Source organism: Centrocercus urophasianus, unplaced genomic scaffold, assembly GCF_019232065.1.
Source record: "Centrocercus urophasianus isolate 14NV4802_14NV808 unplaced genomic scaffold, USGS_Curo_1.0 seq_23, whole genome shotgun sequence".
In the NCBI taxonomy this organism is placed as follows: domain Eukaryota; kingdom Metazoa; phylum Chordata; class Aves; order Galliformes; family Phasianidae; genus Centrocercus; species Centrocercus urophasianus.
Window position 1 is genome coordinate 6,842,499 of NW_024884789.1, and position 53,880 is coordinate 6,896,378.

Below are 53,880 nucleotides of genomic sequence, written 5' to 3' on the forward strand. Positions count from 1 at the left end.
TTGCACTACTGGTGTTGTGTCAGCAGGTTGTTGTCTTTACTTATACTGATCCAGAACCGCCCCTTGAAGCAGCACTTTGCTCATTATCGTGCACTTGGCCATCCCACTGGAGACATGCAAACGTTACAGCATGGAATCTCTGCCATACAAATGGAACAAGAATCAGAGGCACTCCCAGTGCTGCAAATCCCAACCAGTGCTGTGTGCAGGCTCAGGGCCAGATCTCTTTGGCATGCTTACAGGGAGTGTGAAATGGAGATCAGCATTGGAAACAGCACCCTGATGAGTAGGCTGGGTTTCTTACTGGCAGTGAGTCAATGTATTGGAAGAATACACTCAAAATATTATTACTGTGATTTGTTTAACCGCTGCTCGCAGGGAAAAGCATTGCTTCTGGGCTTCTATTGGATAAAGGGAGGTTGGATTTTTTTCCCTGCAGCTAAGCAAGCTGTGAAGATACTGTTTGTCTCAGCTGTTAACTTACGAGGCTATTTTTCCATGTGAAAGATCAGCATAGAGTTTGAGAGAGTCCAGGAGTGCATGGGCTTGTCCCATAAGTTTAAAGGTATGCAAAAATGCTGAGGCTGTTCAAGCTCTTTGCAATGCCTCATGTGTTAGCAGTGACTCATCTGTAACCTGGAGATGTTCTCTAAAATACAGATTGAGCCGTTATCCATCTCCTCCGCTGGCAGCTTACCCCTAAATCTCTTTCTCTGTCCTGATGCCTCTCCTGGGCAGACCTGAGGGATGGCTGGCTTAGGTTGAACAGGAAAAGCAGTTAACTTTACACTATGAGTTTGCCTTCAATTCTATAAGCCTGTTAAAAAGTTTGCATGATATTCATGGTTCTTTGTACTGCCTAGAGCCAGGCAAGATGAATAATACAAGAGCAGAGATTGGAACACTGATATATTTGTATTCATGAATTTTTATGTCAGAAGGAATCATTCTGGGCTGATCTCCTGGGCATCTAGACCCTTCAAACTTCACCCAGCTATCTCTGTATCAAACCCAGTAACTTACTTTGCCTAAGCCATATCTTGCAAAAAGGTCTCCAAGTATGGATTTGAAACTACCGAGGGATAGAAACTCCTTTGCTTCCCTTGGCACCAGTTCCAGTGATCCATCAGCCCATGTTTAAAATGTGGGCTTTGTTTCCCATTTGAATTTGATTGGCATATGGTTCCCAGCTGTTAGTTCTTGTTATGCCTTTCTGTTAGATCAAAGAGCCTTTGCTGAGGTTGATGCTTGGACTAGTTGATCTTTTCCAACTTCGTGTTTCTATGATTATCAATATTATGCATCCTCATAGCACAGAACCCCATGAAAGACAAACCTTATCAAAATCTAATTACATTATGTTACAACCATGAAGGCAGATTTATCAGACAGACTTAGAATTATACCAACCAACAACATTAAGCATGGAATCTTGATCTGTTTTCTCTGCAAGTTCCTCAGCTAAAATAGATATGGTACGTATTCTTCAGTGCTTAGTGAATTGAAGGCAGTATCAGATTTTCCATTATTTTGCCTGCAGCTGATGCCAGTCAAACAGGAGGTTCTTCTTTGCGTGTCACTGCTGACTGTTGGCACGGTGCTCTAGTGTTTAGGACCTGCCCAAGTGCTCCAGCACACATTAAAAACGAACATCAGCAGGCCAGCAGTTTATGCAGCCAGCTCTTTAAGGACTCCTGAGTGTGGCTGATTTCATTCTGTTTGTCCATAGCAGATGGTGTTTCCAATTCTTGCTTCTGAGGAGCAGAAGGCACTTCTCTGCCCCCAGACCCTCCTGTGCTCTGTCTCTGCTATTGTCCAGCTTCTGGGTGCCAAATCCCTTGGCCTCTTCTGCGTCACTACAGCATGACAACTGTCTTTGTTTCCCCCTACTGATGGCCAGCACCATGGCTGTGGTTTGTTTTGTTGCTAGTAAATTGATTATACACGTATAAGTCATTCCTAGCTAAAAGGACACACAAACACACACACACAACTCCTCAGTTTGTCCTTGAGGTTGGCACTTACTGGCATTTTTGTTCCCAGGCCCAACAGAAATTGAGATATGTCTGGTCACATAGCCCTACAAGAGCTTCTCTGCCAATGTGGTCCAGAGCCCCGTTCTGTCCTGTTTTTCTCCAGTACAGCTGTCTCTATTAACTAGAGACTTCACAGAGATGCCATTCTGTGATGTGTCATGTTGAAATGAATGTGTGCATGGAGGTCAGTTTTTCAGCATCAAAAGGCTAATGCTGGACTGTTCAGGAAGAGGGGGTTTTTTGGCCACACATTATGCCAGCGATGCTATTTGGAGGCCCTTTCTTCTAGACTGATAGGTTCTATACTCAGGACGTTCCCTGCCAGCTGGGATCTTTCTAGATCACGGAAGAGAAGTGGCCAATATTTGGACAGGTGACCTCAAAGGAAACTCCAGTGATTCAGAAGGTGTTGTCCATCCTGAGTCACAGGGGAAATGTGGTGCCAAACAGCGTCGTGTTGCTGGAGGACACAGTTTTTACTGGAAATATTAAAACCAACTTCAGCACTTGCAGCTGTTTTATATCTAATGATATGGTACAGAAAAACTATTATGAATGATAATCCGTTTAGGATTAATTTAGTTGGTCTAGCCTATATTGCTTCTGTCATTCAGTGTCTGTAGGATGCTCTTTTCTTTTCATAAGCTTTCTGAAGTATCAGGTTGCTCTGACTAGCTGATGGATCCTGACAAGATATTTATTGTATGGGGCTGCAAGGCCTAGAATTACATCGTATGGATTCCCCATATCAATTCAGGATCCATTTGCATGTAAGTCTATGTATGCTGTCATTGCAGTGAGTGGAACTAAAGCATTGCAACCTTTGCTTTTTCCATTTTATGGGGACAGTTTTCCCTTTAAAGCGTACAAAATGCATCCAGACATCTGGTCCCAGAGCCATGTTGGCTTGGATGGAAGATGCTGGTCATGGGCAGCTCCTGCTGTGAGCTGGTGCTGAAAGCATTGCCCTGTCCCACTGCATCACCCACAGCTCCCCTCTACACAAACATACAGCTGTTACAAATCCTTTTTCCCTGTGTTGTTCCCAGCAGGTAAACTATGACCACTCTACTACTAGTGTTTGTGTGTTTGCAAGCCATCACCACAGCTGCCTCCGCAGAGCTCTCAGGTACGTGCTGCAGGGTGCTAGGAGCCAGCGCTGAGCAACGTGCTGCACACTGGTCCCACCACCAAACGGGGACATCTCTAGGTGTGCCCAAGACTTGCTGTGTGTATGCATGGGGCCCTTCTTTGGATGGGTGCGATGCCACAAACTGTCATTGTTATTGTGCTTGGGAGGATGGGGAGACAGTTCAGTCAAACATGGGTTTGTGGGGAAGTCAAGGGAATTTCAGCATTCTCCCTTTCTTCTGCCCTATCAGTTGTGATCTCATGTTGTGGACAGCAGCCACACTGCAGGAGGCCCCTTCACTCCATTCATCCCCACATTTGGCGCTGCTCCCAACTCCCAAGAGCAACCATGGAGACTAGACAAAAAGGGTACACTTGAATATGTGGGGGTAGGAGGCTCTCAAAGCAGATAGAGGCACTGCAGCATATGGAAGCACTGGATATTTAGGATATAGTGCATTACTGATGTAACCCTTGCTTTGTTTGGGAACTGGCAGACAGTAGCGATGGCCTGGAAGTGAAGATACCTGAGCAGTCTCCCCTGCGTGTTGTGCTGGGAAGCTCCCTGAACATCCCCTGCTATTTCAACATCCCAGAGGAAGAGGACACCAGTGCTCTGCTAACCCCGCGGATCAAATGGAGCAAGCTTTCCAACGAATCAGAGATCGTCTTACTAGTGGCCACCGGTGGGAAGATCCGGCTCAATGCAGAGTACAAAGAGGTGATCTCCTTGCCCAATTACCCCGCCATCCCTACTGACGCCACCTTGGAAATCAAGGCGCTGAGATCCAACCACACGGGGATTTATCGCTGTGAAGTGATGTACGGGATTGAGGACAGACAAGACACAATAGAAGTCCTGGTGAAAGGTGAGACCCTGCCTTTGCTGCTTCCTCCCACGATCTGGCCTGGGCAGAAAGGAGAGAAGGTGCTGCTCTCTTCATAAGCACCAGCCCTTCTGGTCAGGTCACACAAGGCCAAGTGCAGGTGAGCACAAGCCCTGGGCCAAGTATTTATTCCAGCAGAGCAAACAAAACAGTAGAATGACTCACGGCAGAATATGATGCCAATAAACTGACTCCTCTGACAAGGTGAGTTACAGAGACGGCAAGATGATGTCTTGGCAGGAGGTGGAGCTGGATATTCTGGGCCATTGCTCAGAGGAGTGAATCAGGAGCAGGGCTAGTGCAAAGCCTTTTAATTCTTCCAAATATTGCAGGAGAAGGGATGCCCTCAGCTGGACAATTAGTCTGTTCTGGATTTTTTTTCCCCAAAGCTCATTCTATTAACAAGTGAATAAAATAAGTAAAGTTAGGGTTCCTACAATCCTGACCTTTATCAAGGGTTTTGCTTTCAATGCAGGCCAGGAGGATAGCTTCCACCACAACAGGAAAAACCAGCAGGCTTCTGCTGGTTTCATGCACTCGAGTATCCACATCACAGTCCCCTCGTTGCCTCCTGGTGAATTTTCCACTGAACTGGTGCCAGACCAGAGCATACAGACAGCCATCCTTTGTATAGAGTCCTGTTTATTAAAACAACAACCACAAAAAAAACCCAAAACTTAGATACCTTCAGAAAATCTACAGACCTTAAGTGGTATGCCTTGGTATAAAATGTCATGTGCTCTGCAAGGTCCACCAAGTCACCCTTTATCTTAGGATGCTCAAACTTACACCACCAGTACAAATAATTCATTGTTTTTCTCCCCTTTCTTTCAATCCCTAACTCCTTTGGAGTTAAAGGGGCTGGTTGCCCTCCAGCAGACGTGTCCATGATGGCCATTATGTTTTCCAGGCGTCGTGTTCCACTACAGAGCAATATCCACAAGGTACACCTTGAACTTCGAGAAGGCAAAGCAGGCCTGTATCCAGAACAGTGCTGTCATTGCCACCCCTGAGCAGCTGCAGGCTGCCTATGAGGATGGGTACGAGCAGTGTGATGCCGGCTGGCTGGCTGACCAGACTGTCAGGTAAGGGGAGATAAAAGCCACTTTAGGGAAGGTATTTGTAACAAAGCCGCTGATGGAGTATGGTTGAGAAGCAGTTGGGAAATGCCAAGAAAATCCACAAGTGTGGCTCAACCATGCTGAGTCCTGTGTCCCCATTCATGGGCACCTTGGTCTCTGATGTGTTTGGCTTGTTCTCAAGACTGTCACAGGGAAAGCAGGATGCTAGTTCCTTCAGCCCTGTGCTGCTGCCCCATCCTGCTTCTATGCACCTTGTCCCCCAGGTACCCCATCCATCTGCCTCGGGAGCGCTGCTACGGTGACAAGGATGAGTTTCCAGGAGTGAGGACCTACGGTGTCCGTGAGACAGATGAAACCTATGATGTTTACTGCTATGCAGAGCAAATGCAAGGTGACTGGGGGGTTCTCACTAGATGCAGAAGCAGCCAATGCTCTGCTTGTGCCTAGTCTAGACAGCAGGGCACAAATGACCTAGAAGATGACAATTTACAGTTGGAAATCACATCCCCCAGCAAGGCCAAATGTTCTCTACATTCTATTTGGAAGACCTTGGATAATTTTACTGTTAAATGATTAATGCAGCATAGAGGGTGCAGTTGGTCTAGCCTCCCACAGAGCCATGCCATCCCACGTGTCTCTAACCATCCATTCCAGGATGTGATTTCCAGAAGTGCCCACCATGCACACAACAGGGATCCACTGAATTATTCGGCACATCAGAATTGAAATTGGCCCTTTGACTCCAGATAGTTAAGGAAGTCTTCCTCCAACTAATTTACTCCCTAAGACCCCCTTTATTCTGGTCTTTAGAGATAATCACCAACATGAGGCTGCAGTTAAGCTGTAGGACACAGGACTTTCATTTTATCCAGACTCAGGAGTGGGAAGAAGATGGGAATTGGGATTGGGAATTGGGGTTGGGAATTGGGATTAAACTCAACAGCTGACCCCTGTGCTAATGGATCTTGTGATTGCAGGCAAAGTCTTCTACGCCACCTCCCCCGAGAAGTTCACCTTCCAGGAAGCTTTTGACAAATGCCACAGCTTGGGAGCTCGCCTGGCCACCACGGGCGAGCTGTACTTGGCCTGGAAGGATGGCATGGACGTGTGCAGTGCAGGCTGGCTGGCTGACCGCAGCGTTCGCTACCCCATCTCCAGAGCACGGCCCAATTGCGGAGGGAACCTGGTGGGCGTGCGGACCGTTTACCTGAACCCTGCCAACCAGACGGGGTACCCTCACCCCAGCTCCCGCTACGATGCCATCTGCTACAGTGGTGAGTGCTCTGAGTGATGTCTCCTTGCCTACGTAATGAGAAGGAGCTCCTTGTCTGCAGCTCACTTAACCTGGACATATCCCTAGTGCGTTTCCATCACGGTCTTCACCGATGTTTGTCTGCTGCTTTGAATGGGGACGAGATGGGACTACTCCAATTTTTCTTTCAAAACCATTCACTGATGCAGTCTAGGAGCATGAATTAAAATAATAGTAATTCACACAGGCAGATGGGGGAGGAAAGTATTCCACTGCTGGTCATTTTTCATCTCAGGCACTCCCAGGTAGTGGTGTAGTGGTTCAGTGTTTCTGGTCACTGCAGAGCAGCACAGAAGGCACACCAATAAAAAAGACAGATTGCAGCTCACCGTTTCACCTGCCCTCGTTAGCCAGTGCCTCCAAACACTTGCATTCTAGTCTCTCTGTATGATACTTACCTTTATGATAGACCCTCTCTGAACTAAGGCAGAGAAGCTTCTTGCTTCTTTGATTTTTGTTTATTTCTTTATTTATTTTTGCAAAGGCACCTGATCTTAGGCTCTTCATGTATTCATGTTCAGGTAGGAAATAAAGAGTCCCAGAAGTGTATGGATGTCTGTCCGAGTAGCAGTTCAGGAGATGTGGAACAGACCTCAGGTGCTCCATGTAGAGGACTTTGAGTGCAGGAGATGGAAGCAAAGGAAAAAGAAAATAGACCTGACCCTGTGTAGGGCTGTGATGCAGTGCAGGCACACATCCCAGTGTCCATGCTGGGATAAATCAGAGTGCAGCAGCCTCTGGCAAAATCGTGCCTGGGAAGTGCAGAGCGTCCCCGCTACGCCCTCTTTCTCCTGCCTGCACTCTTCTCCTTGCAGCAAGGAGAGGACAAACGCAGCTGCGCACGATCAGCTTAGGCAGCCAGAGGGGACAGCATTCACGTAGAAGTCCTTCTTTACAAAAATAGTATGTTCTGAAAGCCCTTTCATTCAAACCAATTGTGGCCAGATATAAGTATGATCTGTGCATCAGGAGGCTCAAGTATCTGTCCCTGTAAAAGCTCTCAGGCTTCTTGGTATCTATCTATGTGACCTGTGTTCCCACAGCACAGCCTTCCAGTTATCTCAGGGCATTCATTCAAAATTGCTGAGTACAGCCAGTCCTTGCTTGAGCATCTCTGGCTAATTTATTGAATCCTTTAAGATCTGAGAGGTACTGGCTTAAATGAAATAGCAGGAAAATGGAATTGGAAATAAATAGAGTGGGGACAGCAGTATTACGGGCAAAGCCTTATGGTATCTTGTTAGTTCTCCTTCCCCAGCTGAGACCTGCCTCGCTGTATTGCCATCCTTCCCTGACCTGCTCGGTTCAGTGCTGCTCTTTCAGTCCCCATCTGCAGGCTGACCTGCTCAGTGGGATGTCAACAAGCATATTGTCCTAAAGGACGTGACTCATGCAGAAAAATGATTTGGGAGGAGGAAGGTGGGAGTAAAGCATTTGTTTAAGTTTGCTGCATTGAGTGACCTCAGCTGTCTCGGTGGTGGAGGTAGCATGCATTTATGTGATGAGTTCCTAGGTCCCCAGCTGAGCAGAGCAGAGCAGGAAGGTAGTGATCCAGGTGTGACTTCATGCAGTTAGTTTAAGGATCTCTGTGCCTTCCTCAGGCTCAAAGTTGCTGTAGAGGCTTTCCTTGCTCCCATGCCACCTTGAGTTCCTTGCGGCAGGCACTAGAGGTCAGTGCAGACTCGGATTTGTGCAGGGTGCTCCCGGGAACGGGAGCTGGGGGAACGGGGAAAGCCGTCTGCTTTTCCAGCTGGGGAGCCGGGGTGAGTCATTGCCTCCAACTCATGATTATCCAAGAGCAGGCTGCATGGGGCTTTGCACCTTCATCTAGTGGAAGATGCCCACGACAGAGGGTCAGAACTAAACGGTATTTTAAGGTTCCTTCCAACCCAAACCATGCTATGATTCTGTGATTCCGTGCCCTGCTGCCACTGGAGCCAGCAAACTCTCATCTCCCCCTCCACGACAGCACCAGCACTGTACACCTTGCTGGACTGACCATGTCCTGCAATCCTTGCTTTGTCTCTCAATGTAGGTGATGACTTCGAGGCTCTGATCCCAGGACAGTTCACCGATGAGGTTGGGACCGAGCTGGGCAGTGCTTTCACCATACAGACCGTCACACAGACTGAGGTGGAGCTGCCCCTGCCACGCAATGCCACGGAGGAGGAGGCCCGTGGCAGCATCGCTACCCTGGAGCCCATGGAGATCACAGCCACTGCCACTGAGCTGTATGAAGCCTTCACCGTTCTGCCCGACCTCTTCACCACCGGCGTCACAGTAGAGACAGCTTCCCCAGGGGAAGTGAACGTGACCACAGAGGAGGTCACAGGGGTATGGGCTGTGCCTGAAGAGGTCACGACATCAGTCTCAGACACTGCTTTCACCACTGGAATGGCAGAGGTGACCTCGGTGGAGGTGGCAATAGGAGTGACTGCCACGCCAGAATTGGAGTCTGCCTCACCATTCACTGTAGAAGATCATCTTGTGCAAGTGACAGCAGCCCCTGATGTTGCCCTCCTCCCCAGGCAGCCCATTTCCCCCACTGGTAAGTCACCAGCACTCCAAGAAGCCTAAAAATGGTCTGAAAATAGTCTGATCTTCTGCCAGTACAAAGGATGTCCAGTTCTCTAGAGGTTTGCAGGCCTGTTTGGGTGCTTGGAGTTTGCAGGCTGAATGCTTCCACCATGGGTGGGATGGAAGGGCCATGGAGGGGAGCTGTGGGTTCTTCATCATAAGCAGGATGGGGATCAGATGTCTGATGGCAGCAGTGGTGGTACTCTGCATTCCCTTATGCATCTGGGGAGGGGAAAGTCAAGGGAACTAGATCCCAGGAAGGCTATAGAGATGCCCAAAACATCACTCTATAATGCAGAGCTCAATGAACGAGGGATCTCCATCCAAGTGAGTTTGCAGGAGTGATCCTTTCATAGCTGTTGGGAAGATCCTATCTGGTGACACGTCTCAGTCTGGGGGCTCCTAGTGCCCTGTTTCACCATGGTTCCTCTTTCCTCAGGCGTGGTGTTTCACTACCGTGCTGCCACCAGCAGATACGCCCTCTCCTTCGTCCAAGCCCAACAGGCCTGCCTGGAGAACAACGCCGTTATTGCCACTCCTGAGCAGCTCCAGGCTGCCTACGAGGCTGGCTTTGATCAGTGTGATGCTGGCTGGCTGCGGGACCAGACGGTCAGGTAAAGCCGTATCGATCAAGGGAATACATCTCTGTGAAATGATCATTCAGCCATGAATGATGGATGCCCCGTCCTTGGAGACATCCCAGGTCAGGCTGGACGGTGCTCTGAGCACCTGATCAGCTGTAGGTGTTCCTGTTCAGTGCAGGGGAGTTGGACTAAACGACCTTTAAGGGTCCCTTCCAGCTCAAACCATTCTATGAACTTGAGGCTTCCCTCTGGTCTGTGCTGCTGCTTTATTTATCTGCAGTTAAAGCTGTCCTAGCCTAAAGTTGTCTCATCATATAGTGGCCAATAGACTCGTTCTTCTCAGTCTGTTCCTAATCTGTGTGATTAGTGATGAATTTCACAGTGAGCTGACATGTATGAAAAAATGGAGGAAAGTTTCACTGCCCCAAGCTGTAAGTGCAGGTTTCCAAGTCACGCTGGGGTTACCGAGCACCTCTAGATGTGAAGATATGATGTGCTGTTCCCAAGTATGCTGAGATCCTTCAGCCCAGAGTCCATAAAGCTGACTGTGGGTCACCTCCTCTCTTCTTTTGTCAGGTATCCCATTGTGAATCCCCGCAGCAACTGTGCAGGAGACAAAGAGAGCTCCCCGGGTGTGCGCTCATATGGCATGCGCCCGGCCTCAGAGACCTACGATGTGTACTGTTACATCGACAGGCTGAAGGGTATGCTGCCCCCATTCCTGCATGTGTGGGTAACAGCAGTGCTGGGCAGGCACACCGCGGGATGCCAGAGGTGGTGAGGTTCAGGCTTATGCTTGTCTTCTCTATCGGCCCACAGGTGAGGTGTTTTTTGCGACCCAGCCAGAGCAGTTCACCTTCCAAGAAGCCCAGCTGTACTGTGCAAGCCAAAATGCCACGCTGGCCTCTGCTGGGCAACTCCACGCTGCCTGGAAGCAGGGCCTGGATAGGTGCTACCCTGGGTGGCTGGCTGACGGCAGCCTGCGGTACCCCATCGTGAGCCCCCGTCCTGGCTGCGGGGGGGATGCACCTGGTGTGAGGACCATCTACCAGCATTACAACCAGACAGGCTTTCCTGACCCTCTGTCACGGCATCATGCTTTCTGCTTCAGAGGTACTGTCCCATCCCTACTAGGTCCTTCCTCCTTGGGGAATGGGGTTTTGCAATGGGAGCATGGGTGCATCAGGGTCATACTTAAGGCTAAGTGGGATTCACCAAAGCCTTGCTTCTTTTTGGACCTCAGAAGCACATCCTCATAACTGTGTATTTACTTTATTAACTTGGTCATAGTACGGCTTGGGTTGGAAGGGACCTCAGCAATCATCCACTTCCAACCGCCCGGCCATAGGCTGGATTGCCACCCACTAACTCAAGCACTAGATCAGATTGCCTGGGGTCCCATCCAACCTGGCCTTCATAGTGCCTCAGAGGGAAAATCTCACCCGGTTCCCTCTGCCTCCACTTCTCTGCTCAGCTTGTCTCCCAGTATCAAGAGCCCAGCATACTTTTTCACCACGGCTTATTATTTTGGTATCTGGATCACTTACGGAGCTGCTTCATCTGGGACTATGAACTCTTGGACACTCCGTCCTGTGTCTTTCTATTCCAGCTCTGCCATCCATGGAGGAGGAGGGGGTGACCTCACCCTTTGAAGAAGAGGTGATGGTAACCCAAGTGATCCCTGGAGTGGAGGATATACCTTCTGGGGAGGAGACAACTGTGGAGACAGAGCTGTCTGCTGAGCCTGAGAATCAGACAGCCTGGGGAACAGAGGTCTTCCCAACCGACGTATCGCTGCTCTCAGGTGGGCCAGGCACCGTCTCTTGAGTCGTGATTGGTATTGTTGAACCAGAGCACTTCTGAAATAAACTGACTGTGTCCTTGCTGAAGGAAGGGCCTTCCAAATGCAGCTGAGGAGGAAGGTGGAATTAGAGGGCTCTCTTCATTGGAGTTAGCTTTTCATGTAACAGCTTCAGGTGCATTTCAGAGGAGTGTGCTGGCAAGTGTGAAGGCACTCGAGACACACAGTGCTCCTTAGGGACACGTCATCCTCCACAGGCTACCTTAAAGTGGAGGCAATGGGACGGGAAGGGCATGCTGAGTCTCAGAGAAAGTGTGGGACCAAGGAACTTCAGTTATTTAAACTGAAGGAAGGACTTCTTGCTCCGCTGGTTTTGCACATTACTGTGGAACAGGCTGTGAACTGATAGGCAGTCCCATATTCTTTTGTGTTTGTTTTGTGTTTTTCACCTTATTAGCAAATTAGTTGTGTACATAGGTACAACAGGAGGAGCTCCACAGGAGGAGCTACACAGGTATATAGAATTTTTTGCTGTGTGACCAGCTGTGCTACCGGAATGGCGTTGGCCAGCATAGCTGTTGCAGACCAACATTTACATTGCCAGGGCATCTCACAAAATATGTTGTGTGTCCAGGAGGCAGCCTAGAAATTGACCCCATGCCCAGAGGACAGAGCCAAGATGTGCTCAGGGCAGCACCAAACTTCTATTCCACATGCCATGTCAAAGGAAACTGTAGCTTTATTTTGGCTCCTGGGAATTACTGTCACAGCTGCCATTGTCCCATGCCAGAAGTTGATGTATTCTGTCAGTTTCCCAGCAATTTGTGTGTAACAGTTATTTAAGACATTATCCTCATTAGCAGATTTGAGGGTATCAAAGGATTTCTGACAGAGCCCTTTATCCCAAATGTGATGTTATTAGATGTCAGTTTGGAGGTAAATTAGGAAATTGTTAATATTAACTAGTTGTCCTATTTCCCTCTCTCTCTTCCCTCCTTCTCCAGTGAGACCATCTGCTTTTCCTCCAGCTACTGTAATACCAGAGGAAACAAGTACCAGTGCTTCCATCCCCGAAGTGTCTGGAGAGTTCCCTGAGTCTGGAGAGCACCCAGCCAGTGGTGAACCTTCAGCATCTGGAGCCCCAGACACGAGTGGAGAACCAGCTTCTGGAGGTTTTGAACTGAGTGGAGAGCACTCCGGGATTGGAGAAAGTGGATTACCATCTGTAGACCTGCAGAGCAGTGGCTTTGTACCTGGAGAAAGTGGCCTTCCCTCAGGGGACGTGAGCGGGTTGCCTTCTGGCACTGTTGATACCAGTGGCTTACCTTCTGCAGAGGAAGAGGTATCGGTGTCTGTTTCGAGGATACCAGAAGTTAGCGGGATGCCATCTGGAGCTGAAAGCAGTGGTCTGCATTCTGGATTTAGTGGAGAAATCTCTGGCACTGAGCTCATCAGCGGCCTGCCATCTGGAGAGGAAAGTGGGCTCACTTCTGGTTTTCCCACTGTCTCCCTTGTGGATTCCACTTTGGTGGAAGTTGTAACGGCAGCACCGGGACGGCAAGAGGAGGGAAAAGGATCAATTGGAGTCAGTGGTGAAGGAGAGTTGTCGGGGTTTCCATCTGCAGAGTGGGACAGCAGTGGGGCTAGAGGGCTGCCTTCGGGTGCTGAAGCCAGCGGGGAGCATTCTGGAGTGCCTGAGCTCAGTGGGGAACATTCCGGGGTGCCTGGGCTCAGCGGAGAGCCTTTTGAGGTGCCTGAGCTCAGCGGGGAGCATTCCGGGGTGCCTGAGCTCAGTGGGGAACATTCTGGGCTGCCTGAGCTCAGTGGAGAGCCTTTTGGGGTGCCTGAGCTCAGCGGGTTTCCCTCAGGACTGGACATCAGTGGGGAACCATCTGGCATACCCGAGGTGAGCGGCCCGGTGGACGTGAGTGGCCTTACCTCTGGTGTTGATGGAAGTGGTGAGATCTCAGGCGTTACCTTTATAAGCACCAGCCTGCAAGAAGTGACAACCCCATCAACTGCAGAAGCAGAAGCAAAAGAGATCTTGGAGATCAGCGGACTGCCTTCAGGAGAGACATCAGGCATGGTGTCTGGGAGCATAGAGGTCAGCGGTCAGCCTTCGGGACACATTGACTTCGGTGGGAGCGCGTCTGGAGTGCTTGAGATGAGTGGATTTCCAAGCGGAGAAGTTGAGGGCAGTGGAGAAACCTCTGGGGTTGAAGTCAGCAGTGGCCTTGCATCTGGAGAGGAAAGTGGGCTCGCCTCAGGCTTTCCTACCGTGTCTCTCGTGGATACCACGTTGGTAGAAGTTGTAACGCAGACATCAGTTGCGCAAGAGGTGGGAGAAGGACCATCTGGGATGATAGAAATCAGTGGATTTCTTTCTGGAGACAGAGGACTATCTGGAGAAGGGTCTGGAGCTGTGCAGTCTAGTGGGCTTCCTTCAGGAACAGGAGACTTCAGCGGAGAGCCATCCGGGATCCCATTTTTCAGTGGAGACGTTTCTGGAGCCACAGATCTAAGTGGACAACCTTCAGCAGTGACTGATATTAGTGGAGAGGTCTCGGGACTTCCAGAAGTCACTTTAGTCACATCCGATTTAGTAGAAGTTGTGACAAGGCCAACGGTTTCACAGGAGCTGGGTGGGGAAACAGCTGTCACATTTCCCTATATCTTTGGGCCAAGTGGTGAGGGCTCTGCGTCTGGAGACCTGAGTGGGGGAACGTCTGCAGAAGGTGGTATAGAAACATCAACAGCTTATGAAATCAGTGGTGAGACATCTGCCTTCCCTGAAACGGGTATAGAAACATCCACAGGTCAAGAAATCAGTGGGGAAGCATCTGCATACCCTGAGATTAGTGTAGAAACATCCACGAATCTAGAAACCAGTGGGGAAACATCTGCATACCCTGAGATTAGCACAGAGACATCCACAATTCAGGAAGTTAGTGGGGAAACGTCTGCCTTTCCTGAAATTAGCACAGAAACATCCACAATACAAGAGAGCAGTGGGGAAACATCCGCATTTCCTGAAATTAGAATAGAAACATCCACCTTTCAAGAAATCAGTGGGGAAACGTCTGCATTTCCTGAAATTAGAATAGAAACATCCACCACTCAAGAGGCCAGGGGTGAAACATCTGCATTTCCTGAGATTACCATAGAAGCCTCCACAGTCCATGAAACCAGTGGAGAAACGTCTGCCTTTCCCGAAATTAGCATAGAAACATCCACAGTCCATGAAATTAGTGGGGAAAGTTCTGCCTTTCCTGAAATTAGAATAGAAACATCCACCAGTCAAGAAGCCCGGGGTGAAACATCTGCGTTTCCTGAGATTACCATAGAAGCCTCCACAATTCAAGAGATCAGTGGAGAAACATCTGCATTTCCTGAAATTAGCATAGAAACTTCAACTGTCCATGAAATCAGCGGTGAAACGTCTGCCTTTCCCGAAATTAGAATAGAAACATCCACGAGTCAAGAAGCCCGGGGTGAAACATCTGCATTTCCTGAGATTACCATAGAGACATCCACTGTCCATGAAACCAGTGGGGAAACATCTGCATTTCCTGAAATTAGCATAGAGACTTCCACACAAGAAGCCAGGGGTGAAGAATCTGCCTATCCTGAGGTTAGCATAGAGGCATCCACAACTCAAGAAGTAAGTGGGGAAAGTTCCGCCTTCCCTGAAATTCGTGTAGAAACATCCACAAGTCAGGAAGCCCGTGGTGAAACATCTGCGTTTCCTGAGATTGGCATAGAGACATCCACAGCCCACGAAAGCAGTGGGGAAACTCCTGGGCTGCCTGCTGTTAGCACCGACACTGCTGCCACGTCTCTGGACAGTGGTGAGCCCTCCAGTGCTCCTGAGGAGGAAATTCCTGACGCAACATCACACTTGATCACAGGCGTTTCAGGGGAAACCTCTGTCCCAGACACTATAATCAGTACCAGCGCTCCAGATGTTGAACTAACACAGGGACCCAGAAACACTGAAGAGGCTCAGCTTGAAATAGAGCCCTCTGCTCCCGCGGCGTCAGGACAAGAGACAGAAACAGCTGCTGTCCTCGACAATCCCCATCTGCCAGCCACTGCTACTGCCGCCCTGCATCCAGCCTCCCAAGAAGCAATAGATGCACTGGGACCCACGACAGAAGGTACTGTGCCTTCTCCCAACCCTAACAGGAAGGGAAAGGAGGGAGGGGGTACATCTCCTCCCGCCTGCCCATTGCAGAGCTGAGGGCCCGCCCAGGGAAAGCACCAGGAGGTGCACGGGGACCTTTCCCTGCGGCATTACGGCAGCAGGCGTTGACTGCTCCTTCCAGCTGCTGCTCCTGGTGGAGCTGGCACCTGCTGGGAGCATGACTGGGCTACCTACGTGTGCCCCTGGTCATATGGGTGATGGTTGGGATGTAGGTGACCTCTCCCCTCCGTGCTGCTGGAACAGGGGCTGGAAAAAGTGTACTCTGTGAATGACCAGTGAGAGCCGCTGGGTGTGATACATCAGTGGAAGGCACCAGGGCATTCACACCCCGTCTGAAATTGATCTTAGCCATTGCTCTCATCTCAAGAAAACAACATTTTTTTTGTCATCATGTGAAAAGCAGAGCAAAGACGGCTCCACCCGCCTGAGACTTCCACTCTGGCTGGGAGATGTGGCTGGGAAGTTGGATCAGGCAGGCTGCAAGCCTCTGCCCTGCTTTGTTTCTCTCTCCATGATGTGCTGACTTGCTGCCCTGGGTGTTTCCAAGCTCTTGTCCACAGCAGCCATCCATCAGCTGCCTTGCTGTGCCGAAGGGCTGAGAGGCACAAGCCAGCTAGGAACAAAGATCTCTGCTCTCAGCTTTGTCACTGCTGAGTGCAGCATTTGCATTGAGCACGCTGCTCGCTGGAGCACAAACGGGCAAAATGTGTGAGGAGATGCTCACAGCTTCTGGCAGCTGAGCTGATACATGTGCTCCCTTCACCCTGCCCCTTTTTGGTGCTTTAGCAGGGCTGGTAGTTGCCAAATATAAACATATACAGTATTTAAATCTGAGTAACCTTGTATGGTGAAAATGCTTCACCAGCTTTCTGACAGCACTTCACCAAGTAGTGCTTACATGCCATGCAGACACTAGGATGCTACAATGAGAAGACAAGCAGGAACATTTTCATGCTTGCCAGCCACTTCTTGGCCAGGAAGGAGCCCTGTAATGTCCCACAGCATCCCTGGCAATGGCTTGGTTTCACTTTGCTACAGCCAGGAGCAGGCTGTGGAGCACAGGCTCCACTGCAAAAATCATCTTGTCACATAAACACGTTGGTGCTTTTAGATATCTTGTGGTTCTGTTCATTTGGCCATGCTGCAGAAATATAGCAAAAAAATGCATTTGCAAAGTGATCTGCTTCTAGCAAAAGCAGTATTCACTCCACTCCCTTCCCATGCAGCCTCCTGGTCGGCTGCTTCCTGATGAACCCACACCACTAAGCACAGGCAGATCTGGATTTGGTACGGGTCTGTAATGCAGGGCTCTGTGCTGCTCAGCCTTGTTTCAAGCTTCGTTCCCATCCTCAAAAAGCTTTGGACAAGTCACTGCATTTCACTCTGCATCATTTCCCTCTGGGAAAACAGGTGACCACAGCTCAGCCCTGCTCCCCACACATCCCATCTGTCTTTGTAGAAAGCCTCCAAAACGCTCCTTGCATCCCTCATGGGCTCTGCCCTTGGGCCATGCTTGCTGCCACGTCCTAGCCTGGAGACAAAAACAAGTCAGAAGGACAAGGGGAAGGAAGGGAACCAGCCAACAAGGCTCAGCAAAAAGAGAAAAAATTGGCCCCAAAGTGTTGTTTTATTTCACTGCTCATTCTTTTTATAAATTACCCACAAGGCTACTGCCAGATTCTTCAGAGCAGTTGTTAGCCAACATTCTTGTGAAGCATTTTGAAAGAAAACCATGTGTTAGGCAGCTCATGTGTGAAGAGGTTTGAAAAAGGTTCCAAGATTGGAATATGTTGTGTATTTGTGAGTCACGGGAATGGCAAAATAGCAGCTGGGGCTTCTTAACAGGTGACAGAGGTAAGTGATAACTGCACGAAGCTTAACTGTGGATTCCTTGTGCACTGGAGATGGGCTTCAGAACACGTGCTTGGTTTTTGCTTCTCTAGAAGATAATGCAGGGTATAAGAATTCTTTTGTTGATAAGCTTCTTTGCTGTAGTATTTCTTCAGGGTGAAATGCAGTCCAGGTCAGGGTCTGAACAAGGCTCATCCAGGCAGCAAGAAAGTGTTGCTGACCATGAATGTGCAGCACCTCTGCACAGGGGTGAGATTCCTCTAGAAAAGTAGAGCACAGTGCTGATGATGAAGAATAAAGAAAAACATTCTCAGGTATCCTCTTCTGAACTCATCACTCTTCAGAATGACTGTGAATGCAAGAAGCCTACAAGGAAGAGCTATGGGTTGGAACCACGGTTTGGAACCTTGTGCTGTGCTCAGAGTTGTAGGGTGCTGTGGATGCTCGTTAAGGGCAGTGTGTTTCGGCTACCTTTGAGGCATGACCAAAGCTGGTTCAGCTCACAGAAGGAGCTCAGAGCTCAGGGCAGGGCATGAAGCTGCTGGGCTCCTGTCCTGCCATTTAAGCGTTCCGATTAGATTCAGCAGTCTTTTTAGTGGGATGACTTCAGAAGAATTACATTTTTTCTATAGGCTCTACTTCTCTCTCAAAGACAAAGCCACAAGGACAAGAGGACTGGAGGTTAACACTTGGGATGCCAATATTTTTTAGTTGTTAACAAAAATGAAGGCTTTGCCTGCACGTGTCTTTGTCAGCAGTTGGATTCATCCTTGATGACAGGAAGCCTACAGCATGAAGAAATGGCCATAGACTTGGCTTCTCCACCCAGAGCTTTGCCAGCTCAGTGAGCCTTTTTGCTTTGGGTAACATTTGAAGACAAATAATTATTAACTGAGAAGAGCATGCTGGCACTTCAGTGAAAGGCTGTGGTTTGGAGCACTCTGACCAGCCACTGCTCTAAAAACTTCACTCAAGTCAAGGGAAAAATAGAAATGTGCTGAAATGGCAGCAATTTGTGTTAAGTTTTGTTTGCCTCTGGTGAAAAGAACTCATGGAGTCTTCCACCAATGGCCCCAAAGTAGCTAAGGTTAGAATCCAAGTGAGAAAAGGTATTGATGGTGTTTCCTCCTTCACACTACAGAAATCCAAGGCATAGCCTTTTTTTTTCTTTTTTTCTTTTTCTTCAAAAAGATCATTCCAGAAGCAGCTTTGGTTGGATTAATATAGTTCATTCTTTTAGTAACTTAATTGCTCATAAGTCACTAGCTGGCTACATGATTTTTGATGCTGGTACATGGAGGAATTGCTCTCCTCAGCTCCTCCTCTTCTCTCCTTGTAGGAGTCCATCAGTCAGATGTTTTTCTTCTCTATTTGAGTGATCAATTCAAACTTCCCTGGGACTCAGAAAGGCAAATTTAACTTGTACCTGGAATTTTACCTCAGTCTCTAGAAGATAATGATGCAGCTGGTCTCTGAATCCCTGTTTGGATAATCACACGTAGAGGAAGGTCTATAAAGAAGGGCTGAGGAGCACATCAGGGACTGTTGGACATGCAGAAAATGCCTCGTGTTCCAGCCTTACATTTTCTCCTATGCAGAACAAAAGCAAGAGTACCAATCATAGAGTATTTTTCTGAACTGGTTCCTCACAACGTAAGACTAGAATTGGCTGAGGGATGGGTGGCAGCACCACCTGTCTGCAGTCTGCTTCTCCTCCATAAGTGTTCGAAGCACAAAGCTGACTTCATTTCAGGAGTACTTTTGCTCTCGTGGATGCAGGCTGTCACTGAGAGAAATGCACAGGCTGTTGTTTTAAGGAACATTAGCAGTGTTTCTAGGATGGTCTGCTTAGCTTGGGATGAGGGATTTTGAAAGTCTTCCCTTCTCTCTCACTGTGTGCCCACTTTTGCATGCCGTTTGCCTTCCAAGCAAAGCCAGGACTGATTTCTTTTTCATTTCTGAAGGATTTCTCTTTCCAATTGCTATGATCCAGTACAGCACATTGTCTTCAAAGGCACTGGGAGAATACTTGTGCTGTGTTTAGCTGCATCAAAAGAAAATAGTGCTGACTAAATATAGTAAGTGTCTGGCAGTGTAAGAGAAAGCTGAGGAAGTGAACGGTGTGAGGCAAATTCAAAGATTGCTCTGTAACTCCCCTTGCTTTTGCCAGCCAGCAGTTTACAAGTTCCAGATGCAAGCCCCTATTTACATTAGAGGTTTTTTTTATTGTAATTTTTGGTTTCATTAATAAGAAATAATCCAAAAGTTATCCCTTAGGTCCTGTTAGTAGTAAAAAATAGGACCTATTGTCACAATAGATTTGAATAATCCTTTGTAACTTCTGGGTGATATGAAGTACGGTGCAAAGCATCTCCCAGAGAGCTCTTGATTTTGCATTATCCTTGAGAAGTGAGTTAATAATAAGTGGGCTTCCTATTCTTGGCACAGCAAAGCATTTTCTTCCCTGTCTCTGTTTCAGAGCTGAAGCTCTTGAAAGCCAGGGCTGCCTCTGTTCTGCATCCCATGCCACATCAGTTGTTCTTTGTGAGCACTGGGTAATAATAGCAGTGGTCTCTTCTCCTTGTTAGCTGATAAGCTCTTGAGCTGCACCTTAAAGCAGAGCTGACTTTTGAATGGCTGCTCACCCAAGCAAACAAATAGCTCACTTACATGGAAGAATGTCAAACTCCCCCCTGCTGCAGGCTTTCCTGCTGCTGGGGATGGGCACAGTGATTTACTGACCTCACCAGCCATAAACCCTGTGGAAGGGGATACGTGTATGGTATGTAAAAGGTTAAGAACCAAGCACTGAGTGATAGATGGGATTTTTTTACTGGAGTTCTCACCTCCCCTAAATCCAATGGCTTTGATGTGATATCCAAGAAATACCCACAAACCAGCTTGCCACGTTTTCCAGAGGCAATGTGGCTGCCAATTTAAAACTTACAGTTCTAAAAGACCAGATTTTCTGGGGGGACCAAAATCAGCGACTTTTCCTCCAGGCTGGCCAACATGTTTGAGTTTCCTGATATCAGCCTGGTGACTTGATCAAGCTGTAAGTGCCCCTGTTCATAGCGGGGAGCTGGACCAGATGACTTTCCAACTCAAACAATGCTATGATTCAGCATCCAGATGGAGATCCAGTCGCTGTCCCAACAGCATGTGGGCTGAAGGAGGAGTTTGGTATTTATCATCATGTGCTTAGAATGTCTTCTTTCCAGCCATTTGCACTATGCTCATGAAAAAAAATACTGTCTCATCTGTATTTGTCTGCTTCCCTAACGCTACTGACGACTGCACTTTTTGTGTGATATATACGAGTGTATGTGTGTATGTATATAACATACATGTTGTATGCAGAGCTTTGTTTTTACAGCATATATAATATGAGCAGTCATATTATATACCTTATCTGTAAAAGGAAATTCTTTTCCAGTGTTATTTCCCACCTGGAGACTTGTGGCAACAAATTTGCATGTGTCTGCTCCTTCTTCCTTCACTACCAGGGATGGCAGCTCCCAGTGAGTCCCATGCATCTCAGAAGGGACCTTGGACGTACCAAAACTCTACTCCACGTTGCTGAGGATGACCAAAGGCTCTTCCTTCCCCACTAAATGTTCTGCTTTGTACGTGCTTTGTTTCCACTTCCGCAGTGTGCTTTCCTCTTGATGGAGCTTGATGGACAAAGAAGAGCCTTTCCTTCCTTGTTCAGCTGGAGCCCACTGGGATCAATGAAACATCTGCTGCCACTGCTGTTGGGAAGACCAGGGATCCTCTAGAGCTGTCATCATCCCTGAGGACATTTCATTTTCCCCTATGTTTTCTGTCTCCTAAGAACTCCAAGTGTCACTGCACACAAGAGCCAACCAGGCTCTTAGCAGGCACACAGCCCCTCATACATTCTGGAAACTCTCAAAGTATTTCATAATGTCGTGGAAATGAGATCTCAAATTTTCTTTGCACTATATTGAATATAGAAGTCTTTCATGAGTATTTAGAAGAGCAATCCAGAGGAAGAAATTCCTTCTCTCGGTGAAGGGCTAGCTGCAAAACTGGCATTAAGTGGTTCATCAACCTTCTGAGGAACAAATATGTTGCTTATATTGATATGATCTAGAATAAAGAAGACAATTCTTATGCTCCAAAGCACAAACCAATTTGCCATCCAAGGTCAGGAAGAGTTTTTCACATCATTCAGGCACACTACAGAGCATGTCAGCTTTTAGTTGACCTGTCAGATATTGGCTGCTGGGCAGCAAGATATTCACATCACTACTCTGCTCTGGTATTCCTATAGCCAGCATGTTCATCATCTTCGAATGTTTCCTTACTAACCCCTCTCATCCAGAAGAGCATGGAGTGTGTTAGTCAGCACTTTCACAGCAATCTGTTTCTTCTGAGTGTAAAAGAATGAAATGTTGTCTTGCATGAAGATCTAATCAATCTTTTAACATAATCTGCATGGGTGTCCACCCAGTTTTTAATTAGTCCTCTTTCTTGAGTTGAACATCTCTGAGATCTTTTCATTCTGAATGGTTTTCCTTCTGATTCTTAAGTTCAGTAAGTAGGACTAAGGCTCAATCTGGAGATATACTAGAAGAAGACCTTTAATTCCAGGACAAACTAGATTTTCTAGTATATAGATCAAGCTGCCTACCTGTGACCTGCTTCCGTGCTTCCTTCATTCTTCCCCAAGAAGACAGAGGATGGAAGTGCTACCAGATGACGGCATTTAGTACCCAGGCTTGTGCTAATTAGCAGGTTGAGAAACACTGAAGAGTTGGAAGTCCAATTCCTCCCATACCAACTTCTCTTTTCACCTCTGAGAAAGCAGAAAGCGCCTTAAGGGATGCTCTAGATGGAAAAGTAGGAATAGTTTCCACCATGAGGGAATGAGCAGCTGAGAAAGATGCACATCTTCTTCCAGTCCCATCACAAGTGGAAAAAACAAGTAGTGTGGAGAGGTGCACTGCACTCCGGAGTTCTTCACCAAGGAAGAGGCTACCATAGTCTTTGCTGTGATCCTGAAAAGCAAAAGGCTGAACCACCTTTGAACCCACTTCTTTTCTTTCCTGCACTTAGCTTCACTGAGATGAGATTTCTTACCCCAGGACTTCATCTGAATTAGAATTAAGAAAAAAACTATCTCCAGCAATGCTAGTTGTGTGTCAGGGATCTATTTCACAGTGTTCTTCTGGTTGTGACCCAGCAGAAGTTGGTGTGTTCTGCCCATCAGGTAGCTGGTGGGCAAAGAAGTTTCCACAGCTGTCAGAGTCACTGAGTGCTGTGTGTTGGAAATGTCTTGCTGGGATTGCTCTGACATCTCCAGAGCGGCGTTCAACCATCAGGCGACATCACAAGAATGCCTTCCTCATAGGGTGGGTTGGGTCTCTTGACTTCACTCCTCCAGCAGCAGCAGTGGCAGTATGTTATCAAATAAGACCTGAACAAGTTCTCCCAAAACAACCGATACTCCCTCCTAACAAGCAAGGAAACAAGTTCTCCTCTTGGTGGAATTCTCTGCCCAGAGCCCTAATGGAAGCCCTTGATTTCTTGCAGACACTGATGAGTGCCACTCAAGCCCCTGTCTGAATGGAGCTACCTGCGTTGATGGCATCGACTCTTTCAAATGCTTATGCCTTCCCAGCTACGGAGGGGACCTGTGTGAGATCGGTACGGCCTACTCGGCTTCAGCTAATCTTACTAACAGCCTCATTACCTCCTTCCAGCCCTATCCCCAGAAAGCTGAGCCCAGCTGCTCCCATCACATTAGCTAACCTCTAACAGCCAGCTTGGAACACAGTAGGGAAAAGCTTTGAGCCTTCTGCTTTCATGTTCTGATTCATTTCTTCATCACAGCATCGTGTTCTCTAAGATTCCCAAGCAGGGACCTGTGGCTTCCTCTTCAGCTTTCTTGTTTGTGTTCAGCTTCTCCGGTGAAGCTGCATGCAGACTGTGATGGTGTTGATGGCTGCATCTTTGGGTCAAGGGTCTCTCTGTTCGTCTGTGACAGTGGGGGAACATCTGAGTACATCTCCACCCCAGGCAAACTTTCTCTGCTAGACTGGAATTTCATGGAAGGATGCTTCAACTGAGCCATGTAAAAATGATTGTGTTTCACTCTGTGAAGAAGCCTCCTTCACTCCAGGAGTCTCCACCGATGTGACACAGCATGACATTTCTGTCATCTCTTCAACGTGGCTTCCCGTGGTAAAGCCAGCAGGGAATGTATATCTGAGAAAACATAAAGTGACCTATTTTTACTTCAAAATGAGGCGCACTCTGACCTGCACTGTTACTTCTTTTTGTTTCTGCAAGAAGGAAAAAAAAGCATTTTTTTGTTCTTAAAACTGATGAAAGGCCGAACTTCTGTCAGCTGAACTGAGAGGAAGGTCCCCTGCCTTGCTCAAGCAAGAGGAATAAGTTGCATTTCTTACTCACCTTGAGATGAATTCACGCTAACATGCATTGGGTTTTTCTTCATCTTTCTCTGTGTCTCTCCTTCTGCTTTCAACGTGAGCATACAGAGTAAACTGTAAAAAAAGTCTCAGGATTTTTGGACCATTTGGGCACGAATGGTGCTGTCTTTATGTCTCTTTGTCAATGCAACCTAATCAGCCTCTGATTTACCCATCCCTGCTGCCTTCTGTTCTGCCAGAAGACTCCTACCCTGCAGCTGCTCATGACCTTGTTTGCTCCAAGCAAGACTTAATTTTCTCTTTCCTCTTTTCTATGATTTATGGGTTCATAATGCCTGCATCCCATTTTCTGGGTGATACAAGAAGAAAGAAAGGACTCAAATTCAGTGGTGAATGTAATTCTTTATTATTGCCATGAGGCAGACCTTCCTTTCCCTAAAATCTTTCAGTCTCCAGGACGCTCAGGAGTCAGTCCTTCCTGTCACGATGTCAGTGTCCCTTCCATGAGTTTTTGCTGGTGTTTTCCAGTGTGATTGCCTAGAGCTACAACTACTTCCAGATATTCCATTTGATCAGTTAGAAAGCATAGAAAACATCAAAATGCTTCACCTTGCTGCCAGCCCCCCAGCACCTGTGGAGCAGCTCTGCAGTGTTCAGTTGGAAGTTGGTTCTTCTTCTTCTCAGTGGAAGAAGACCAGAAGGGCGGATCAGCAGGAATTTCTGTTATTGAAGGCAACAGTGCTTTGACCTACCAAGCTAACAACAGAAGTAACTGAGCACAGAAAGGGATGCAAAGGGATGGAGGCATCAGGACTGATGGAATCCCACCCCAAGAGCAGCAAGTTCCTGCTCACATCTCTTTATTCCCATCTTGGTTGGGTTGCTTTTCTTCTAAAACCCAGAACCACAGCAAGCAATGTGACTGCCTCATCCTGGGCTCTCACCACTCAGTTCCTTTTTGATGTACGAATGTCGATTCTGTCATGGAGATTCTGGTTTCAAAGACGCTTTCCAAAGCAACAAAACTCTGCAGGAGGAAAAAAGAGGGTCGTTTCTTTGATCAGGTCATAAAAAATAGTCGAGGAAGACAAATGGGGATGGAATTGCTCCGAAATAATCTGTGTCACTTGAGTTTTCCAATAGCACCCATAACTTTGTGACAAACATGGGATCTTCAGCATAGGCTTCCCTCTCTTTTGCATTTGTCTTGGGTGCCTTCTGATCATTTTCCCTGGGATGCCATGCAGACAACACTGTCAGGTTTTGTGTTTTAGAGGAGGTGACCATGTGTTGGCCCGTGCCACAAGTGTGTGAGCTGCCAAGAGGTGAGTTGGAAAGCTGTCAGATGTTGCACCAACTCCTTTTCAACCCTCCTTTGTGTGTTTCAGACCTGGCAAACTGTGAGGAAGGCTGGATCAAGTTCCAAGGCCATTGCTACAGGCACTTTGAAGAGAGGGAGACGTGGATGGACGCAGAGTCCAGGTGCCGAGAACATCAAGCCCACCTGAGCAGCATCATTACTCCAGAGGAACAAGAATTTGTGAACAGTGAGTGTTGGGGCTGCCAGGGGGACACGAGAACAGAGAGGGGTCCATCCACTGAACTCCATGTTTATGGTGGAGAGGTTTGTGCAAAATGATGTGAAAAGCAAGTGCTAGATGACCCCGGGGCCCCAGGTCCAGAAGAGGTGAGCTGGAAAAGGGGTGCCTGCACACAGCGTGGTGAGCCAGCACCTAACCTTCTATCCCTGTTCTGCTTTCCCAGGCCATGCACAGGACTATCAGTGGATCGGCCTCAGTGACAGGGCTGTGGAGAACGATTTCCGCTGGTCTGATGGGCACTCGCTGGTGAGCAACTGGGACAGACCTAGTCCTCAGCCTGGGGCAGGGGAATTGGTGTTCTTGGTGGGAGGAATGGTGCTGGGGACAGAGCCCTCGAGTGACACGCTGAGTGCTTGGATAAGGTGTGAAGGCAGCCCTCAGCTGAGTGGTTTTTCCTGGTTTTAACCAGCTCTGGTGAAGCCACGCCTGACCAGAGGCTGAGCTCCGTGGCACCATGGCCATAGGCGTATGGCTGCAGTAGCAGTGCAGGTAGCTGTGGTCTCTAGCAGGTGGAGGCAGGAGGAGACACAAAGGAGGGAAGGAGAGAGGGGACTCAGGCTCGAGTGTTTTCCTCTCCCCCCAGCAATTTGAGAACTGGCGGCCCAACCAACCTGACAACTTCTTCTCCGCGGGCGAGGACTGCGTTGTGATGATCTGGCATGAGCAAGGCGAATGGAACGACGTCCCCTGCAACTATCACCTGCCTTTCACGTGCAAGAAGGGAACAGGTGAACTCCTGCTGTGCACCAGCAAGATGGGGGTGATTCAATCAATGGCTGTGGGGTTGGGGCACGAGGGGAATGAGCCCTTGTTCTGCCACTGAGCTCTTTGAGAGTAACAGCCCCATGTTCAGCCAGGAACGTTCATGCTGTAAGCCTGCCTCCCATTGAAGCTTGTATGAACTTAGGTTTCTTTGAACTTCTTTAGCAATAGTGCCGTTTTTGTAGTATCTCCATCTATTACCCTCCTAAGGAAACAATCTCCCCTTTCTCAGCTTATTCTCTAGCCCTGGGTCTGGCTGATGGATGTTATAAAAGCTTGAGGGGTAGCACCTGCCCACGTGGGTCCCAGAAACTATCTGGATCAGAAATGCCATTCCAGCAGGGGAATAACGAGGGAGGGCATCACTCCCACCACATCTTAGGGATGGGCAAGGTGGTTGCATCTTTCCACCCCATCAGTGCCTCACTTTAAGGTCAGAAGGATCGGCCATCACCCACTTACAGACACCACAGAATCACCATGTTTGGAAAGGAGCACTGATATCACCCAATCCAGCCATCAACCATCCCCACTGTGCCCTCAGTGCCACATCCCCACAGCTCTTGAGCACCTCCAGGGCAGTGACCCCAGCACCTCGCTGGGCAGCTGTGCCACCGCATCACCTCTTTTGAGAAGCTTCTCCTCATATCCACCCTGAACCTCCCCTGGTGCAACTTGAGGCCGTTCCCTCTTGTCCCCACGGGACAGCACAGGAGAAGCAGCGATGGGGCTGACGGGTTGAGAGCCGCCTGCCAGGGGTTCTCCGTCTCTTACTGTCTTTCCCCATTTCCTACAGTTGCCTGTGGGGACCCACCTGTAGTGGAGAACGCCCGGACCTTTGGCCGGAAGAAGGAGCGCTATGAGATCAACTCCCTGGTGCGGTACCAGTGCGACCACGGCTACATCCAGCGCCACGTGCCCACCATCCGCTGCCAGCCCAACGGGCGCTGGGAGGAGCCGCGGATATCCTGCACAAACCGTACGTCTCAGCCCTCCCAGTCATCTGCACCTGGGGGGTGGTGCACAGGGATGCCCTTGGACAATTTCCCCCCCCCCTCCTCTCTCCCCTGGGGATGTGGATATTCGAGGTGCTGGATGCACGCAGCTGGGAGGAATGGGAATCGAATTAATCATAGAATCACAGAATGGCTTGAGTTGGAAGGGACCTTAAAGATCACCCAGCTCCAACCTCCAGCTGTGGGCTGGTTGCCCCCCATCAGGCTGCCCAGGGCCCGTCCAACCTGGCCTTGAGCACCTCCAGGTGCATTGGGTGGCACTGGGTGTAGGGCAGTGCTGAGCCATGGGAAGATGCCGTGCTGGAAGCTTTCCCAAGGTAGAGCTGAGGGATGGAGCAAAAAGCTTAATAGCCAAGAGCTATTAATAATAATTTAATAATTATTATCTAATAGAAAGAGCCAAGGGTACTTAAAGAAAAGGAAAAAAAAAGGAGCAGCTCCTGCAGCTGGTGAGTAGCAGAGGACGGGAGTGGGGAGCCCTGCCGAGGAGACAGGGCTGGCCCCAGGGATGGGGCCGGGTTTCTGGCCCTTCTCGAGCCGTCCCGGCCCATCCCCAGGCTGCCTACACCCCGCTCCCATCCCTGCTCGGAGCTTCCCAACAATGACATCGAGCTCAGCCAAATCACATCCCTCAAATGCCGGCCGGCTCCTGGCCAGCTCCGCTCCAGCCCAGTCCCAGAGCTGGGGAAAGCAGGCGGGAGGGACGGAGGAGAGCGCAGTGCTGCGCTCCTGGTGCTGCGTTTTCCCTGCTTTCCTTCCTCCCCTGTTTCTCCTCATCCCAATAACGATGCCATTTCTCCCCGCAGCCTCCAGCTACCAGCGCCGGCTATACAAGAGGAGCCCCCGGAGCCGGTCGAGACCCGGTGTCATGCACAGACCCACCCATTAAAGCGGGGCGAGGGGTGAGCAGAGAGAGAAAAGAGAGATTTTTACGGAACACTTATATTAACAGAGGCGATTTCTTCTTCTTGTTGTTGCTTTTTTGTCATATAAGGAAAAAAAAAAAATTATATTACAGACAAACCCACCTTTGTGTATATATATATAAAAAAAGAAAAAAAAAATTAATGTTTTCCAAGCACCAAAGCAAAGCAAATTAGAAGTCAGCATTCTTACTAACGGTCCGGTTCCAATTATCGTCGTGCCCTCGGGGACGGGGAGGGGGGGGGGGTCCCCAGAGGGCAGGGGGTTAAGTTAAATAATAAAGATGATTATTTTTTTCCTGATTTTATCCACGAACAATGTAATTATTTCTGTTATTTAATCTCCGGGGTGAGCAGCACCTTTTGGGGTTAATTTTATTTTATGTTTTTTTTCCAGAATCCTACTGCTGCGGCGCGTCGGGGCGGGTGGGCAGAGGGGCAGTGAATGTACCGGGAGGGCCGGGGGCTGCGGTGGGGGGAATTGGGGGGAGGCTGAGAGCCCCCCACCACCGCCCCACAGCGCTGCGCCCATCCCGGGACGACGTGCTCTTTCCAGGGGACCGTGCGGGGCACCAGCGTTCCCTGCACCTATTTATATTTTTTGAACATATCCTATTTTGAAAGAGTGATAAATAATAAAGAGAGCGAAATCGGAAAGGGTCGCTGTGGTTTCTTTTTTTTAATTTGGGGGGCAGAGGGAGGTGGCTGAGTGGGGTAGGGTAGCAGGGAAGGAAGGGAACCCAAAGGGGGGTTGTGTGGACAGAAGGGCGGGGGGACCCCTGGCACTGAATGCAGATGGGAACGGCGTGGAGCAGGAGGTGCTCAGGAGGGGGTAGACCCAGGAACACACTCCAACTAAAACCCAACAGCAGGAAAACCCACTACCAGCAGACGCTTCACCCTCTGCCTTCCAGATCAGGGTTCAATTTGCACTCATTATGAGGTGGCTCAGCCAAGGATGAGGCGTGCATGGCACATTCCTCTCTGCTCCATGCACGTCCCTGGGTGTCTTGGTGGGGGACCCCAACTTCTCTCCATTTCTCACACTGAGACAGAAGTGGGGACACTGCCACATTGCTCCAGGGCTTTCTCCACTGATTTATTTAGAAGAGGTCCAGGAAAATACATCATCGTTTTCATAACAAAACACTTGAAAGAAGAAGGCACCAGAGTTCAAATGGGGTCCGGGTGTGGGGTGCATGGATATAAGGCACGAGCACCACCACGGGGACAGGCACAGCAGCATCCTTCAGTGGGATGGGACGAGACTGCAGCAGGGATGGGATGCAGCGGGGCTGGGCTGTAGGGGAGATGCCTACTCCATGCCCTGGTCCCATGCAGTCAGGGACACGGAACTAGGATGGAGGGAGAGGGGCCATCGTCCTTGCATGTAGCCCATGTGGAGCCAGTCCCCTGCTCTAGAGCAGGATGCTCCAGCCCAGCCTCCTGCTGCATTCAGAAAGTGTAAAACATAAAGGAAGAAGAATTCAAACCAAAGAAGTTTCCCCCTACCCAGTCACTCCCAAAACAGCCCTGGGTACACCCAAGGCCAGGCACCGTTGGGATGGGAACATCCTCAGGCCGGGTAGGAACCCTCCTCGTTCTTTATCTCTCCTTGTAGCAGAAGACTCCAAACCTGCCCTTGCTGGGGAAGCCAAAGCTGCGCACGCCGGGCTCCGCGGGGCCGCAGTTGGCACGGGGCTTGGCGATGGGGTAGCGGACACTGCCATCCGCCAGCCAGCCAGCATCGCAGCGGTCCAAGCCGTGGAACTTCCACGCAGAGTAGAGGTGTCCCACTTTGGCAATCTCTGCGCCAGCGTCCAGGCACGCCTGCTTGGCTTCCTCCAGCGTCATTCTGGTTGGGTGTTCCAGGTAGAAAACCTCACCTGAGAAGGAGAGCGGCATCAGGGGGGAAGTGCATGGGGCTGAGCATCACCCGCAGCATCGCCGCGCACCATATCCTTAGGGATAAGAAGGACATGGGACACCACCACGTGGCACAACCCCGTGGGGACCCACCTCGGAGTGTGGAGGAGAAGCAGAAGACATCAAAGCGGTGCAGGTGCCGGTGGCGGGGGCCGTAGCTGCGGATGCCAGGGGCGAGGTTCACCCCGCCGCAGGGTTTGCGGGGCAGGCGGATGGGGTAATGCACGGTGCCATCGGCCAGCCAGCCTGCATTGCACCAGTCCAGCCCCTCGCTCCAGGCCTGGAAGAGCTGGTGGAAGGTGGCGATGAGGGCACCCTGCTCCTGGCACACTCTCTCGGCTTCGTGGAAGTTGAGGCTGTACTGCCCGCGGGGTGGTTGGTAGGGGAACACGATGCCTGGGGGCACACGGGGTGCTCAGAGGGCAGCACGCCCACCCACCCCAAAGTCAAACTCAATCACCCCAGGGTGCAGAGCGGCCAGCAGCACAGAGACGCTCTGGGCAAGCAGCCACCAGCAACAAGATGCCAGCGACATCTGGTGGCACAGGGACAGAGGGGCTCAGTGCTGGGGATACGTGCAATCACGCATGGGGACAGCACTGGTGCGCATGAGGATGGGGATGCTTAGAGTAGGGTAACAGGGACATATGGATCACAGTCCTAGCACACACACAGTGTCTCAGGGGGTGGAATATCGCCATGGGAATACATGGTCTGCGGGTACAGGGACACAGAGGACAGGGGGGCACAGGCTGCACAGAGCTGGGTGCCCCATCCATGCAGGTGCTCAAGGCCAGGTTGGAAGGGGCCCTGGGCAACCTGAGCTGGTGGGGATAACCAGCCCACGGCAGGGGTTGGAACTGGGTGATCTTAGATGTCCTTTCCAACCCAAGCCTTTCTGTGATGAATACCATCAAGGATGCCAACAGGGAGGTGGCCAAACCCTTGTCGTGGGGATGGCTGGCCCGTAGGAACACACAAGCCTACAGCTCCCCGCTAAGCCCCAAAGCATCACTCTGAGTATCCCAACCTCTTTCCGCCTATAGCCTCTCCCAACCCACCCGCCCTGCTGCCACCCAAGGGCCATGCTGGCCAGCCCCCACCTCGCAGCCGAAGCTCCACCACATCACTGGCATCCTCCAGCCCCTCGATGACTTCACAGCGGTATTTGCCATCATCCTGCAGGCGCACATCGCTGATGAGCAGCGAGGCTTCGCGCTGTCCGGTCCGGTGGAGGTGAGCGCGGCCTCGGAAGTCCCCAAAAGCCATGTAGGTTTTGCCAATGGCCACCAGCACGTCCTGCTCCTTGGTGTAGTCATCTCGCAGCTTGGACCACTTGATGCGGATCTTGTGCTTGGCCTCAGATTCGGGCTCGTGGTGGTAGTGGCAAGGCAGGGTGACATTAGCACCGCTGAAGCTATAGATGGGGTCTTTGGAGGTCTCCACCACCAGCCTGACCCCATTGAAATCAATCACTGGGGACAAGGAGGGAAGATGTGAGGGAATGGTCCTCACCTCTCCCTGCAGCTGTTCCACTCCCTCCCTCCAGCCACCTCCTCAGCTGCCTCAGCATCCCGTGAGCACTCCCTGTGCTCCTCTAGGCTCCCAGCATGTGGGTCCCATCCCCTTCCTCGAGGTGGAGGGAGCATCTCAGCCTCTTGCCATGACTCTCCAGTCCCCTCAGCCCGTGGTACCTTTCTCGTGCCCGTTATCATCGTCATTCATGACGTGGTTGTAATAGAAGCCGTTGTAGAAGGGGTGGTAGGAGTTGATCAGCCGCAGCAGGGCAGCCTTGAGGAGCAGTGAGAGCAGCAGCATGGCTGGGGAATGAGGCTGGACCCTGGGCCTTCACAGAATCATAGGATCGTTAAGGTTGGATAAGACCACTGAGTTCACCTAGTATGACCATCAGCCCATCCCCACCACGTCCCTCAGTGCCACATCCCCGCAGTTCTTAACATCTCCAGGGACGGTGACTCCACCACCTTCCTGGGCAGCTGTGCCACTGCATCACCACAGTTTCACGTAATACATTTTCCCTAGCATCTGTCCTGACACTCCCCCTGATACAGTGGCAACTTGAAGCCATTACCCCTCATCCTACCAATGCCTAGAAAAGTACCAGTGTTCCCTCCACAGCCGGTTAACCACCCAAGTTTCTTCAACACAGCCCCACACCAGCCACTCTTCGTGCTGTAGGGCAACCCCAAAACGGCCAGCGTTCCCTGGCACACAAGGACACAAGCAGAGGCGTGTCCCCATGCAACACACCAACCACATTCCATAGGAGAATCCCGGTGCCCCACGTCCCCGCAGCCCTTCTCCTGCTGGCACCCAAGGGTGGCACTCAGGGCGGGCAGCGGGGCTTGCAGGCTTCCCCGGAGCCGGCAGAGGGGGCCCGGCACCCACGGAGCCTCCCTCAGCCCCTGCAAGGAGGGGTTTGACATCCGCACCCCGCGTTGAGATGAGGTTTAGGTGCGCTGCAAGAGAGTGCCGGAGTCCGCAGCGGGGACAGTGCAGGGGACAGAGGTGACCTCCGGCCATGCCACCAGGGCGGGGGAGCGCAGCTGGATGTTCCCAGCATGGGATGGGATGGTACCCCATCAGCCCGGTGCCACCTCTGTGCGCTACATGCACACACACAGCCACGTGCTGCGGGCACAGGGCGCTGGGACGGGCACGAAGCACCCGCAGCCGCACACGTTGGGCTGGGGACACCTGAACCTCACCCCGCTGCATCCCCAACCTCATGGCGTGGTGATGTGCCAGCGTGCCAGCATCCTCCACCGCTACGCTGGGCAGCGTGGTGCTCACCGTGCTCACAGCGCTCGCGGCGTGGAGCACGGCGACGTCCAGCAGCGATGCCCAGCACCCATGCGGTGATGCTGTCCCTGCCGTCCCTCCTCATCCCACACAGTGCCTCACCCCATGTGCCACCCGTCCCCGTCCCCAGCCCCATCCCCTGCCCCACTCACGGCGGGCAGCAGCAGCAGGCAGCGGGCAGGCTGCAGGCAGATGCAGTGTGTTTAGGACTCTCAGGGTTGAGAGGAAGCAGCTCCAGGGCCTGCCTCTTAAAGGGAAACACACGCTATTCCCAACCCCCTGCTCTCAGGATGGAGTAGGGGTGGGTGCCCCGAGACCCCTGCCTGCCTGTCACACCCAACCAGAGCCGTGTGCCCTCACTGCATGCTTCTGCATGATGCGTTGCTCACCAGCATTGCCTGGTTCAAGAGAGAAGATGAGGGGAAAGGCGTGCTCCATTGGGGATGCTGAAATCTTGGGGTGAGCCCCGTGATGCCGTACTCACAGCCGCACACACTGCCACAGAGCACCTTGCATCCCACCCCAGAACCAACTTTTGGCAATGGCAGTGCCATGCAAGCACTTTGCAGGAGTGCCACGAGCACGAGCAGCTCCAGGATGGTGGCTTTGGGAGGTCTGTACCAAAACCTTTAGACTATCCGGCTGCACCCCTCTGTCAGGGCATCACCCACGTAATTCCAGAGCCACTGCCAGGCTGGATGCTGCCAGGCCTCGGGGCCACGCGTGTGCCCTGACCCTGTTGTGCTTTGTTGTTTTACGGCGAGGAAATGAGGCGCGGGGCCCTGCTCCCTGCTCCCTGCCCCCTGCACCCTGCCCCACCGCGCAGGATGGCGTCAAACCGGAAAGAAAACACCGCGTGTGAAAATAAAGCATCCGCCGACCCCATCCTGCAGGCACTGAGCCCGTCTGGCACCGGAGCGGGCTGATAGGGGCTGGGACACGGTGCTATCAGCCATGTCTCCTGCGGCTCTGTCCCCGTGGGAAGCGTGGCTGGGATCATTGGGACGCACAGCGTCTCACAGCTCTGCTCAGCCGTCCTCATCGAGGGACAGAGATACAGAGTGTGGGTGCCATGCATGCAGCTGAGCTTCGGATGCTGGGGGCACAGTTAGTGGGCAGTGTTGGCGGTAGGCAGATAACAGGACTGGATGATCTTAGAAGTCTTTTCCAGCCTTAATGCTTCTATGATTCTCTGACACTGAATCACGTGGCACTGCCACAGGGTCCCCATGGAGGGGCCTCCCCGGTGCGTGACGGCCGGCACGACGCCGCGCTGTCCCGTGGCCCACAATGGGGTGATTACCTCTCCCTGCACCGTGTCCCCGTGCTGCAGCCACACCACGGTCCCCTCCCGCCGGGGCACGTTGCTCCTTGGCGCTGCCACCCCATTGTTTGCCAGAGGAAGAAAAAGCTGCAGTGTGCCCAAAGCACCCCGCAAAGAGCCCTCCCTGGGAGAAGGGTGCTTTGTGACCCCCATCCTCGCTGCTTGGAGGATGATCCCGGAGCTGGGCTTGGAGCTGAGCTCCCCAGGGATACAGGCGGGTGGGGCAGCGCTGTGGGGTCAGCGCAGATCCAACCCAGCAGTGTGTGAGATGGGCAGGTGTTTGGGGATGGATCAAACAGAGCCATAAAGGTGTCAGCTCAGCTGCTCAACCTCAGAGCCAGTGAATGGCAGCTTCGACCTGGTCCTGGAGGGGGATTTCTTGGCAAAACGCTGCTTGCACAGGACGCGGCTCAGTCTCTGCCAGCAGCTCCAGCGGGAACCCACACTTGAGGCTGGAAGTGGGGAGGGAAACCCAGATCTGCTGCAGGATGGAAGGAGCTGTGAGAAGTGCTGGGTTTCCTGGTGCTGGTGAGAGGATGCTGTCCTGCGGCTGCTTCCTGCAGGCGGGCAGTGGGGTGCCGCAGCGTGCCAGCCTTCCTGCCTCCAGGAGCAGCATCCGAGGGGCAGGGGTGGGGGTCTGCATGGGGTGAGGGAGCCCTCATTGCCCTCAAGGGCAGCACTGGTGCTGGGCAGGAGGAAGGAAATGTTGTGGGGCAGGGAAGGGCTCAGCCTCTCAGTGGGGCAGTGGTGACAGCTGCAGTGATATGTGGCTTTGGCTCCTTTTGCCCTCCCTGCAGAGCCCTCCCTACCTCAGAGCTGTCTCGCCAGACTCAGAGCAGGCTGCCCTTATCTCTGCTGCTGCTTCCCGGCGATAGGAGGGCACGTCTGGGTGGGAGTGTCGTCCCCCCTGCTCTGGCTCTGGGTGCTATTTGTCTCCGACCAGCCATGGCTGTGGTGAATGCAGGAGGTGATGGAGGGATGCAGGAGGCTCTGGGCCATTCCTATCAGCTTCAGGGACCCTACTCAGTGGTAGAGCTCCTCCACCACACCCCAGTGCCCCCTCCTCTCCCAAGCGTGGGATCCCAACCAGCAGCCCCCATCCAGCACCATGCCCAGGAGGTTTGGCCACAGCTTCCTCAAAGCTGCAGCTCTGAGAGCGGTTTTGCTCCAAGCTGGAGATCTGCTCCAGGATCAAAGCCAAAGGAGGATGCGCAGGGCGTGGGGTGCTGATAGTAGTTTCCCATCCCCACGTCCCATCGCGTTGCGTTCGGCCAGCTGCAGGCACAGGTTCCAGCAGCTGGGATGGGGTGGAGGCCGGGGGGTGGATGTATACAAGCCTTGGTACTGTTTTTTGGAGAAAGGAAGGGAGCCAGGAGTGTGTGAGGGCAGGAGGGATGCCTCTGAGAGACGGCAAGCACAGAGCAGTGAGGCAACAACCCAAAGTTTCAGTTTTAATACTGTCAACAACACCCTGGAGCAAGGCCGTGCCACCTGGGTCCCCTCGGTCCTTCCCAAAGCCAGCCCAGCGCTGTGGCCACATCCCATACCAGTCCACGGGGACAATGGTGCCACCAACACTTTCCTAGCAGCCATCCCACTCGCTGGTGCTGGCTCAATGCTTTCCCACTGCCCATCCCAACAGCTCCAGCATCGCCACCCCAAAAAGGGAAAAATCAGGATATAAAAAGGATCAGGGCTCTGTTTTGGGGCTGCTCCATCACCTCCTCCAGCTGCTCCATAACAATAGTGTTGGTACCCTGGGAATGTGATCAAAAGGGAAAAAGAACATTTTTGAGACCCCCCTGCCTTGGGCTGCAGGGTGCCCAGGGTGGATGTCCCTCACCACTCGACCCCACAGACCCATGGGTTTGCTTTCTTGGGGGCTGGGGAGGGCTCTCAGCTGCCACAAAATCAGTGCAGCAGGAAGAACTACTGATAGGAGCAGCCTCTCCCCCTCTCAGCACTCCCCTCACACTATGCAGCGCTGATACAGCCCGCAGAGAGCCCCGGGGCCTGGCAGAAGGGATAGAGCTGAGGTTTGTAGCTCCTTCACATGGCCATGCAGGGAGGAGGAGGGATGGTAGAGGTTAGGTTTGGTCCCCCACAACGGCTGAGCCCCAAACTACGGTGCAGCGCACGCAGGGTGCTGCTGCTGACTGCTGGAAGCAGAGGGAAAAGGGAGAAAAGTCATCTCCAGGCTTAGGGGAGGCTGCAACCAAGACCTGCGTGCAGGATGGGGTCCCACAGCCAAGATCCATTTGCAGAGAAGGTCTCACTCACAGCTTGTAGGGCAGAAGGGCAGGAGCCATCCCCGCATCCTACCCAGAGCAGCCCCATAAAGTGCAGTGCTGCAGCCCCAGCGCAGGGCAGGGGACCCCCTGAGGCAAGGCAGCGCCCGGAGCCTCCCTCCAAAATTAGGGGAGGAGGAGAGGGAGGTGTGAGCGGGAGGTGTGCGGGGTGGGCAGAGTGTGGGCCGGGTGACGGGGATGGGGCTGTCCCTCCTTCACGCCCCTACTCGTCACAGCCCAGCAGCTCCACACGCAGCGTGATGCGGTTGTGCCAGGCCACGGGCAGGATGCGCACAAAGCGGGCGTGGAAGGGCACATCAAAGACATTCTTCTTGTGCGAGTAGTTGTCACTGTTGCCGTGGAAGATCTGGGAGGAGAGAGAAGCAGTCAGCATCACAGGGACCCCGACGCCGTTTACGCACGGCCCTCGAGCCGGGAGGTGTCCCCAGGCCCCCGCGGCTCGCCGCCCCCATACCTTGGTGCTGTTGGTCTGGCTGTCCCTGTACACAGTCCAGGAGGTGCCATTGTCACTGTAGGCCACTTTGTAGGCTGCCACGTACTGGATGTGGCCAAAGTCACGAGCTCCCTGCGTAACGATGCCCGTCACCTTCTTCTGGTCCCGAAGGTCGATCTGGAATAGAGATGGGGCTGAGTCCCTGCGTACTGCTCAACCAACCCCTGCCCCTGCAGGACTAACGAAATGCTGTGGGAAATATTTGACCCCTGAGCACCCTCAGGGCAGGGAACTGTTCCCCACACATCACTGCGGCTGCTTTGGCACCTCGTGCTGGAGAGGTCAACGCGGGAATGATGGCAAAAATCCCAATTTAAAAAAAAATAATTAAAAAGGACTCCCAGAGGAAATGCGTTTCCAATGGAAAGTGATTCTGGATGAGAAAACACGCAGCTGAATGCAGGCTGACATTTGGGCAGCAAGGGAGATCGTTTCTGTGCTGTTTGCTTTGCTTCCTGCCCTGCCACACTGCGTTACTTCTGCTGGCACAGCGCGGGGTAACGCAGCTAAAGAGCCAAAGGTCTCCTTAATTTTGTTCCTTCTTTATGTTCATCGAGGGCCATGCTAACCACACATACATGTACATATTTATATACATGTGGGTGTACGTGTGAATCTACCTACACGTCCACAAGCACACAGCCTTCAGTGTCAGAGCCCAGCGCAGTGTCACCGCAACCCCGCTGGGAGATGTCCCGATAAGCTGGTTCACTCTGAGCTGAGGAGCAGCTGCTTTTAATCATTCCCCAAATAAAATTAAAAGCGGGACAAATATCTAAACAGCTTTGTCCCATTATGTCATGAAATCATGTGAAAAGTATAAAAACAGCGGAGCAAAGGAAACCGAGAAGGAAATTTCAGAACTATTTGTTCCCATTCCAGCCCGGGAATAGAAGCACAGACCCGATCCTTGCTGCAAAACAGAGGGGAGGAGTTGGGCTGGGGTGCACAGAGGTGTGCCATGAGTCCTCCCAGCCCTTACCCACCTGCAGCCACTCGGACTGGTCATTGTGCAGTGCTGTCCAGGCATTCGTTTTGCCCATCTTGTCCAGGCGGGCATAATGGGGATACCAGGTAAAGGCATCGATGCCCCACGTCTTGAAGACGCTGGAGGCTGTGATCTGCTGGTCAGAGATCAGGCGGGATTTCATGCCCAGAGGCTCCGAGCAACCTGCCGTGTTGAAATACACTGTAACACAACGGTTTATACAGACAGTGAAAGGGAAAGAGTCCAAAGCACCGTCACCCGACCGCAGCCAGCAGAGCCCCGCACACCAGTGGCACAACCCTGTGGTCACAGCAGGACCTGGGAGCACAGGAAAGCGCCGCAGAGGTGCAGGGATGCAGCTCACCAGCTCTCCTGGATACAGCCAGGACGGTGTTTTCATAGCAGAGCTATTCCCTGCAGCACAGTGCCTCCTGCTGCAGCCTGACAGCACAGCCCGGCACAAGGACACACCTCGGTCCTGGGCAGCAGCAGGATGTGGCTCAGAGCCCAGCGCCAGGCACTGCCTAGGACGTGTGCTTAGCAGGAATGTGGGGAGGCGAGGGGCAAGCCGAGGGCTCTGGCTAATCATCAGTCACGTTTCCCACGGGACTTTGATCTTCTGCTGCTTGTTAAGCTCTCCCGCAGGAGAACCAGCCGGGTCAGGGCTCAGATAGGGAACAATGAGAAACCACAGACTGAAGTGAGACAGCTTGGGAAGGGTAAGCAGTGTGAGAGTGCAGCTCGGCCCAGCTGAGCTGTGGGATGAACAGCTCCTAAAGCTCCCAGCACCGTGAGAAGAATGAACACCCGCTGGCCAAACGGGGACCAGCAGTGGCCCAGGGGGGCATTTACCATTCATCTCGCAGCCGATGAGCTCGAGGCGCAGCGTGCAGGCACGGCGGCACACCACGGGGTAGATGCGGATGAACTGTGCTGTGATGGGAGGGTCAAACATGTTGGTCTGCATGGTGCCGTAGTCCACGTTCCCCTGGAAAATCTGACACAGCACACAGGGCTGAGCCCCCAGCATCCTGCAGCCACCTGCCTACAGCACAGGGTTTGGTGCCCAAAATGGGCAGAGCAGGGAAGCTGGGCTACCCGAGGACTGCACGAGCTGGCAGCATCCCTAACTCTTTTAACACAGCAGCTATGGCTGCAGTCCCCAAAACGTGACACCTGTTTGAAGAGTGCCGTCAGGTCATGCTTGCATATGGTTTTTTTTCCAGCACTGTGGAGATGAGTGAGACTTTTTGTTGGTTTAAGCAAGGCAGATATTCCCAGCCCTTCCTTGGATGCAGAAAAAGCAGTCAGGGTGCATTTGCCATTAAAAAAAATGGAGAATGCTGCACTCAGTGACTTGAGGCTGTGAGATACACAGTGGTCTTGTGCTCAGCACAGAGCATTGCAAGCTGTTCACCAGCATCTGCAGACCATGCCCACATCCCACCATGTTTCAGCTACAAAGTCATTATCCAAATGACCCCAATAAATCAGTGCTGCTCCTTTGTCTGCAATATGAGTTGTGGGTGCCCCATCCCTGGAGGGGCCCGAGGTCAGGTTGGGTGGAGCCCTGGGCAGCCTGAGCTGGCGGGGGACAACCAGACCACAGCAGGGGGTCAGAACAGAATGGCCTTCCAACCTAAGCCATTCTATCATTCTATGATATGATTCTGGTCAAGCAAATGCTGCTGGGATGGGTCTCTGCGTGGTCCTGACCCAAGCCCAGCACCCAGCCCCATATCCCAGCCCACCTTGTCTGTGTTGAGCTTCTCATCCTTGCAGAAGGTGAACTCACGCCCATCCAGGCTGTAGGCCACCTTATAGGCACGCACGTACTCCGCCTTGCCCACACGACGAGCGCCTTGTGTGACAATGCCAGTCAGCCTCATCTTCCTCAGCAGGTTGGCCTGGAGAGGACAAGAAGGTGAGCACGGTGTGCATCCAGATGCAGACAGACCTACGCTTTACTCTTCCCGTCAGTACCTGGATCCATGGGCTCTTGTCATAGTTGCTGGAGGTCCATGCGTTGACAATGCCGTGGTTGTTGAGGCGAGCGAGTTCCGGCCCCCAGCGCTGGAGGCCAAGGAAACCATAGTAGACGGAGGAGGCTGAGAGCTGTGCATCAGAGATGGCCCCTCCTTCCATGCCCAGCGGAATGGCACAGCCTGAGGATGGCAGCAAAGGGAGGAGGTGATGAGGGAACAATGCCAGGAGCTCATTTGCCTCTGTCAGAGTACTGGACAGGAGGTGGCACCTCCACCTCTGTCAGGACCAGGCTAAGTGCAGCACACCGGCACCACACTGCTGATGATAACTCTTCTATAGAGCAGGGATGGAAAGGGATCTCTAGGAATCAGCACAGGGGACTTACGGGCATGGCAAGTCTTCCCAAAGAAGGGAGAAGGACACTTGCAGGCGTAGTCACCATCCATGTCCACGCAGGTGCCCCCGTTTTTGCAAGGCTCTGAGGAGCACTCATTCTTGTCTAGGAGACAGAGGAGGTGGAGGGCTTAGGAGGTGAGCTCAGAGCCACGGCATCCCCCAGAGCAGAGCCCTGTGGTCCCCGACCTGTCACCTTGGTGTCCCCTTAGTTCCCTGCTGTACTTACTGTTCTGGCAGTGCACCCCATCATACCCTGTGGGGCACTTGCAGATGTAGTCAGTGAAGACATCCCCTCGATTCGGGACCAACTGGCACTCACCATTGTTGTGGCAAGGATTGGGGTGGCAGGGGCCTGGGGAAAAAGAACGGAGGAAAATGGATTCTCAGCTGGGCACAGGTGGGAAATAAGAGCACCCAGAGTGTTTTGAGGATGCAGTACAGTTCATTTCTGTTGAAGCAGTCAGCACATCCTCATTGTGTGCCAGTCACCCGTGATGGGAACACAGGTTCCTCCCCAAGCCTCACCTTTTTCTGTTTCATTGCAGTCGATCCCAACAAAGCCTTCAGGGCAGATGCAGAAGAAGGGGGTCTCATTGATGCCAGTCAGGCAGGTACCCCCATTCTGACAGTAGTTCACACTGCAGAAGTCACCTACCAGCAAAGCCACATGTCACTATGAGCCAAACCAATGCTGGGCAGCCGCCACAGCCCCAGCTTCACGTGGAGGTGGCCCCATCCCAGGCTGGCAGAAGCCCAGCCCAGCAGGACCCACGTGCTGGGTATCTCAGGAAGGGCAGTGACCAACAGAGGTAGCCGGGACAGGCACGCAGGGCTCCTTGGACACAGAAAAATGTGTTAGACAGAGTCTGAATGTCAAATCAGAGCCCAGGGAACGCTGCTGAGCCAGGGAGCAGGGCGAGCCAGGCTGGGGCACAGTGCCATGAGCAGGACAGGATTATTGCAGGGAATCAGGCAGCTCACATTGCTGGGTTTTCCTAACAAAAGTTAGCATTTGCAAGACAAAACATTCCTTGTAGGGGGGGCCCACGTGCCTCAGCTCAGATGCTGGAGGCACTGGAAGAAGAATTGTCCTACTCTGTGTGATGCTGCACGGCATCAGGAAACTCTCCCCACCTCCAATGTGTTTTGCCCTAACAGCTGCAGAACAGTAGCGCTCTCCATAAACACGGAGCACATTTCCACCAGCGTGGCTGAAAGTTGTACTGACTGCATGCCAGGTGCTAGAACAGTGCATCGCTTGGTGCCACCACTTTGCTGAGCTCAGAGCAAGGCTTGAACTCAGGTGGAGACCCACCACCCCCACTACCTGAAAGCCCTGCAAGCAGCAGGCAGCGTAGCTCTCATTAGCCTAAGCTATCACTTAGCAAGCTCCTATCACCAGTCTTTTAATAGCAGGGCTCCTCCAAGGTAATCCCACTCCTCCCAACGCTCCACAACTGCAGGGTGCGCACTGGGAGCAGGCAGGCCAGGCAGGACCCGAAGTTACACGCCGATTTCCAAAAGGTGCAGCGTCTCCCTCAGCCCAGCCTCGGGAGGCAGAAAAATTTGGGCAGCGGTTCAAGTCGCTGCCTGCACTGCCCAGCGCGTTCCGCATGACCTCATGCTCCATCAATGTGCTGCCATGAGCTACGGCGCGGGAGGAGAGGGCTCAGGCTGATACACTGGGACACCTTTGCCCCACGCCGGCCTGGGATGCATCCCCGTGCTGAGGGTCCCACGGACTGCGCTGCCAGCGCCCTGCAGCTCCCTGTGATGTGTGCTCCTCGGCAGCCCAGAGTTCCTGGGGTGGGACGTAGCAAGCAAAGGAGAAGCGGTGTAAAATTCCCCACATTTCTCCCCAGGGTTGGGACGGGAGGGGTCCCGCTGCTAGATTTATGCTTTGCTTTTTGCAAGCAAGCAGGCTCTTATCCTCTCCCAGAATTATCCCGTACGTTCTGTGTCTCCTCGCCAGCCCCCTGCCCAGCAGCACAGCACACAGGTCACGGTTTCCTCTGGAGATTGAGATGCTCCTATTTCTTGGCCTTCTCAGAACGGTTCAGCACCTCCATCCTTCCCACGTGCATTTCCCTGGTCAAGGCCAGCGCTGCCGCAGACTGGACAGCCAGCAGCCGAAACAACAGAGCAGCCACCGCTTTGGGAAATGTTTGCTTATATGAACCCATGAGCTGGCGGGAAGGCAAAAACAACATCCTCCAAAACCCAGCGGGGCTGGGGGAGGCAGGGTCAGAGCTGCCTGCACGGGCACCCAGAACGGACCCAGCAGAGCCTCCAGCAGCACCCCTCGGCCCATCCCACAGCCCGCGCATGGCTCTGCACCCCTTTCCTCGCTCACTCATCCCTTTGGGGTCACGCACCCCATCAGGACGCAGGGGAGGTGCCGCATTAACCGCTTACAGGAGCTGTTTACACTGCTGGCATGCTTATCCTCCCCTGCAAGCACGGGACATAGCGCGGCTCGGTTATGTGCGGCTTTCAGGCTCCGTTCTACCCGTCCCCCTGCGCTCTCAGGGCTGTGCACCCCGGCCCCGTCCCGGGATCACAGCACCCAACTCACCGGCCACCACCACGAGCAGCGTGAGCCCCAGCGCCAGCAGGAGCAGCGCTTGCCACTGCCTCACTGTCTTCATGCTGAGTGCCGAGCCGAGCCGAGCCGAGCCGAGCCGAGCCGAGCCGAGCCGTGCAGCTCCACTCCACCGCGGGGCTCGGGGCGGGGAGTGACTCAGCCCAGCCCGGCTCGGCCCGGCCCGGCCCCACGTGCTCCGCTGCCCGCCCCCGGGGCGGTCCCGGCCCGGCCCCTCGGAGCCCCGCAGCGGCTGCCCCGGCGGGTTGCGGCTACGGGTGGGGGGGATCGAAGCAAAATGGGCATCGTAGGGCGAGGTGCTGGGTTAGCAGCGTGGAAGCGAGGTGCTGGGGTGCACCCACACGGCAGCAGCATGCTGGGTGTGCGCGGCACGCTGCAGGGAGGGCCGGCACGGTGCGAACAAGCTGATCTTTGAGTGGTGTCCGCTCAGACCCCGTGCTGGAAAAGCCCTGCTGTTTTCCAGGGTTGGTGCCAAGTGAGGAGCTCGGCCCTACAAGGCAGGAACAGTGGGGCTAAGCAGTCTCAGGTTGAATTCGTATTCAGCAGCAACCGCTTCTGAGGAGGGTACAGGAAACCACACGGTAAATGAATGCAGGACGATTTGCTTCTGCGCTGGAAATCCGCTCCTCTCCCTCCTCCCGAACACAAAGCTGATCTTATCTCTTGCAAAATGCCCCGTTTTAGAATTAACTGATCAACTGCAGATAGTTCCATGCTGCTCAGTGTTGACTCTTCCCCAGAATTGCACCTCTCCTGGCTCTGGCACCTCAGCAGCTCAGCCGTGTTGCTCTGCACTATAACCCACCTCATTTTCCATCCCCCTTCCAGCACCCAGCCACTCAGGCACAGTGCCTCTGAGGTGCGGCCAGGTGCCCGCATCCCACTCAGAAAGTCCTGCACATATCCTCGGAGCAGTGGGGCATGAGGAATGCGGGGAGCACGCACACAGTGCCCGCACAGACTTCCATTTGTTAGTGATGAGAGACCAGCAAGCCTTTAGCTCCTGGCACGGTGAGAAGCAGTGGCTGGAAAGGAGAGAGAGGACGGGATGCAGCGCTTGCTTTCTAACAACCCCTCAAGCTCAGGGTAATTGCTGCTGTTGCGTTGAGTGGAAAACAAGGTCAGGAGGAGGAGAGCACAGGGCAAGATTCCCAGGGCTGTACACGAGCAACTAGGACAAGGGTGTTTGTTTTGCACTACTACTACACAGCAACTGCCTGGACGTGTCTAAGAGAGGATGCGGGACCCAGAGGGAGCTACAGAGAAATCAGCAGCCTCTCTAAAAACAACGAGCAGAATGTTTTCCTTCTGTCCCCTGGGGCATGAATGTTGATGTCCCTGCTAACATGCATGGGAAAGGATATTAAAAGCAGAGATGGGGAGGGCTGGCAGAATCCCGCTCCCTGTAGGATCCCTGTCCTGGCTGCACGAGGCTCCTCAAATGGAGGAATGGTAGACTCCTGAGCTGCAGGGCTGGGAGGACCCTGTGCTGGGCTGGGAGGACCCTGTGCTGGGGGATCCCAGCTGGAAGAGGAAAGAAGCACACAAAGGGAGAGCAGTAACCTGCGAAACACAGGGAAGTGGTGATGCATGAAGACAGCCCCACACCACACCCGGCTTCATGCAGCCAAGTTTTCGCAAGGGATGGCTCTACTTGAAAGAGTTGGGCAGGTCAAAGGTCAGGCATAATTTCACTCCCTTCTGCAGGGACTATTTAGGCCTTGTTATAGCAGGATTTACCACTGGGTTTGGTTTCTCCTTTGGGAAGATCTTCCAAGCCCAGCAGTGCTGTAACCCTTTGTGAGTCGCACAGATAGCCCTATCCTGGGCCACAGAGCCGGGGTGATAAGGAAGGACATAGTGATGGGGCTGCATGTTTCTGAAGCACAATCCTCTTTGTTTCCAATCTCGTACAGAGATGTTCCCCTTGACCGAGGCGAACAACCCCCAGCTTCCAGTTGCTCAAGAGCAAAATCTGTGCCAGCAGCTGCCAGCCATAAAGGCCCACGCGTTTCGTCTCGCAGCCTGTGTGTTTGCAGCGATTATTGCTGCAGTTTTGGCTATTATTTCTGCTATCCTTCCGTTACGAAGTTCAGTGGCTCAGGTTTATCTGGCAATCAGAGCAATGTTACACCCTGGAGGATTCCTGACCCACTGCAGCCACCCCAGTGCTGAACCCATCCCATTCCTCCAGCAGCTTCATACAAAGACCTGGGAAGGTTTGTTGCCCCGTGGAATAAAGCCTCTGTCCTGCCACACGTCTGCTCCTCCGAGCAAGAGAAGCCACTCACAGCACCATCTCAGACACTTAAGCCCCAGCCTGCCCCTAATCCCCCTAACTGGATAACCCTGTGCTCAGTGCCAGCATCGCGAGCCTCCTGCAGCCCAGTCTGCCCCACGTCACCATCCACCCGCTGCCAGCTCATGGTTTCCGATGGCTGCAGGAGACATCTGTGGCCAGGCCAATCCTTGCATCTGGCTCAGCTATTCTGTTTATTTTCTAGAGGGGAAAAAAAAAAAAAAAAAAAAACCTTTCCAAATCCTCTGCCCTTTCCAAGAAAAGGGCAATGGTTTCTTTAAACATTAAACTTGCAGGGATGCTAATGCTTAGGTAGCAGGAAATTCAGGGCTGTCTGAAGGAACCTAGACACTGAATATCCTTAGGGCATGGAAAGCTCCTTATGAGTTCCCTTCGGGGTGTGAATCAAAAGGAAGGCAGCAAAGGGCAGCACGCTTCCCCAGGTTGCTCAGCTCCTGCTGATGGTGTCAGGGCTCAGATGAGATCCTCACCAGTTCAGCTTCAAGTCCTTTGCTCTAACCTCGATAAACAAGATTAGATCCAGATTAGAGCTGGTGTGTCTGAGTAAGGTGCTTAATGTAAGCACCTTTATATAACCCCTTCTCTGAATTCAAGTGCTGTGCAGTCTTCAAGGTTTTATCCATGCTGTTTCTTTAACAGAAAACGTGTCGCTTTGTCTTCATGCTACAGACGGAAAACCAAGGGCTGTAGGGCTGTAGGAGAGGACAGGACTCCCTTCTTTTGGTCTATCTGATAGGCACAGATGTGGGCTCGGCCTCTTAGAGATGTGTTCTCAAAGCTCAACCCAACCCAATCTGAAAGGAACTCCCAGGGTCAGCTTGGCTGCTGGTGGTGGCAATTCACCATAGTGCCTCCCAGGATGGGAAGGACAGAGCAGACCCCACATTCAGCCCCCATCCCTCACCAAGAACTGGCACTGTGTTGCAGTGCATGACCGAAACTGCTCATCGATCAGCATGAGTGACCCTGGCATGCCCCACTGTGAGCAGATGCCACGGGCAGATAAGCCATGTCTCTTTTGTTCTTTTCTCAGGAAGCTCTTGGCAAGCTCCCCCCTTGACAGAAAATGGGGTCTGCAAAAAAAAAACAAAAAAAAAAACCATTAAATTGCAGACTTGATAACTTTATCATCTAGGCTCCTCTGATAAGTGAGGCTTTATGGCAAGGGACAGCTCTCCTGCTATCAGGACAGCTCCTTGCTCAAGCCACCCGTGTGGTGCACGTGTTCTCAGCACATGCTTCCCCTGCAGGACCGTAGGGCCAGAATGAGCTCCTGATCTGATCAAACACCTGGGGCCCCACAGCATTAATGCTTTATGAATATGTACCAGCAATAATGAACTTTGGGTGCTGGGCCAAGAGCTTCGGGGAGCCCAGAACCTGTCCTACCGGCTGGTTGAGGGTGGTTTGCTCATTAGGGCACGCTCCCTCCTCCATCCCACCCGCCTATCCGTGCAGGAGAGGCTCTGCCCAGCCCTGGGCCTCCTTCATTTGCCAAACTGCCTTTGATCTCTGTATCTCACAGGGTAATTAGAAGGCTGAGCCCTGCCTCGCCCCCTACCCATGCCTCCCCCTTGCTCTGATCCCCCCAGAGCCAGGTGAGGTGACTTGCCACAGCTCTGGGATGTGTTTCATCCTGAAGAGAGGCAAGTTTGGTGCCTTTTGAGGTGCATTCCAGCAGCCACATCTATGGCTGCGATAGCAGAACACAGAGTCCCGTCTCTATTTCTACGGGGTCGTACCTCCAACACAGGACCTGCAGCACACAGCAGCTCTCAGAGGCCACCAAGAGTCCCAAGAGCCCCCAACGCGTCAGGAGCTGCTCTCCCAACCCATACAGATCCTGGAAGGGTTGAAGCTCTTTCCCAGGTGCCTCCGGCCCCGTGGGCTGCATCCTGTAGAGCCACAGCGGAAACCACAGCAGGAGCATGCTTGGCACCAAGCTCCACGCCCAGGAGAGCCGGCTCTGCTGCCTGCTCCTCCTCTGCCACGGCTCCTCCTCTCCTCATAAGGAAATGAAAACAAACTCCAGGCCAGACATGTGTCCCCAATGAAACCCACGTGTCAGCACCAGGCAGGGCTGCTGCTTGCTCCAGGTGCCCAGACCCAACAGGGAGGATGCACACACCCAAGGCACGGCACACCTGGGGAACCTCCATAGGGTTTTTAGCAGCAGACACATGGCAGCACACTTATTAGTGCTCTGTTTTGCACCATACCCTCATAAAGCCTCCCAAGCAGGAAGGCGTTTCTGTCTCCCCGCCCAGAGGTTCACACTAACACATGTTTAAGCCATCCACTCTGCTAGTCACACCTCCATCCTCCTCCTCCACGGGAACTTCCACTGTGCTGGTAACCTTGCTGAGGGCTCTGGGAGCAGTGTCACCCACGGCAGCAGCTGTCACACCAGCAACACTCCAGCACAAGTGCATCTGTTGCAGCTTTGCCCATGCCATCGCTTCTGCAGGCATCAGAGCTGCCCAGACCTCAGCTGAACTGGAAGGACAGAGGAGGTGGGAAACAACTGGAAAAAGAAGCCATAAGGACAGGAAGCCTGATCCCCCTGAAACTGCCCTCTTACTTTCTGTGTCACAGTGACAAGGGTTGTTACAATACCCAGGGAGAAACATTTCAGCAATTTTCTGGCCAAGGAGAGGATCAGCTTGCATTCTGCCAACAAATCCCCTCTTGGCCATATCCATTTTACAGTTCCCTTCTGCTGCCTTGCCACCCTGCCCCACAATGCAAATTCCTGTTTGCAAGCCCCATGTGTCCCAGCGGCTGCTAGAGGACTTATATGGGCTCAGCTCCAGGGATGAGTCCCCAGCTGCCAATGGGCTGCTGCCCTGGCAGCCCCAGCAATCAACTGTGGCCCTGAGGTAGGTGCAGTTCCTTCAGGGCTGGCGTGAAACAGGGTTCCTTTGCGCTCTTCTTCATTTGTCATATCTGTATCCTGTTTTTTGGGGAAGTTATCTTCTGCAAGACCTAGAAATGTAAGGAAATCTCTTCCAGCCACATCTGCACATTGCCTCGCATGCTGCAGGCAGACGGACAGACAGACAGACCTATCTGCCAGCCATGAGGAAGGATAGGGAGGTGGCAGGGCTGCGTTTTGCACAGCACGTGCAGCCCCACGCAGGAGGCACGTTCACTGGGGCTGCCTGTGGTTAGCTGGCATGCTTTGCAGGAGCAGCCAGCGATGCGGAGAGCAGCGTGTTTGGGAGCATGCCGTGGCTTTGCCTCGTCTTGCAGCTGCCTGCCAGCTGCTGCACAAACACAGCCCTGTCTGCCGTGCCCCCCCTGCCTCCCACCTGCTCTGCTCCTTGCAGGGCTCTGGGATCAGCCTGGCACTGGTGTGCATCTATTTCATATTTTTTCCTCCCTACTCTCAGCTTCATCTTCTGATTTGTCCCCCGTTGTCTCACTCCTCTCCCTCACCACGATCTCTGTCCCCTCCCTTTGCTTTTTCATGCATCTTTCTAACGACTCATTTCAGTTCTCCTACATTCTTCCTCTTTTCTTCCCATGTCCCAGCCTAACCCTTGGACACCTCTTGCTCTGCTCCATCTGTGCAATGCACAAATGAGACCAGCATTCATCAGACCCCAAAATGCAAACAGAAGCTGCCTGCAGGCTTCCCATGCTGTATCCCGCTGCCCCAAAACCACAAAGCCCTGTGCATGTTGTCTTCTGGGGCTTAAAACAAGCTAGACAAGGCTGATATCTGAGTGCGAAAGAGCCTTAGGGGTGTCAGTAATCACAGCCAGCACCTTGTTCTCCATCTCACCTCAAAGACAGCATTTTCTGCACACTTTTACCTGTCTTTGAAGGCTTGCTGGTTGTGAGGGAGGAGGGCTCCCATTCCCTGCAGCACAGCACCCTCTAGCCTCCACTAGGGCCACAGCTCTGTGCTGGTTTGGAAGGAGGACCTCCAGCACCACCACAACCATTCCACCACGATTCATTCCTGCCCATGCACGCCCAGCCCTACGCGATGCCACCACGGTGTGATTACTGTGCAGCTCAGAAGTTATGCAAAGGGTGGATTCCAAGGAAAATTCGGGGATCAGGACCAGGGTGGTCACCCCAGCTAGGGATGTAGCAGCAGAAGTTCCCCACTTGGCTGGGACTGGCTCATGGGGATTCCTTCATGCCCCCAACCCTCAGCTTTCCCCTGCCTCCTAACACCCTGAGGCATTCCCTCCATCTTCCCACCCCCTCACACACCACTCACCTCCCCAGCCCAGCAACAAGCCAGTTTCCTCCCCCCCAAAACCCAATCCCATCACCCCTGCCCCAACATCCCTCCCAGCTTTCTACACCTCCATAAAACAAAGCTCTGGCTCTTTGCTCCCCATCACCATCACCCCATCCCCCAAACCATACCCTCATTTTTAGTTCCCACCATCATCCAAACCCAGTTTGTGCTCCCCACCTCTCAGCCTATCCCAGTTCCCACTATTTTGGCATGACGCAGTGGTTCCGCCTCTGCTCACTTCATTTCCATAAACACCAGAAGTGGCTCTTCCCCTTTCCCAAAGCAGGAAAAAATCAGGGGACCAATAATCCTACTATTCACTTCCCTGAGCTTTTGTTTGCAGCATTGCAGTCCCCAGCTTATTCTTCTCAATTCATCAACACTTCTATGGCAACTTTTCCACAGTATTTCACAAGCAGTCCCTGAAAAAGTGTGGCTTTAGCAGCCTCCCTTGCTGTCTTTCTGAGGCTGGATAATCATAGCCTTTCCAAACTCCAACCTCAAGAACACAGCATAACGGCAAATGTCAGACAGACCACTTGGAATTAAATGGAAGGCAAACAGTTTCCTTTATTCAGTATGACATCTTGGAAGTACTCCAGGAGAACCTCATACATCTCTCTGGCTTTGCTACATTCATTTGTTCCATCTTGCCTTCTACCAACATCTCCCCTCCCTGCTCACTGCCTGCTAGCTACCTGCTGCTTGCACTCCACCTCCCCAGAACACCAAAACACCTCCTGGCACCTGCAGCTGTGTCTTAATGTATCGAAATTTGGGACAAAAGGGGAGGAATGGCTCTGAACCAACAAGAGGCGGTATCATAGGTGGCTCCTGTTGGGAACAGGCCTGCTCAGCCCGGCAGCTTTTGGTGCAGAGGTCTGGGATCTCACCTCCCCAGACTCATGGGAAATCCCAGGAGTGTTTTGGCATGGATTCATCTCAGAGATACAGACAGGGACCCCTCCTCTGCAAGGCTGGGACTTCCTGGGGAGGCAGCAGTGTCCAAGTGCCACAGGGCACCCAGCAGCAGGAACCAGGGGCATTGCTGGTGCGGGAGAATGGTTTCCAAAGCCTCTCCCTCCAGCCAGCAGCTGTGGCTGGACATGGGGTGAGAGGAGTGAGCTGGTAGTCAGGAATCTGTGGACAGAAGCAGCTGAGCGCAGCCTGGTAAAATGCTCAGCTGGGTGGTATTTCTCTTCCGGCCTAAAGAATCAACAGCCAATCTGCTCTGAAACGATTAGTGAAGGTCCTCGTGCTGGCGAGCAGAGCCCTCTTGGTTTGGCAGGGAAAAAAACAAACAGAAAAAAAAACAACAGAAGAAAAAAAAGAGTCAGAATGTCTCTAGCAATGGGGTAGAAGACATTCAAGACGAGATCAGGAAACTCTGGTTTATAAGGGGATGAAGGGGTGCATAGCAGTAACCCGGTGAGGCTGAAGTTAGTCAGTGAGTTCTATAATTAGGAAATAAATAGCGTGCTAAATAAACCCAGAGCTGAAACTTCTGAAGAGAGCGACAGAGCTGAAAGTTGGCAATGAGCAACCGAATGAGAATGTGATGGAAAAATACTGAGCAGGTGGGCCACGTGCCACCTCCACGGATGGTTTGTATGATGCAGCCATTCCCCCATCCCTGGCATTTGACTCCTTACGTTGTCAGCTCCCCAGGACAGAAGGCTGGTCTATTTAGAGATCTGCAAAGTGCTCATTATGCTTTTAGACACCGTTTTCAGAAAACACATAAGAGTCCAAAGAGCGCCGTGCATCCAGATCCAACGGGCTCTCCAACAGCAGAGTGCTGCAGCCGGCAAGTCAGTATTTCATAGGAATGGCAGAGAAGGCAGAAAGGAAAAATCATTGCCTTTGTTTCCATCTGAAAAGCTTTTCTGTGCTCACATGTCCCTGACAGACACTTCACTTCCTTTCAGCTGGCAATCGAACCCTGTATTCCCTCTTTGCTGCTGCTGCGTTGGCAGAGATCAACACCCCAAAGTTTCCGCCAGCAAAAAGGTTTCCTGAGAGTTCAAACTCCCTGGGTGTCCTTAAGTTCATCAGTGCATCGTGAGTTGCTGAGTAGGAGAAAAGCAGGGCCAGTGAAATGAAGTAGAAAAGTCTGAAATCCTTGCGGCAGCAGCAGCCAAAAGAGAGAGATGTGAAGAATAAAAGGTCACTGCACAGGTGAGTGTCAGCCTGGCCCCGCACTGCACCAAGTTCTCTCTGCCTGGTACCTCCCCAGTTGCTGGGTTTTTAAAGGCAAAATTACAGTCAACCTTTTCTTGACCTCACTCTGTACAGGCTAAGTGCACAATGCCACTTGGCAAAGCAATACATTGGGCCTCCTTTGCAGTATCCAGGCTAATCAGAGAAGGACCTTAAGCATCACGGTGCTGCTGGACATCCCCACCCCACTTTGGTGCAGGAACATCAGACAAGGACCTGCTGGCCTGGACGTGTCAAATCACTCCCTTTGAGGTAGGCAGTCTGGAAATGGAGCTGGCTCTTCCCAGCACCCCCTCTTTCCTGGATGGTTTATGCAACTGTTTGGATGGCTTTTCCCAAGCAAGAGCTGTGTGCTACGAGTGGCACAGCTCCTTCCTGGCTGTGAGCCACCTCCTGTGCACAGCACTGCTCCCACACCAGCAAGCCGTGCCATGCCATGCTAATCATCACATGGGTTTGGCTGCAGCAACATCAGCTCCCCACGCACTCGGAGGGAGGGCAGCTTCCTCTGCAGGACACGATTCAGAGGCAGTTTTAACAGCCCACAGCAGGGAGTGCATTCATTAACACGCTTGCTTCCTTCCATCCATCTCAGCTCCCACACTAGAAAACGCAGCCTGATTTTCGCCTGGGTTCCTCCTTCCCTACCTGGAGATTCAACAGCTTTTCACCACATCCCTTCTTCTTGCAATAACCAGACAGCTCAGCAGTTGGGCCCACCGTCACATCCATGTGTGAATTTCTGCTGCCACCTATTCAGTGTTTTCCTCTCTGGTTCTCAGATCTCACTCCTCACCATGCCTGAGCACCGCTGATATAACAGGCTGCCTTACGTTTTACTTCTCTCCCTCAGCATGAAGCGGGCAGATAAGAGTTTGTTTTGTTTTGTGTGTTGAAAGCTCTCTTCTAATAGCCTAGCTTTTCTCAGGTCTGAAAAATGCCCAACAACCTCAGGGGTTCAAAGTAAAAGCCCTGCCTGGAGGCTCAGCACTGCTTTGCTCTGTGTTTTCCTGCAGTCCTATGGTGAGAAGCAAGGTACAGTTGAATCAGCTGGACTGCAATTGCATGTAATCAAACTCAAACATGCCTCACATACTTGGGTAGCAGGCTGATACCGGAAGTTTATCTAATAAGCCTATCTTCCAGCTTAATCACAAGCATAACTCAGCTGCATTCCGTGACAGCAAACTTCAGCCCGGCTGGGTCACCATCAGGTCTAACAGCCACCGTACACCCCAGACATTGCCGTAAGGTTAATTAAAAGCCATCAATGAGGAGCTGAGCTCAACTGCAAGGTGCAGATGGCATCTGCATGTGGGGATGAGCACGGCATCACCCAGCAGTGCCCTGGATGCCTTTCCCACCGCTCCCTCCCTCACCGTGACTCAGTGCACAGCAGTTACTCATCTCTCCAGATACACAACTCTGGAAAATGTGACTGGGAGCTTTCAGGGAGCTCCAATTCCCGGTAAACAGAGGTAATGAAATGACTGACATCAGGGAAAGGATTTTTCCATCTGCTTATATAAAGCGACTGAAAACATGTCTAGGATGTTGATGTTACTGGGACCAGAACACACAGCTCTTCTGGGACACTACCAAGAGAACTAAGCGTGTAAACATCGCATTGCAGACATTTCTTCTATTATTATTGCTGGACCCGGGGCTCTGCTCAGGCCAGAGCCAGTTCTGCGTCCTGAGGTGAGCCCACAGCCCGGTGACGACACGTAGCCATTTTGGAAGTCCTAAATGGGCCACGTCGCTGCTACACGATCACCTTTGGTCGGTCACACGGTAGCCCCTACTACCGCTGTGTCGCACCTGAACGCGCTTTGACGCGATGCCAGCGGCCGGCACCCCGTTTTGCTCCCTCAGGACAGCCCAGCCTCGTGATACTGACAGCCGGGGCGGTTCCTGGGGCCGCCCTCCCTGCGGCAGGGGCGCAGCCCCAACGGCAGGAAACGAGCGGAGAAAAGACTCCCGCCTCAACCACACCGCCCGATCCCACCCTGCCTCAGCCCCGCCCCGCTCCGTAATGGCGCCCGCAGC

At 52.3% G+C, this 53,880-nt stretch overlaps 3 protein-coding genes across 5 annotated transcripts; 1 reads left to right on the forward strand and 2 right to left on the reverse strand.

Moving 5' to 3' along the window:
• The first annotated feature begins 3,095 nt into the window (after positions 1–3,095).
• ACAN (aggrecan) lies at positions 3,096–28,152 on the forward strand. Its single transcript, XM_042824496.1, has 17 exons — positions 3,096–3,165; positions 3,665–4,036; positions 4,965–5,139; positions 5,400–5,527; positions 6,114–6,410; positions 8,484–8,996; positions 9,465–9,639; positions 10,186–10,313; positions 10,429–10,722; positions 11,219–11,413; positions 12,415–15,567; positions 23,025–23,138; positions 25,273–25,431; positions 25,649–25,731; positions 26,069–26,213; positions 27,044–27,226; positions 28,070–28,152. The coding sequence occupies exons 1-17, from the start codon at positions 3,096–3,098 to the stop codon at positions 28,150–28,152; spliced, it is 6,267 nt and encodes a 2,088-aa protein (XP_042680430.1).
• A 1,134-nt stretch (positions 28,153–29,286) lies between these two features.
• On the reverse strand, positions 29,287–33,143 carry HAPLN3 (hyaluronan and proteoglycan link protein 3). Of its 2 annotated transcripts, XM_042824486.1 has the most exons (5): positions 33,088–33,143; positions 31,807–31,958; positions 31,216–31,587; positions 30,206–30,508; positions 29,287–30,072 (listed from the first exon to the last, which is right to left on the reverse strand). In XM_042824486.1, the coding sequence occupies exons 2-5, from the start codon at positions 31,928–31,930 to the stop codon at positions 29,792–29,794; spliced, it is 1,080 nt and encodes a 359-aa protein (XP_042680420.1). In that variant the 5' UTR covers positions 31,931–31,958; positions 33,088–33,143; the 3' UTR covers positions 29,287–29,791. The 2 variants fall into 2 exon arrangements, with proteins under 2 accessions (XP_042680420.1, XP_042680421.1); XM_042824487.1 differs by lacking the exon at positions 33,088–33,143 and having other exon boundaries at positions 31,807–32,020.
• A 2,541-nt stretch (positions 33,144–35,684) lies between these two features.
• MFGE8 (milk fat globule EGF and factor V/VIII domain containing) lies at positions 35,685–43,128 on the reverse strand. 2 transcript variants are annotated; one of them, XM_042824732.1, is made up of 10 exons: positions 43,007–43,128; positions 40,957–41,082; positions 40,658–40,783; positions 40,421–40,534; positions 40,033–40,214; positions 39,801–39,956; positions 38,902–39,046; positions 38,048–38,250; positions 37,023–37,178; positions 35,685–36,914 (listed from the first exon to the last, which is right to left on the reverse strand). In XM_042824732.1, exons 1-10 carry the CDS (start codon positions 43,077–43,079, stop codon positions 36,771–36,773), a joined length of 1,425 nt encoding a protein of 474 aa, XP_042680666.1. In that variant the 5' UTR covers positions 43,080–43,128; the 3' UTR covers positions 35,685–36,770. The 2 variants fall into 2 exon arrangements, with proteins under 2 accessions (XP_042680666.1, XP_042680667.1); XM_042824733.1 differs by having other exon boundaries at positions 38,048–38,232; positions 43,007–43,127.
• Positions 43,129–53,880: the final 10,752 nt, after the last annotated feature.

Coding starts and splice junctions, on each gene's coding strand:
- ACAN (XM_042824496.1), top strand. CDS start 3,096: ATGACCACTCTACTACTAGTGTTTGTGTGTTTGCAAGCCATCACCACA. Junction 3,166..3,664: donor TGCCTCCGCAGAGCTCTCAG/GTACGTGCTGCA, acceptor GGGAACTGGCAG/ACAGTAGCGATGGCCTGGAA. Junction 5,528..6,113: donor CTATGCAGAGCAAATGCAAG/GTGACTGGGGGG, acceptor TTGTGATTGCAG/GCAAAGTCTTCTACGCCACC.
- HAPLN3 (XM_042824486.1), bottom strand. CDS start 31,930: ATGCTGCTGCTCTCACTGCTCCTCAAGGCTGCCCTGCTGCGGCTGATC. Junction 31,588..31,806: donor TGATAACGGGCACGAGAAAG/GTACCACGGGCT, acceptor CCTTGTCCCCAG/TGATTGATTTCAATGGGGTC. Junction 30,073..30,205: donor CTTCTCCTCCACACTCCGAG/GTGGGTCCCCAC, acceptor TCTCCTTCTCAG/GTGAGGTTTTCTACCTGGAA.
- MFGE8 (XM_042824732.1), bottom strand. CDS start 43,079: ATGAAGACAGTGAGGCAGTGGCAAGCGCTGCTCCTGCTGGCGCTGGGG. Junction 41,083..43,006: donor GCTGCTCGTGGTGGTGGCCG/GTGAGTTGGGTG, acceptor CTTTGCTGGTAG/GTGACTTCTGCAGTGTGAAC. Junction 40,215..40,420: donor TGGGAAGACTTGCCATGCCC/GTAAGTCCCCTG, acceptor TGCCATCCTCAG/GCTGTGCCATTCCGCTGGGC.